At 43.6% G+C, this 72,089-nt stretch overlaps 1 protein-coding gene across 4 annotated transcripts; it reads left to right on the top strand.

Moving 5' to 3' along the window:
* The first annotated feature begins 20,770 nt into the window (after positions 1-20,770).
* Positions 20,771-62,993, top strand: Clic6 (chloride intracellular channel 6). 4 transcript variants are annotated; one of them, XM_020162711.2, is made up of 6 exons: positions 20,771-22,098; positions 51,558-51,667; positions 53,069-53,194; positions 53,779-53,885; positions 54,378-54,559; positions 60,958-62,993. In XM_020162711.2, exons 1-6 carry the CDS (start codon positions 21,103-21,105, stop codon positions 61,117-61,119), a joined length of 1,683 nt encoding a protein of 560 aa, XP_020018300.2. In that variant the 5' UTR covers positions 20,771-21,102; the 3' UTR covers positions 61,120-62,993. The 4 variants fall into 4 exon arrangements, with proteins under 4 accessions (XP_020018300.2, XP_073928827.1, XP_073928826.1 ...); XM_074072726.1 differs by lacking the exon at positions 20,771-22,098 and adding an exon at positions 44,258-44,705; XM_074072725.1 differs by lacking the exon at positions 20,771-22,098 and adding an exon at positions 49,943-49,963.
* The last annotated feature ends 9,096 nt before the right edge of the window (positions 62,994-72,089 follow it).

Raw genomic sequence — 72,089 nt, 5'->3', positions numbered from 1 at the left:
CTCAATCTTGCTTATCTCCTAAAAGAATGCTTGTTTTTTGTTATAAAAGTTGTAGTCCTATTTAACAAGATAGAGCACTCGAGATAGAGCACTCACCTGCTTTCTGAGTGTGTGTTTTACCAATTTGCAAATCACTTCTGTGCATGGATTTAGTCTTGCTTATGATTCTTGTATGTGATTGTGCCCTTCCCTTTTCTCTCTCGCTTTGTTCACTTCATATTGTCTCCTGGAAACAGTCCATAGTCACGTGCAGAACTAGCCCTCATTCATCTCTCCCTTCCATTGTGGGCATGTGCCCTTGGTAATTCAACCAGTTTTGAACTTACTCAGCGAGTTCCCTGTGGATGGACATTTGGGTTGCTTTCTGCCTTTTTCTATGAAAAAAAAGGTACTCTATGAATAGCCTGTGCACATGTCTCCATTTTACTTTTGCCATATATTTTTGGGAAAGATTCCAAAGTGGATTGCTAAGTCAAAGGGCAAATTTTGCTGGATAATGTCAAATCACCTCTATGATATTACACCATTTGATTCAGTTTTTATGTCTGTCTCTCTTACATAATTAAACCAGAAACTTTAAGTTTAACTTATTGGCACCCAATGGAAATTTATGTTGACAGATGAAGAGATTCCATTACAGATTTTATTTGATATGTTCATGAAGGGAAGTGCTAATACATGGAGACAAGCCAATCTGGCTACTAAATTATCTTACAAAGGTGTCCTAATGCCATATTTCCAGTGTTTGTGGCTGGTTGTTTCCACATCATTAAAACTATTGCACTTAAACTACTTCAGTGCAAAAATTCATGCTGTCCTCAAGGGAAAAAAAAATCCAGGTACAATAATGTCCTGTGATGGCATTGCATCAAATCCTATAGTAGAGGAAAACTTCCTTCTGTTCTGGACACAGAATTTCTTCCTGCATGAAGTCTCCTTTTTGGTCCTGTAGGACTTGGACACCTCTACAGACATCTGGCATAGGGCCAGCCCTTGGAAACTTGGGGAAGGTTTTTTCCAGTTATCTAGGCCCAAAGGAAGCATGTTAGCTGCCTGACACAGGTGCATCATAAATTCCAAAGGCTGACCAACCCCCCCAAATCAGGGAATTTGGGCCTCGTAATCTAGGGCTTTTAGTAGCAAGTCAAGGCTTCAAATTCCTGAGGCTGATCACCTGCCAAAAGCCCCTTCACAGGTGAATGCATTCTAAAAGGGGGTCTTACACACCTTGGCTATATGATCCTTCCTAACAGCTAGCACAGCACTTTAAAAGCCCTGTGAGGGGACCATGGTCCATGGAAGAAAACTGGAACCTTGACCTCCCAGGGCCTATGGACACCAGTGAGGGATCAGGTGACTAATTCATTCAAAAGCTTCCCAGTGGAATAAGTGCATTTCATAAGTAAGACCTGGAACACTGAAACCAGACCACTGCTGGCTTCAGTGAAAGGAAGTGACCTTTTCAAAGAAATAGGGTGTACATCTGCTGTGTGCATTTGCCAGGAAATATGCAAAGCATAGATGAAGGGTAGGGAGTATATCAAATAGCCAGTGTAGTGTTTTAATAAATGTACCACACAGTCATTCAAAAGAAAGGTCACTAGAAAAATCCAGAGTTTACAAATGAGGCTCAGAGGAATAAAAGTATGGAAATGTAAGTTGCTAACTTCTTTTTAAAATATTAAGTATTATTTTTGAATTGGTAACATACAAGATTCAAAAGTCAAAACTGTACTAAGAAGGCTCATTTGTACCCGTATTCCTTCTCCTATGTGATCATTCTAATTAATGTCTTGTTTATTCTTCCAGTGTTTCTTTAGGTTAACACAAGCAACTGTTTATTGTGACTTTTCCCATGTTGATCTGATGGGCCGTCCCTGCAGCCTTTCTGGGAAAGTAGGGAAGGAAGGAAGGGAGAGTTTGGAGGATCCCACCTTTAGCCAGAATCAAGCTCTGGCCAAAGGACTGGGTGGCTTTAACAGAGGCTCCTTTTACCTCTAGGCTGGGGACACCCATGTGGGTGGAGCCTCCCAGCCAGGGGAGACAGGCTGAGACTGTCAGAATCACCCAGCATGATCGCCCTAGGCCTCCATTTGACAGAGGCCAAAATGTCTGGGACTTTTGGTGCCTCTAGCTGGCAAAAGAATTTACCAAGACAAGCTAGAAGTTTATTAGTACATTGAGATAAGTAGTGGGCAGTTGAGCACGAGGGAGTGTTGCTGTGGTGTCTCTAAGGGTTGGAGCAGGTTTAGTAATACAAAGCAAAGCAAAAGTGCACCCTCAAAAGGAGGATAGTCAGACTCTAGAAGGAGTGCTGTGCTGGAGGTCCCAAGACCTCAAGCTTTTATTGGGGTCTGTAGAGGAGATGGGGGTGGTCAGTCTGGATAACAAGGTTATGTGTCATTAACTCTTAGAGACTGGGCGATGTGTGACCAACTACTCCCACAAGTCAGGTGGTGGGGTGGGGGTTGGCCTTGGATGGTCAGACTGGGGCTGGTATTTTCCATGGTCTCTAGGGGCTACAGGTCAGCAAGACCCTGTTGTATGTCACAACCCAGTCCTCATCAAATCCTGCCCTTGTCCTTCTCCAGACACCCCTGGACCTACCCACTTTTTTCTTCCTTCTCACTGAGATGACGTTCCTTTTTGCCTGGCATCCATTTTGCTTTGGATTTGTCCCAAATGCGCTCATCTGCCTAGAACACCACCTTCCACCTTTTTTGGCCAGTTAAACCTTTTTCATCCTTCAGGTGTACCTTTGACCTGAGCAAACCTCTCTTGAACCTACCTAGCCCCAGGTAACAGTTGGACCCTCTTCCTACATGCTCCTAGACATGCAGAACTTTCACTTCCCCCGTGTTATAAGTGCTGGTCTTATTGTCCGAAGCCCCCAGACTTCACATGCCTTCATAAGCATGCAGGCTGTATGGCCTTGCCACCCTTCTGTCCCCTACCCCAGCACACTGACTAGCACACTGGCAGGTCTCCAGGCATATCTGCTTAATATATGCGCACACAGCACAGTACCTGGAATAAGCACATGTTCCCCAAAGATTAGGAAGGGTTAAGTTCACAGACTCTGGAGCCAGGCTGTCTAGGTACATTCCTGGGCTCTGGTACTTTCCAACTGAGACCAATTCCTCACCCTTTCTATTCTACCATCTTTTCCTCTTTAGCAGAGATTATCAGCAGTATTAACATCAGCAGTTATTACTAAAATCATATGAGTTGATTATGTTATGTGCTTAAAACAGAGCCTGGAATATAGGCAACATGATAAAAGAACTTGCTGTTACAGTCTTCAAACACTTAATAGAATTTCCCCTCAGTGAAAGGACAAGAGATTTAATTTGAGGAAGGATGGTAGGCATTTGGAATGATAAGGGGAGGAAGACAAGGAAGGCTGGGAGTCCTCATACCAGATAAGATAAACTCCAGAGTCTGGAATTCTTAAGAATTCGTGATTAAATGAATATTCTGGGCATCTTATCGCCATTTCAGCTGATCAAGCATTTCAAGTTCCAACCCTCTGAGTTGTTGATAGTTTCGCAGAAAAAAGTGGACTGATTATTATCTAAAACCATGGTGCTTTCATCTCATTATCAAGCATTTGGATAAGATGGAAATTTAAGTCTGTCTGAAAGCATTTCTAACTCCATATGTAGCCCGGGATATTAGGTTAATATCTGACTTCTCCATTTACACTTTCCGTTTGCACTCAGAGAGGCGTAGAGAAATGGCCTGCATGGTGTCAGGCCTGGGTCTTTGTGTCTAGCAGGGAAATGACTTCAACTTGTGAACAAGGTTATCATGGGCTGAGGAGAAACCAAGCACAGGACCACTCTCCTTGTTCTTGAGCCTGCGTCCATCAACTCACACTGACCTGTGTGATGCCATGAGCTCACACAGGTACAAACGCAATGGAAACAACCCAGTTACTTGGTAGCTGTTGAATTCATTCAGTTGTTTAAACAATTCAGTCATGCTGACTTCAGTCAGTCATGTAGGCAAGCAGTCAGCAAACAACTGGCTGACACCTGTGTTAGGTGCCCCAGACAAGGAAGGGCAATGTTAGCCTGATGTGGGAGCTCTGCAGGTCTAAGCCACCTGGATTGAGCTCCTGGCTCTGCCACTCTCCAGAGTTGTCTGGTACCAGTTTGCTCATCTACAAGATGGGGATAGTCACTTTAGTTACCCTAGAAGTGTGAGAGGCTTGAATGAGATAGACCACACACTGAGATCTGAATTCTAACTATTCACTATGCATTAACTACTCCTGTTACTGTCTCTGCTTTGGAGTTCATCAGCAGATGGCAGAATCATATTAGGGGAGAGAATTGCTTAGCAAAAGTCTTAGATGGGTCTTTTTAGTTTTGGAATAATAGCTCTGGGGACATAGGCAGGCAGGGTGAGGTATGCCACAGAGAGAGGGATGCTAAATTGCCTTGCAGAACAAATGACTAGGGATTTGGGGGTTAGTGTGAGCAAGGGAGAGGATTCTGGATGTGGTGAAAAGGGAGAGTAGAAAGTGGAAGCCCTGTCCACAAGCAGAAATTTCCTGCAGCAGGAATGGCTAAAAGCCCTTAAGAATCTATGTGTCTACTATTGAACTTAAAGGAATTTTTTTCCTGTGGCTCTGATGTGACCCTTGATGGAGCCACTGTCCCTCACTGCCTCTACACACTTAGTAAACATTTCCAGTGCTGAGAAGCCACATGTCCCAGCTGGCCAGGGTGGTCTCATGGTTTGTACCTGAAGCTATAGTATAATGCCTAGGTTTGGCTATAAGTTATGTTCTAATTGGGCCCAGGTGCCTTCTGCAAAGTGGTTATGTTTGAAAAACCATAGAGAAGGGGTTGGGTTCACCTGTGCTGAGATGAGGAAGAAAGAAGAGGAAGAGGTAGAGTTGGGGTGGGGCTGAACCTGGTGATCCAAGCAGAGGAGACAAGGTGAGACAGACTTGAGGCAATGGGACAGAGCTGGGCTGCTCCCTGCTCGCAGGATGGGACTTCCAATGCCAATTTACATCTTTAAGGAGATGTAAGATGGGGAGGATTCCAGCAACTAGCATATGGTTATATTTGTAGTATTTTAGGTAAAATTGGTATCCCTTGAAATTCAAAAATTCCACCAGTGTCTCAATATCCCCTGTGCCCCTTATCCACAACCCCTGACTCCAATTCCTGCCCTTGGCAACTAATGCTGACTTTGGTCTGGAAATAGTGTTTGTAATAGTTAGCTTCCGGTTACTGTAACAAATCCCTGAGATAGGTTTTATAGATTTCATTCCTTAATTGATTGGCCCTGCTGCTTTGGGCCTGTGGTGAGAGGGCACACCATGACAGAAGTGTATGGCAGAACAAAGCTATTTACCTCATGGCCAGGAAGTAAAAAGGAAGAAAGAGGATGAGACCAAGGTCCCACAATCCCCTTTGAGGTCCCACCCCCAGTGACCTGAAGACCTCCCACTAGGCCCCACCTCTTAAGATCTCTATCACCTCCCAGTGGTGCCAAGCTGGGGAACCAAGGCTTTAATACATGAGCCACTGAGGCACATTCCAGATCCAAACTATAGCAATGTCATGTAAGTGGAATTATACAGCAGAGAAACTTTGAATCTTGCTTTTCTCATAATTGACTTGAAATTCACCTGTGTTATTGAATGTATCAACAGCTTATTATTACTATTACTATTATTATTATTATTGCTGCCATTATTGAGAAGAACTCTATCCTATGGGCATACACAGTTTATGTATCCATTCCCCAGTCTTAGGACATTTAGGTTTTTTTCATTAACTGTATTGTTTTGATAAATCAATATGCTTGTGTGACCTATACCACTCTCAAGAAATACACACAGGTTTCTTTTAAAATACCATTTAGAAATAGAGTTCAAGGATTCTTAACTTTCTTTGAGCTATGGGTCCTTGCTAGTCTGAGAATGCTTTAAATGCATAAAATAAAATGTATAGGATCTCAAAGAAAGCCAGTTGTACTGAAGTATAGTTATCAAATATTCAGAGGTAATAAATGAGGCAGTAATATATTTTTATTGTTTATTGTCATGTCAAATAAAATCAAGAGGAAGTTCTAATAACAGCTAAAATTTCCAAGTGATGAGTGTAAACAACATTTTGAGATACTTATATGTGCAATGATATATAAAAATGTCTTTGCTGTTTATTGTGAGTGAAGCTGTATATACAATAATTATTATCATTTATCCCCTACATTCATAATGGAAGGAAATGCTAAATTCAGATTATGTTTCATGAATATAAAAATATGATTTTTCCTCATGAGTCTCCTGGGGATAAAGACTCTATCTATGTATCCTTTGGGAACTTTAGCTGTGACCCATTTCTAGAATTAGATGATCAAGTCCATTTTGTTGCTACCTCTTAAAAGGGGGCATTTACTCTTTTTTTGCGGATTTCTGTCCATCCACAAGGATAGAATCTGGGTTCTTTCCTCTGCTGACTCATGTCTGTGTATAACCCTTCTATTTGAAGCAGGTACATAATCCCTAGTTATTTCTGTGACTTTAGAAACTGCTCAGTTTGCAACAATTATGCCTTCAAATGTGATGAAAGAGAACTTGAACAAAGCCCCCAAAGATCTCTGATAGGTGAAATATCCAATTTTATCTCTACTGAGGATACTTGCTACCTGAATTTATAGCAGTGTACATACACTTAAAGCAAAGATGAAAAACATGAAAAGCAAGAAGAGTTTAGCTAGGGGTAGAAAAACACAACTGATATTTTGTGAGCTCAGAGTTTCTGTTGAAACGTGAGCTATATGGACTCTGGGAAAATTCAACTTCCTAGTCTGAAGACAGGCTTAGAAAACAGCTTTTAAGTTTTACATATATCAAATGCTTCTAGACTCACCCAACAGGATTTTTTCCAGATATAATGAATGTAAGTGCACCAGACATGCAGATTAGCAATGCCTTGGAACCCACTGGTATTTGTAGGGAGAAATACACATGTCGAAACCCCCAAATCTTCAAAAAGTAGGGTTGCTTTGAAGTGTATTGCTTCATTCATTTTCTTACTCCTCCAAAAAATCTACAGCCTTTCCATTTCCTCTTTCATACTTAAATTGCTTTTAGATCTCCCAAGTGTCTTATTCACTCCCTCACTATGAAAGTCCACACAGTGAGAATATACCTTAATTTCATTCTCTTCCATGTGGGATAATGTCAAGGAACTGTCAAAATACAAGAAAACCAAATTTCTCAGTTGATATTGGATGTCTCTCTTTTTTTTTTTTTTTTTAGACAGGGTCTCACTGGGTAGCCCAGGGTGGCCTTGAACTTGTGACTCTCCTGCTCCAGTCTCTTGAATGCACCTCATACCCCACCAGATGCCTTACTTCTTAAATTTCTTTTTTTGGCATCACTGGGGTTTGAACTCAGGACCTCATGCTTGACAGGCAGGAGATCTACCACTTGAGCCACACCTTTTTCTTTAGTTATTTTTCAGATAGGGTCTCACACTTTTTTTTTCAGGGACAGCCTTGGACCATGATCCGCCTACCTATACCTCCCACATAGGTGGGATTATAGATATGCACCACTATGCTCAACTTATTTATCGATATGGGGGTCTTGCTAACTTTTTGCCTAGGCTAGCCTTGTACTGAGATCTTCCTGATCTTTGCCTCCTGAGTAGATAGGATTATAGGCAGGAGCCACTGCACCTGACAGATGTCTTAGAATTTTTAACAGGAACAAAGATTTTTTATTTCTTAAATAGAGATAGGACTAAAAGTGCAAATACTCTTTGGAGTGATTGCTCTTAGCCTATGTTGCTAAGAGGGTATGGTGGCTCTTTGATCCTTAAAACAGTCTTCCCAAGTCTGGAAAAGCATTAGACATTACTACAGAACCTGTGGAGCAGACACCAGGGCTGGCCCAGTCTGACCAGCTGGAAAATAATTTCTAGAGGTAAGGCCTAGACATCTTTTACCCGACATACTCTCCTGTCAATTCCGATGCCCAGCTGGGTTTGAACACCATTGCCTTTGAACACTAACAGTCTGGTGAAGAATGCCTTTCTCAGTATGTCCATAGTACATGGCTTCCGTCCACACAAACTCTTTCTTGATCTCAAATAAACTCATGAGGTAGACTGTGCAGGGGTCACTTCCCAATAATGTGTGCAGGTTGGGGAACTGAAGACTGGAGGTGTTAAGGGGCTTATCCAGAGACCCTGAGGCACCAAGCATGAAAAGATCAGGGAGAAGGAAGGGTTGACTTTGTCCTTGCCTTGTTTGTAATTTTATGGGAAGGCAATCCCATACGTTAACACATGCTATGAATTTCATTGACGAGGGAATTAAGTAGGAAGTTGAATTTTTTCAAAGCTCACTGTCATTTACAAATGTAGTCAGTAACAGCCTTCTAGAAGGGTGTCATACTGATGCTAAGCATGTGTTTTTCCTTCTTTGGTGAGAGAAGCCACCATCTACAACTTGGTAGAATGCAAGTGTTTTATTTCAAGGATTTTATGAAACTAGCCCACAGCAAAGGAGGTAGAGTGGCCTGGTGCTGCAAGATTGTGTCCTAACAGATTGTGTCCTGAGCTTTTCAGGACAACTTGTGCCCTAGGAAGGGACCAGATGTGTAAACCCATAAACCCACAGGGTTTGCTTAAGGTTGTGTTGTGGAGATCACCCTCAGGGGAATGTGGAGTCAAGGAATGGGAACATGTCCTCTGTGAGGTTCAGCTTCTGTGGCTCTTTGGGACTGGGATTAGAGAGAAGAAGCATCTCAGAACTTGAGCACTGACATTGGGGGAAGGTAAGAAACCAGAGAAGTGTCTGCCTGAGTAAACTTCTGGGGTGGTGGGCAAATATTTAGGTGGAGATTCAAGAGACAGAGATACACAATTGAGCCACTGGAAAGAAACATGAGGTGGCTTACTGAAATCTTGGCTTTAAAGACAGTTCACAAGGTAAATTACTGTTCACCTCCATCTGGGCATGACCGACAGGGGTCATTTTGCCAACTACTACATTCTTGATAACTGACTGACCGGATAAATGAATAGGACATTGCTCCCTAAGAAAATATATTGGCTCTACAAACAACACTAAAACACTTGATCAACTTAGATAGGAAATCAAGACAATTCAGTCAAAATATTATTCATTCATATAAGAAATGATTACTGAGAGTCTCCTGTGTCCTTATCTCTGTCTTAGGGGCAGATAAAATAATGAGGAATAAGAGCCAGATTCTCTGCCCTCCTGGGGTTTCCTGCCTGGTGGAGAGTCAGACAATCAACACACAGGACAATGGAGCCAGGCAAGGGGATGGAGGTGGGGGCTGCTGTATACAGGAGGGTCAGGAGAGGTGGTCACAAGGAGATGACTCCAGTGGGGACCAAAGAAGTCAGAATGAGTTATGTGGAGTCAGGTGGGATTCGACTGACTGTAGGACAGTGATGGGGAACAGTGTTGAAGGAGACAGAGGTCAGGGGTGGAGTGGGAGATAATGCCAGGTCATGAAGAATTTCAGTCTGGAAGATTTTCAGATTTGCTTCTAAGTATGAAGCGGAGTCATTGGAGAGCTTTGAGCAGGGGAGTGACACTGTCTAGATGACATCACTTGACATTTTATAGAATGGCTCAAGAGGGCTATGGGTGTCGCTCAGTGGTAGAGTATGTGCACAAGGGTTCGTACAACTAACTTGATCTCTGTTAACCGCACGGCAAGACCTCTCTGGACACCAGTGGTCAGCTGTGACATTCAGAGAGCATTTATTCATATCAACCCTCCTGCTTTTTTTTTTTTTTTTGATGACACTGGAGATTGGACTCAGTCTTGAGTACAATGCCCCAGTCCTTTTGCTTCTGTAATTTGTTTTTCAGATAGGGTCTCTCAGATAGGGCATAGGCCAGCCTTGGACAGCAAGCCTCTTATCTTCACCTCCCAAGGAATAACTGAGATTACAGGTGTGAACCACTATCTCCCCCTTTTTTACTTTTGAGACAGTCTCCACATGTAGCCCACACTGGCCTGGAACTCTTGATCCTCCTACCTCAGATTACAGAGTGCTAGGATTACAGTCATGCAATCCTAGCTCAGGTATCCTTCAAAGCACAGTTGATTCTATTTGTGATAGCCATGGTCTATAAAGTCATCAGAAAAGCTGAATTAGTGAATACAGTAGCTCCTTATAGGTCCCTGTCATGGAAGAGGACACTGAGGCACAGTGGAACTAAGTGACTCACCCCAAGTTATACAGCTAGCAAGCAGCAAGTCCAGGGCCCTGTTAGAGCACCTCCTGCTGTTTTTCTGGAATGTCAAGAGTGCCAAGCACTGTGGAGACCCCTGTGTTACCTGGTGTTTTACAAATTCCATGGCCAAAAGTACCTTTGGCAGTGGGACATTTCTAGGATTCTTTTTTTTTTTTTTATTGGTCTTAGGGCTGCCATTGACTTGTGCCTCTTACTGTCATTATCCTTGCAGGAAAATTGTTAGCGAATTAAAGACAGGACCTCAGCTTCCAGGGCTACCAGTAGGCCCAATTTTCAAGAAGGAATAAACAAGAAAACAAAAGCCTATTTAAAAAAAAGCAAAAACAAGACAAAGGTACAAGCTGCTGCTGGCAGCAGTCTCCATGGTGGCTAGAGGGGACCCTCACAGAAAAAGAAGCACCTTCCAGATAGAATGGAGCCCTGAATCTTATTTCATGAGTGAAAAGGAGGCTCACCATGATTCCTCTGATGGTTAGCTACTTAAGGCCCAAAAGGGATCAAGCTGTCCTCATGGGAAATATTTCAGAAAAAAACTGGAGCAATTCATTTGCGGTTCATGCAGTTCACCCCTGTGCCATTTCACTTTTGTGGCATCCCCTGGTCTGCACTCCAGGACAATGGCCAACCCTGGCTTTCTAAGAGTGCTAAATGATTAACATAAGGTGGAAGTGTGAAGAACACTCTCTAAAGAGGTAAAACACAAATATTTCATGAACAGGAGGCAGCTAGACAGAGCAATTACTGAAGTCCTTTCAAGATCTTATATTCTAAGGGAATGTGAGCTATTTGTTTAGGACCTGCTACATGAATGGTGTGCTTGTCTGGCGGATTATACATGGTTGGCAGGTGGCAGGTGAGAGTTCAAATCCTATGCCTGAGGACAGGGATCTTGGAAGACTCCCAGGAACTGGAACTGCAACTCCCCCTACCCCCACCATCCCTAGCATTTCGATCTATCTATTGCCTTTTCTTCTGTTCAGTTCCATTATCAAGGAAGCTGTTAAAATTTCTGTAGAGCACCTGCCTAGCAAGCGCCAGTGCCACCAAAAAATAAAAAGACAGAAAGTTAAAATTTCTAAACCTATATAGATTAATGGGTGCCTAGAGCCTCAGAAACTGACTTTTTGACAAGTATCAAAAGATTGATATTTTAGATAAATTTCCTGAATTACATCAAGGTGAGGTCATTTCCAATATCTGAGCAGAGAAAAATAGCCATCACCATCAGACAAATTAATATTACTTGCATTTGTACAGACATTTCATAGCTTACAAAACATTTTCACAAATTATCTCTTTCAATAGTTAGAACAACCCAGTGTGGTGGGTTTATCACCAGTAGGTGGCTTGCTCCAAATAACATGGCTAGGAAGCAACAGAGCTAGGATCTGAGCTCAGATTTTTAGATGCACCTCTCATAAGTACCATATCCCAAACCACTGCTCATCAAGGCTCATTAGGAATCTACAGGAGGTTTTTGAAGTGGAGCTAGGTCTTCCCCCGCCAAAATATATCCCTTTTGGCAGTTTCAGAGTTACTAGTAGAGTCAACACATTGGTAAGGCAGTTTCTGTGGAAGACCTTGTAATTAGGGGGTTGGAGAGTGGCTGGATTTCCTCTGATACAACTGTTGACATATTTCCTGGGGCTCCTCTCTAGTTTGGGATGTGTAGCAGCATTTCTGGCCTCTACTCACTAGAGACCAGTAGCACCCTCCAGTCATGAAAATCCAAAAATGTATCTAAATATTGTCAAATATTACATGGAGGGAAAAATTGCCCCAAGTTGAAGCCACTTGTCAAAGCCATGACCACAGATCTGTTTCATCAGGCCAGCATTTATGTGGATTTCAGAATTCTGGAGGGAAAGGGGAGATCAGGAGCTAAGGGTTTAAAAGAGTTTAAGGAAACTGAAGTTCCTAAAACAGGTGAGGAGAAAAATACAGGAGAATGGGCAAGTATAGAAAATATCACAATGCTGAGGAAAATTTTACAAGTAGAGGTAGAAGGTTTAAAATTGAGTTTCTGTCTTAAATTATAGCATGTTTCCATCTCCAGTAGGATCGTGACTCTTGGTTCTGTATCAAAGTAAAGATAATGTGTGAATAGCCTGACATGCAGACTTCGGGGGTCTAGAAGCCAGCCTGGACCCAGCCTGGCGTGAGGGTTACATATGTTTTAGCACCTGCCCTTCTCTCCTGCCCTGGGAGAGACCACTCCATTATTTCTGAGGCCTGTCATACACCCGTGTCTTTCTCTTCTGGATTAGAGGATATATTTCCACAAGGGCTTTTGACAAGTGACTTATAATAAAGTCATGAGGCTATCTCTTCTTCCTCCTCATCCCCCCCTTTCTTTTCTCTCTTCTCCTTTTCCATCCTTTTGATCATTCAAGAAATAGTTCAAAATTGAGTTTGTATTGAGAACAGCACAAGATCAAATGGAACATTCAAAAGAAAACAAAAGAAAAACCCTTCTTTTAGCTAGATGAATTCATAGTAGCATGGCCGTATAATTCATCGTCCATACAGGGACACTTTTGAGAGTGACAGGAGCACTCTTACAATCATGATACTGAGCCCACAGGCGTGATTTCTGGGACCGTCACTGGCTAAGTGAGACAAAGGGTCACCCTAGTTCTCTGTGACTCTTCTGGCACTTACTACAGCTCATCGAGATGTGATATCTCTGTTCTCCAGGGCAATGCTAACAAGGTCTAAATGTTAATAATAAGTAATGTTGTGCCAACTATGATACATACATTGTCTGACTTAAAGCTCTCAGTGTTAATGGTCTCATTACAACCTCCAATGTTCAAGATGGAAAACCTGAATCAGTGTCACACAGTTACTATAAGATAGGGCAGAGATTAAAATGAGGCAGTCAGATAGAGGATTCACCTATTTTGCCATGACATTTTTGTCAGATCCAAGTGTTCTTGCTGACTTGAAAGATGCTATATGCATGCTTTTGAACCACCTGATTTTTCAACTTTGCAATCCGGGACTCCCAATTCAGACCTGTTCTACAATGCTGTCCTTTTTTGATCCCTTCTTCTGTTAAGGATCCTACACCTGCTTACACATGCGAGACAAGCACTTTACCACTGAGCTACATCCTCAGATCTGGTATCGATATCCTTTTTGTACCTGAAATATGCCTTAACAAGTAACTGAGAAAAAGAGAGTGAGACATGGGTTTGGACTTTCTTGTTGGTGAGAAGGACTGGCTGAATGGCACAAGAAGGACTGATGGTCGGCCATAACTGTGCAGTACACTATGGCCTGAGTGTTACAGATACATTACAGTCCCAAGGGCTCTTCTGAAAGAAACAGACACCTGCTAGAGAAAGTGAGGATCTGTATACAAATGAGTCTATTTGTTTGGGAAAACCAACAAAAGCAACAAAACCTTAAGTTGTTTATAAATTCTTGAAGATTTCATCATAATCTTAATGATTCCTCATCATTTTTGGTAGCAGAGCACTATACTTATTAAAAGCTATTTGGTCATTGACAGTTTTGCCTCTTGTCACCCATCCATGAAGTTGTCACCTCTATTTAACCCTCCCTGGCATTTAAATAGCTAATCTAGTGCTGGTGGCTGATGTAATAACCTTCATGACTTCACAGTGACCTTCACTACTCCATTTATTTGGTATTTCTTTCTGTGTTCCTTTACATGAACTGATTGGTCCTTGCTAATATTTGATGTAGTATTTGAAGAAATAAGTAGTTATCAAAGTCAGTGGATAAGAATTTCTGTGAATAGTATATCTTGTGACATTAGCTTGTCCCCAAAGGTATAAAACCAACTGAGAAACTTTTTCCATAACTGGGATTTGAACTCAGGTCTTTGCACTTGCAAGCAGGAACTCTCCTGCTTGAGCTACACCTCCAATCCTTCAGCTTCATAGTGGGATGGTTCTCAAAGTGTGACTCTGAGATCCATATCAGAATCATTTGGGAAATTCTTTTTGCTTTATTTTAAAAAGTAGAGACAATAGGATTTAGTGGTAGGGTAAGTGTGAGGTGTGAGAAAAAGAGCTAAGGTTTTCAGTATATGTGTGTGTATCTGCACCCACTGTAGAGATGTCTAAATAAAGATTAAACCATCCAAAGTTATCTGGTTTTATTGCTTACTTATTTATTTTTGCTTTACCCTAAAAGCCCTGCTAAGGGAAGGGCCTTCTCAATTTTGTTTTTTGCTGGATATACATCCAGTGTTTAAAAACATGTGTTTCTCTCTCTCAAAAAAGAAGATGTTTAATTGTGGATAATGTGATTACAGAAAAAGTTATAGAGTTCTGTTATTTTCTGCCTTCCATATTTTCAGCATTAAGCCAGTATTCATTTATTCATTCATTATTTACTTATTTATTTTTGAGACAAGATCTAGTTAGGTAGCTCAGGCAGGCCTTAAACTCAGAATCTTCCTGCTTTAACCACCTGAGTGCTGGGATTACAGGTGTGAACCACCATGCCTGGCTTTTATCCTCCTTCTTCTTTCTTTTTCTTTTTTTTTGGCAGTACTGTGATCTCACACTTGCTAGGCGGGCGCTCTGCCACTCGAGACACACCTCAGTCCTTTCGCTTCATCAGTTTGTTTTTCAGACAGGCTCTCAAGCTTTTGCCCTGGCTGGCCTCAGACCACAAGCCTCTTTACCTATACCTCCTGAGTTGTTAGAATTACAGGCATGCACCACCTGTAATTCATTTAAAAATAAACTTTGTTTAATTACATAAGATTAAAAAATTGGAAAATTATGTAGTGTAAACAATTTGAAAATTCTATCTTAAGACTATCTTTTAAAAGTGAAAGATTCTATATTCCATTGAAAGAATGATATTGAGAGCCAATATCAGTATGAATAAATCAATCCAAGCTCTGAAAAATATTAAATCCTAAACTATGAAATAAAGCAGCCTGTGTCTGCAGGCTTAGTTTCAGGACAGAAGACTTTATTAGCATTGTTTTCATGCTAGAGTACTACCAGGGCCAACTCTTAACCAGCCAGGCAACAGCCTTGCCTAGGGCTTGGCCAAATCTGCAAACAGTGCACAAGATTTGCCTTGAGGTACCAGCCATCCTATAATCAGGACATTTCTATCCAATTAGCTTGAGTGAAAATTTATGGAATATCATTAGTCACATAAATGTGTGCCTTTGATTCTTTCTGAGTGTGCCCTTGAAGGATTGCAGACTGTTGGCTTGTCAGTGAGAACAAAGTCATTCAGATATGTAATCTCACATTTCCCAAGCAATGCAAAGAAACCTAGAGGCCTTTAGTAGTTCACAGGCTCACAATGCTTTTATCTACTTTCTCAAACCCATAAAAGCTCTGAATACTGTAAGCTTTTTGGGGAACTCATCTAGAAGCAGACTGACCTGACTCATTTAGGGGTAAACTTAGTCTGCGGGTCTGTGTAACTGTATGTAATTTTCAAATATCTTAGTTAATGTGAAGAAGTACTACTGTGTTTGATCAGAGGATGGCATGTCATGAGTGTTATGTGACATACAGTATATGAGCACTCAATCGTTTTTATCAGAATTCTGGTTCCTGCAACACATCTGTCCTTGCAAGGTTTGCATAAGGGACTATAAGCCTGTACTGCTTGCTGTTTGGGCAGACTATGCTGGCTTCACCATTATTGGGGTGATGACTGCCTCTTTGCTCTGGTGAATGCAGCAGGATTCCTTTTCTTGGTGTCTGGAACCTCTGCAGAGCACGGTCTGTGTCTGACAGGTCTGTCTAGTTCACCAGTGTGGGTGCTGTGCCATGAGTAGTTGCTGTACTGTGGCATCAACTCAGAGCTGTGGTTCTTGACCTGTTCCTTCCCAGGTAGGACCCAACTTGAAGAAAGGTGACATGAAGCTGGGTGTCCTTGGGCTCCTGTCCTGTTATCTTAGATTCTTTTGTGCTGTTGTGACAGGCTCAGTGATTAATGAAGAAAAGAAATTCATTTCTCACAGTACTGGAGGCTAGGAAGCCCAATATCAATGTGTTGGTATGTAGTGAGGGTCTTCTTGCTGTACCATCCATGGTGCAAGGTATCATGTGAAGAGAGAGTTATAGATAGATATAGATAGAGAGATACAGATAGAAACAGAGAGACAGAGACAGAGAGACAGAGAGAGAGAGAGAGACTGAGAGAGAGAGAGAATGAGCCAGTACAGGTCTCTTTTCCTTTTCTTCTAAAGCTACAAATACCAATCATGGGAGTTTCACCCTCATGACCTCATGAAATCCTAAGTACCTCCCCAAAGCTCCATCTCTAAATACTATCAGCCTATGAAGTTGAGATTAAATTTAGAACATATGGACTTTAGATTCAAACCATAGCACCTGCCATCCAAGCGTGATGGGCCATGGGGATTAGAAGGAAGCATCATGGTGAATGATCAAATGTACCACTCCAAGCTGCTAGAATGAAAGAGGCACAGAATGGGTAGGCAGGAAGACAGCTCAAAGGCCAGCACAGGGTTTTATTTGGGAAGAAACCCTGTGGAGGGAGACCCCAGCAAGACAGCTGGAGCCCACAGCCACTTACAGACTTGAAGTAGATATAGGGACGGATTCTGGGGGGGAAATTCTGCTGGGTGTGAAATTTTTTCCAGAGTAGAGTTAATAATTACTAGGGAAAGCTAGAGGAGATAAGTGGTAATTAGGTAGATAAGTGACTCAGGTCCGGACCCCTGGGGAGTTAGCAGCTTCTCATTTCCTTGAGGCTAGATGTGGTCCTTTCAGTGGATGGCTGGGTGTTTCCAGTAAGCTACCTGCAAGGGTGGGGAGTCCAATCCTAACATGCCTTCCCTTTTGCTCACCCTAACACAAGCTACATCCAAGATGTCCCCAAGTCTTGGAATGAAATTAGAAACCTCTGTGTCCACAATGGGGTAAAGTGTCTCAGGACAGTATAAAACCATTAAAAGCCTGATAAGTCAAATCAGTCTTGAGCTGGGATCCCCACTGCCCCCACATGTATGTGGAAATCTTCTGGGCAATCCAGTTCCAAACCGCAATCCATAAGATCTAGCCTATCTTAGACCAGGCTTGCTACATAATTTTCATCCTAAATTTTTTTCTATGTATTTATCTTATCAGCATGCACTATTTGTTTACGTTAATGGGATTCAGTATGATATTTTCATCTATGCATGTGTGTACACTTATCAAATTCAACCACCCCTTTTCTACCCTCTCCCCAACACCCTTCCTGGTCTCTGGTAATTTCTATTCTACTTTCAGATTGCCTTTTTTTTTTTTTTTTAGCTTGTGGTATTTGTTTTTCTGTGTCTGGCTTATTTCACTTAGCATAATGTCCTTCAGCTCCATCTGTTTTTGCTGTGAATGACAAGATTTCCAGTCTTCTTAATGACTGAATAGCACTGATTGTAGATAGATACACTGTCTTTACCCATTCATCAGTTAATGACTACCTAGGCTGATTCTATATCTTTGTATTGTGAGTAGTGCTGCAGTAAACACAGGAATGCAGGCATCTCTTTGGGATGTGGATTTGATTTCTTGGATATATAGCAGGGAGTGGGATAGCTGGGTATGGTAGAACTATTTTTAGTATTGAGGAACTTCTGTACTGGTCTCCATAATGTCTCTACTAACTTACATTCTCAACCACAGTGTGTAAGAGTTCATTGTACTTCACAACACATTTTCACCAGAATTGGTTATTTACTTATTTATTGATAATGGCCATTCCAATGGTATCTAATTGTGGTTTTGATTTGCATTTCTCTGATGGCAAATGATACTGAGTATTTTGTTCATATGTTTGTTGGTCATTTGTATTTCTTCTTTTGAGACTTGTTTATTCAGGGCATTTCCCTATTTTTAAGTTGAATCACTTATTTTGTGCTGTTAAGTGTTTGAATTCTTTATGTATTCCGGGTATTAACTCATCGTCAGAGTCAGATGAATAGTTGGCAGTTATTTCCTCCCATTCTGCAGGTTGCCTCTTCCCTCTGTTCATTGTTTACTCACTCTTTAGAAGCTCTAATACCTTGATGTAATCCCACTTCTCAATTTATCCTTTTCTTTCTTGTGCTTTGGGAGTCCATCCAAAAACAATTGTCCATACCAGTATCTTAGAGTTTCCCCACATTTTTTTTCTAGTAGTTTCATATTTTACATTTTGGTCTTTGATCCATTTTGAGTTGATTTTTGTTCAAGATGAGAGGTAGGGTCAAGTTTCAATCTGCTGCCGGTGGATGTCCAGTTTTCTCAGCACCATTGGTTGAAGAGGCTGTCTTTTCTTCAATGTATGTTTTTGGCACCTTTGTCAAGAATTAGTTGGCTGAAGATGTATGTATGTGTTTCTGAGATCTCTGTGCTGTTGCATTTATATATGTGCTTGTTTTTCCTCCCCCCCCCAATACTATGCTGTTTTGGCTCTGAAGTATGTCTTGAAATCAGGAATTGTGATGCCTCCAGCTTTGTTCTCTTTGCTCAAGATTGCTTTGGTTATTTTGTGTCTTTTGTGCTTCCATATGAATCTTAGAAGAACAACATTGATATTTTGATGGGGATTGCATTGGATCTTTAGATTGCTTGGGTAGTATGAACATTTTAACAATATGGATCTCTCTAATCTTTGGTCATGGGAAGTCTTTCTGTCTTATAGTGTCTTCTTCAATTTATTTCACCATTGTTTTATAATTTTCATTATAAAGGTCTTTTACTTCCTTGGTTAAGGTCATTCCTAGGTATGTTTTTAATTGCTTTTTGTAGTTGTTGTGAGATTGCTTTCATGTTTTTTTTCTCAGCAAATTCATTATTGGTGTGTAGAAAAGCTACTGAATTTTGTATGTTGATTTTGTAGCCTGCTACTTTACCAAATTTATCAGTTCTAATAGTGTTTTGGTGAACTCTAGGTTTTTCCAGACATAGAGCCATATCATCTGCCAACAGTGATAATTTGGCTTCTTTTCCTATTTGCATGCCTTTCTCTGGCCTAATTTCTCTGGATAAAACATTTGCTATTTCTTGCTGGCTGCAGTGGCTCATGCCTATAATCCTAGCTATGTCTCAGAAAGATCACAGTTCTAAGCTAGCCCTGGCAAATAGTTGGTGAGAACATATTTTGAAAATAGTACAAAAAAGGGCTGATAGGGTGGCTCAAGTGGTAGAGAGCCTGCCTAGCAAGCTGAAGCTCTGAATTCGAACTGCAGTACCACCAAAAATGTTAAAAAAGAAAACATCTGATACTATATTGAACAAGAGTGGTGAATGTGGACAACCCTGTCTTATTCCTAATGCCTTCAGTTTTTCTCATTCAGTATGAGGTTGGCTGTGGGTTTGTCATATACAGCTGTAGCACGTTGAGATTCCGTCCTTCTGTACATAATTTGTTCAGGGCTTTTATCATGAAGGGATGCTAAATTTTATCAAATAATTTTTATACATCTATTGAGGCGATCAAGTGATTTGAAATCCTTCATTCTGTTCATATGATATACTACATTTATTAATTTGTGTATGTTAAACCATCCTTGCACCCCTGGAATGAAACCAACTTGATCACATTGAATGATCTTTTTGATGTGTGGTGAAATTCAATTTGTTAGCATTTTGTGGAGAGTCCTTGCATCTATACTCATCAGAGATATTGGTCTATAGGTGAGTGTGTGTGTGTCCCTGCTTGATTTTGGTAACAGGGTACTATTGGCCTCATAGAATAAGTTTGGGAGGGTGTTCCAATTAAAAATTAAAAGTTAAAAGCTAATTAAAAGTTAAAAGCGTAACTTCATTTTTAAAGGAGACACATCTGGTGTAAGACCCTGGCGGATTCCTAGTCCAGCGAATTCCACAGCTCCCCTCTTTCACATCTTGGATTTTCTTCTCCCCACTTTCAGCTCCCCAGGTGCTTAATACACAACAATGAGGCCAAAGTTCTGGCCATGAGTTTAGAAATCCCACGGTATATACACCCTTAGCATTTTCAGGGACCAGGGAGCTGAGAGGTACAACCCTCTTCCATGTCACGCTAGGATGGGCTGGCTCCTTATGCACAACAGAGCGCCGTGTGGACAGACCAGCTCATTCCTCTCCTTTTGCTGCTGTTTTGGGGCTTCTGGAACCTGTCAGAAGGGCCCTGCAGAAAGTGGAAGGCAGGGTTGACATCTCCCTCATTTTCTCTGGATTTATACATAGCCTTGCTGTTGGCTAAGAGCCACAAGGTGGGAGTCTTCAGTAGGCTATCCGAGGAGCTCAAGGCTGCACTTCTGTGACAAGGTGAGAATTAGGTGTTTTGAGTGCGTGTGTGTGTGTGTGTGTGGGGGGGGGTGATTTAAATGGCTCTGGAACTTGAAGCTGTTCCAGAAAGCACCAAAGAGGCCAGTAAAACCAGTCTTTTCATTAAAATTCACAAGTGCCACAGCAAGGCTATCATTGGTCAGGCTCCCAGGCTACCCAAACATGCGAGGAGGAGAGGAAGACAAACCCCGCCCAGGCCCTAGGAGGGAAATAGTGTTGGCACCAGGACTTCTGGTCAACCCGGGGACTGGGGCTAGGGAGCCGGGCACTTCCAAGGGTGCAGGAGCTCAGCTTCCTTCGCCAGCCCTGCGCTTGCACCTCCGGGGCCCGCGCGGCTAGACCTGGGTCCAGGTGCGAATCCAAGAGAAGCACGAGTGGTGAAGGAAGACCCCCACCCCACCCCCACATCTTAAACCAGGCAGAAGGGGCCGACTGGAAACCTTCGCAACAGAGCCCCGAGTGGGGTGTCCTCCCGGAGAGGGCACAGCAGTCCCCCGCACCTCGCCAGGCGCCACCAGCAGCTCAGCAGCATCAAGGGCAGAGATCTGCGGTCATGACCGAGGCGGTGGAGGCGGAGGGGGGCACTCCGGGTTCCCAGGGGCCACCCGAGGGCCCGGCGTTTCTGGCGGAGAGACCGGATGAACCCGGGGCTGTGGGTCCGGAGGCGGAGAGGCAGGAGGCGAACGAGGGCGCTGCGGTGTCGTCGCCCGGGGCCGAGGGGGCGGGAGCAGAGGCAACGGCCACTGCGGTGCAGGAGGAAGGCGACGGCGGCCCGGCTCCGGGCGCGGGCAGTGACCCCGGGGCCGACCCGCGGGACGATGGGGTAGCGCAGGGCGAGGCAGAGGATAAGGAGGTCCCGCAGGGAGGCGGGGAGGCGAGCGGCGCGGTTCAGGTGGAGGAGACGGGTCCCGGGCGTGGCGCGCAAGGCGAGGCCGCAGGGGAGGCTCAGGGGGATGCCGCAGACCCTGCAGCCCTGGAGGCGCAGGAGGACGGAGAGCATGGGCTAGAGGGCCCGGAGGTCCGCGTGGACGCCCTGAAACCCGCCCCGGACAGCATGGAGGCTGAGGGGCTTGCAGAGCGAGCTGAGGGGGCGCACCAGGACGAGGGAGACTGCGGCCCCCAGCCCCAGTCCGGTGCGATCGAGGTCGCAGCCGCGGAGACGGGGAGGCACTACCCCGGGGAGTTTGCGGGGGGAACCCCGGGATCAGAGGGGTCCGAAGGAGCGTCCCCCGGGGAGGCGAGGGCAGACGCAGGCGAGAATGGGGACCGCGGCGGGACCCCCGAGGGGACAGAGGAGGAAGAGGAGGGACGGAGCAAAGAAGCCGCGGCCGGGGAGGAGGAGGAGCCCCCCGACGGCAGCCCCGATGGAGAGGCGGCTGAGTCGAGGGGGGCCGAGGAGCCCCAGGCCGAGCTCAGCAACCACCTGGCGGAGGAGCGCAGCGCTGAGGCCGGGGACGGGTCCGCGCCAGTGAACGGCCGCAGGGAAGACGGCGAGGTGTTCGAGGAGGGGGACCCAGGGCAGGAGCACGACATCACCCTCTTCGTCAAGGTAAATGTCGCTTTCCCAAAATTCTAGGATGCACCCTCCATCCCTAGTCTTGGTCTTCTCAGATCTAAGAGAGACGCTCCAGGAGGGCGCCCTCTGGGTCCCGTCAGCGGGCTCCTCCATTCCCGAGGAGGTGGGACCACCCGGCTTCTAGAGGAAGCATTTGGGGGAGTTTGGGGTGGAGAGATTGGGAGATCGGATGTGTGGGGCCAGCATTCCACTGTCCTTTGTCCTGAAAATCCTATCTGGCTGTCCTAGTTGGGAGGTTGTTAAAGAGTTAAGGGAAAACAAAAAGCGACACGCCCCGTTGGTGTTCAGAGGATTTCTGCCAGAGAAAGCTGTAATCCTTGAGGTGAAAAAATGAAACCGGGTAGATTCAATTTGAGAATTCCCAGGACTCAAATCCCGGAGCCTCAAACTAGCCAACGTTTCCAGCTCCTCAAAAAAGTAATCCACTTTGGTAGAACCGATAAATAAGCTTTTGGGAGAAAAATGGAAACTTAGTTACATATTATGGTATTTGTTGAAATCTTCACATTTAGTTTGGAAGAATCAGGATGCTGATGAGTTGAACATCATCTGCCCGAGTGTCATATTCCCAACCTTACTTCATGATCTCTTTCATGAAAGAGTTTGTAATCGCACGATGGAAGATGGAGGAAGTTTTGAGTTTAAATAGGCATTTGTACAAGGCAACAAAACCATGGTCAAAGTCAGGAGCACTCATACCAACAGCTGTGTGAAAGAAAGGAAGAGAGAAAGAAAAGAAAGAGAGAGAGAGAGAGAGAGAGAGAGAGAGAGAGAGAGAGAGAGAGAGAGAGAGAGAAGAAAGAAAGAAAGAAAGAAAGAAAGAAAGAAAGAAAGAAAGAAAGACAAGAAACAAAGAGTTCATTCCTGAAGACCTTTAGTCAGACCCTGAGGAAGCTGGAGATAATAAGGTCAAGAATGTGCTCTGCATGTTAAATCATAATCCTTTAGAAATGCTTTTAGGCTTATCAAAGCCTGAGCCTTCTTAACTGAGATGTAGGCAAATCTAAGAAGTAAAGAAAAAAAAAATGCTTCCAAGTTTATTTGTAGAAGTATCTGGGTGGCAAGGGTCTGGGGGCAGAACTGGCATTGTCTCTTTACTAGTGAGAAGGTGCTGTTCCTAGATTTTTAAAGGTCTGGGGACAGTGCAAAATGATTTATTGGGACATTGCCCAAAGGCAGAACACTTGGGGAGGTCCTGGAAAGGACTGTGGTACAAGCTGCTGGGTGGCCCCAGATCTGCTTGATTGGAGAAGTTTCCCATTGCTGTGGTGCTGTGGCTATGCGTTTTCAGGCAATGGCCTCTTGTTACAGTTAGGACTGTAACAAGCAGATTCCTAACTAGTCACCCTGCTTCTTTTCAATCCAGTCCCTTTGAAATTGCCAGTGAGGCAGGAAAAAAACCTGATTGTTTTATTTCTTAGTGAAATTCTTCAGCTGTTTTGCAGAATTTCGGGTAAACTCACACTCCTGATGCATGCACAGGCCCTTCCTGATGTTATTCCTGCCTCCTTTCTCTCCAGCCTTCCCGTGGCATTGCTGGGTCTGCCATGGTACCCTGAGAGAGCCACATTCCTTCCTGCCTTGAGATTTCGCACAGTCTTCACCCTCTACTGGAATGGGGTCGCCCCCAACCTTGCCCCCGTCCCCGCCCTCTACCTGCATGTCCAAGATTCAGTGTGGACTCCATCCTCCGGGGAGACTTTTCCAGCCCCAGTCTTAGTTGAAAAGTGTCGTATGTCTGGTGCAGACTGCAGGCGTTAAAAATGATGAAGGTTTGAGTGAAGTGCTGCCTGTCTGCATGAATGTAGTGTGATACAAGAACATGGACTTTATAGCCAGGGCTCTGGAATCAAATCCTGACTCTGCTACTTTCTTTCTTGTGACCTTTTCTGTGCCTTTGTGGTCCCATCCATGAAATGGGGAAAACAATAGGACCTAGCCCTTGAGATAGCTGTGGGAGTTCAAGAATAGATCACATAAAGCATTTAGAGCAATGCCTGGCTTAAAGTAGGCACAGTGTAAGTGTGGGTGTTTATTGCTGCGTGCACTTGGCTCTCATAGCTTTTGTTGATTCTGCACAGAAAGTTCCCTCCCTGTTCTACCCCTGCTATTATTCTTTTTTAAGGAAAAAAAAAAAATCCCTATAAGCACCAAATTGTCTCCACTGTCTGGAGATGACAGGAAAAGTAAAAGTAAAAGACAGCTTGGTTTTTTGGAGCCCAGTAGCTTATGCAGGCAAGGCCAGGGATATCGTGGTCACCATGTTGTATGTTATGTTTTTGGTGTTTTTTTTTTTTTTTTTCATTTGTTTTCCCTTTAAGGAAACAACCAGATCTCTAAAGAGTGAGGTTGGTTAACCTGTGAGGTTCACTCAGATCTGCCTAATCTTGATAAATTAGTTTCTTCTGGTCCTACTAATTAATTACTCTCTTTAAAAACAAGCAAGGAAACAAATAAAAGACCCCAAAGAAACAAACATGCACAAACAAACAAAGGGAAAAGTTTAGAACATTACATCTTCAAGTTTTAACATTGGATTTAAAATCCTTAGGTTAGGACAGAATTGTATTTCTTTTCTAGACTTCTTCTTGAGGCACCATTGTAAGTGGATTCAGAATTCCCCAGTGGACACCTGGCCTGGTTTTGTCAGTCAGTGTGTTCAGGCAAGTGCTCATAGTGGGGTAGAGGGGCTTTCTTGAGGTACCGCTGGAGTATAGTATTCACCATTTCTTCCAAACATTTCTCTAGTCTTCAGATGAGGGCCTAACAAATGCATTTTAAATTTAATCAGCCTACATTCTGTTTGTAAACTTTTAACTTTCACATTTCTTCCTATTTTTAAAAAAGCAATGTATTTAACAAATATACCAGAAATAAATAGCTTGCTACCTAGTAGCATGTAATAATAATAGCTTTAAACTGGCTTCTGATTTTGGCTATTTAATAGCTTATATTCTCGATCTTTTGAGAATTATCCTGTGATCAGTTTGTCATTTTTTTTTCCTGTAAGTATGCAAGGATATAGTCTTGTAAGAGAGCCAGAACCACACACAACAGGCCAAGAAAGACCTCCATGAATGATTGGGTGGCAAATTAACTGCTGATCATGCTAATTTTTTCCTCAAAGTAGTGTTATTTGTCTTCAAATTATGGGGTAATCCTACAATATATTTAGTAAGAAAGAGTCTTTTTTTTCTTTACTCATTACAGCGAAGGGTAACAGCATAAAAGCATAATAACACGACATGGCAACAGTCAACAAACAAAACGCTCACAGTTTTACTCACCAAGGAAGTCATGATTACAGTTTTGCTTCTTTGACTCCAGTGTGTATAGGTTGAGGCAGGGTTTAGGGTGGAACAGTCTGTCACATGGGTTTCATGGCAAATTTTACATGACTTAAAAACTGTCCACGTTGGCTGGAGGAGTGGGTCAAGTGGTAGAGTGCATGCCTGGCAAGTATGAGGTCCTGAGTTCAAACCCCAGTACCACAAAAAACAAACAAAAAAACCCTGAAAAAGCCTCCATGTGACCAGTGAATGATCCTGGGCCAGGGTCTATGCTGTGTTTTGGACACCCCACATCTAACTATAGGTACAGTTCCTGCTGGGTCCACGACCTTGAACTTGGTATCCACACTTGGACTCTCCAAAGAGGTGAAAGTGAGATCGATCTGTTGGAACAAAGTAAAATTCAAAAAAAGTGTATGGTCTTGGAATAGGTATTGTCATCCAGAAATAAAATAATAATAATAATAAAATGCCCTAAGCATTGTCACACTACATAGCAGGACAGAAATGGCTAGACCAGCATCTGAAGGACTCCTGGTAGACCAGAAGGCTGTGGCTCCCAACGGGTACTCTGTTGGAAGAGAATGTGTTGAGACCTCCCTTGTTCTCTGGGAGAATACCAGATGTTATCTCACATAGCATGTGAGAGAATCAAAGATACACTGCTGTGCCTTCAGTTCTCCCATGGAAACAGTATTAGGTTGTTTTCTGATTATCTTATAAAACCTGCTTGCAAATTACATCTGTGAAATCAGTGCAAGGTTACGAGGCATAGAAACAGGTAGGATGTGAAGTTTTGCTAATTTCGTGCACAGGGACACGGCGTGGGGACATGTGCACTGGGAGATAGCAAAACCCCTCCTCACACTTGAGACCCCGCGCACTGTGGTGGGCTAGAGGCAGCCCCTCCTGTTGGTTCTTTTGGTGTTGATACTTAGGTGGGCCAATGGACAGTTGATGGGTTCAAAGTGACAACTAATGGAAAGCAAAATCTGGACACAAGCCCAGTTCCCCACTGTCCCAGCCCAGTGTCCCTTGTGAGAGGGACAGGGCCACATTCTTCCCAAAGGTGTCTTGCAGCAGGGCTGCACATGCTGGGGGCTTCAGGTGTCTGTCACTCTGTCCTACCCCGTGTACATGTGGCACGGTTTCCATCCCAGTGCCCCATGGCAGCAGTTGTGCCTCCTCACCTTCAGTGTGAGCCCCTCCTCCCCATGTGGGGTCTCCTTTATGGCCTTGGTTTCTCATGACCATCCTCTCTCTGTGAGGTGCGCTCAGCTGTCCTATCTCCTTGGGCATCTGAAGATCCCTCTGATACCCTCAGAAATACCCATTGGGTCATTTAAGGATGTATATTTACTTTTTCATTTCAGACATGTACACAAAAACTAAGATTTGAATTCATGAAGCAGAAACAGATTAATCTGTTAATACAGTGCACATGACCTACTGTGTGCTGGAACTCCATTGGTGTCTGGGAGCACATAGGCATGCCTCTTAGTCCATTTTATGTTGCTATAACAAAATACCCAAGGCTGGATGATTTATAAAGAATAGGAGTTTACTTGTTTCATGGCTCTAGAGGCTTAGATGTCTAAGAATATGGTTCTGAGTTGGGCTCAGTCTCTGGGGAGAGGCTTCTTGCTGCATGACAACATGGCAGAAGACATCACATGGCGAGTCAGAGCAGTGTGGTAGCTCTGGTCTCTCTTCCTCTTATAAAGCCACCAATGCCACCAGGAGGTCCACCCTTATGATCTCATTTATCCTAATTATCTCCCAAAGGTACTACTTCCAAGTACAATTAACATGTGAATTTGAGAACATAGTCCCAGTGTAGCAGCAAGAAGGCTGAGGCAGTTCTTGTCCCTGCAGTGGCACCCCCACTGGACTGGAAGCTGTCTTGGCAAGGGTCAGGTAGTTTTTACCCATCATTGCTTTCTCAGCCCTTAGTGCAGTGTCTGGCACATGAGGGACACCCAGTTAATGCTGGCATGAAAGGAAGGAGGAATGAGGATGAGTGAGGTTATAGGACTGAGCAGCAGGAGGACTGCAGAGCAGTGTCAGTCACTAAATGGTTATGGATTTAATTGTATTTGGGGAGACACAACCATTTTCCTTTCTGTTTGATAGCAAGTAGGGCCCCCTGATAATCCCTATTACAGATTCTTCAGGATTTTCTAAAACAGGCATCTGAGCTTCTGTGACATTCAGCAAAGATAAGGTTTTGCTGAGTGTTGGGAAAGTGGATATTTTCATTTCTTAAACAAGTCCTTTTCAGCATTAATTTTCTTGCTCTTTTTCTGCCTGGGTTCTGACTCACCAGCTGGACCCAGGGTCTAGGCACGTGGGAGAGGCATTTTTCCACAGTATAGACAGCTTCTTAATGACCCACCAGGCGTTCTGGCAGCCCTTTCTCCATCCTGGAGGGATATGGTAGCAGAGACCATCTTCAGCTGAGTCCACGCCTGCATTGAGAGCCCTATTTCCGCTTTCTTAACTTAGAGATGGTGGTGCCTAGGAACTAAATCTATTTTACTTAATGTTGCTATGACATTTTCCTATCTATCTATCTATCTATCTATCTATCTATCTATCTAATCTTTCTATCTTTCTATCTATCCATCTATCTATCTATCAAAATACCCTTACCTGGGTGTACCGTCTTCTCTGCTAAGTTTCAAACCATGCTCTCAAGTCAGGTGACAAGTGGGTTAGCAATTTGGTGCGTTTTAAGAGTGTGTTACTAAGAACACTCTTGCCCCAGCTGATGCTGCACTGTGGTATTTAATGTTGGAGAGAATGACATTAGGAGCATGTTCAGTTGCAGTTAATAGCTCATTCAATAACAAGTGGGCTTAAACAAAAGTTTATTTATCTCATATAAGAAAGAGGATGCAGCAATTTGCCCACATCACCAAGGGCACACACTGGCACTTTGTGTTCTTTTTCCCATTTGACAGCTGCCTCAGCCTCCCCAGCACCATCTGAAGCAGACAGACAGCAGGGAGGGCAGGAGCTCTCTTCTGTTCCTCACACCCTGGCAGCAGATTTCTCTTGTGTCCCATTGACTGGAACTGGCTGCTGTGCCCCACCCCTTCTAGACCTTTCCTATACACAGGGGAGTAAGGTGACGAGACTGATTAAGACCAGGAGTCATCAAACCATGACTGCAGGTCAGATCCAGACTGCAACCTGTTTTTGCATGTCTGAAACCTAAAAATGGTTTATACACCTTTTTTCTCTGCTCTGGAGATTGAATCCAGGGTCATGCGAGACAAGCACTTTACCATATGATCCACACTCCCAGCTATACACATTAAAATGATTAAAAAATGTCAAAAGAAGAATATTTCATGATGTGAAAAATATATGAAATTCAAACTTAAGTACCCTTGGATAAAGTTTTTATCAGAGTCAGCTGTAAGTATTCCTACAGATATTATTTATAACTGCTTTCACTTTGCAACAGCACAATTGAGTAGTTGTGACAGACTGTGGGCCACCAGGCTACTGTTGTGTTCCTTAAGAAAAAGCTTTCTGACCCCTGAGACCTACTTGGATTCATTACCTGGGGCTAGATGCAGTGCCATCCATGCAAAACTGGAGGGTTTTTAGAACGAAAAAGGGAAACAGCTGTGGAATAAAGAAACCACAGGTTCTGTCACGGTGAGTAAGAAATATTTAAGACACTATTTGGGAGGTGGCATTGTTTGAAGCCAGCCTGGGCAAAGTTAACAAGACCCTATCTCTAAAACAAAATAAAAAGACTGAGGGAGTAGATCAAGTGTTAGAGCACTTGCCTAGCAAGCAGAGGCACTGGGTTAAATCTCCAGCACCACACACATGCGCACAAACCACCCACTTAACATCTCCTATAAATTATGAGAAATGTATTTTGTTTATGAAGTTCAGCCTGGGCACCAGTGGCTCACGCCTGTAATCCTAGCTACACAGGAGGCAGAGATCAGGAGGATGGCCATTCGAAGCCAACCTGGGCAAATACTTCGTAAGACTCTATCTGGAAAAAAACTCATCACAAAAAAAGGGCTTGTGGAGTGGTTCAAGCTGTGGGCTCTGAGTTCAAGTCCCAGTACAGCAAAAAAAAAAGTTCATAAAATTGATTTAAGTGATATCAAAATAAAATATAAATATGTTTATATACAATTTGGAATAATATATTCATGTTTTCATGGGATTCTTTTGTAAAATACACTGGTAAGTGTTTTTTGAAAAGATAATATGTGAGTGTAACACAAATCATGAATATCAAGATACAATACAATGAAAAACATGTCTTCTTCCATTACTGAGGACTGCCTTCCACTTTTTCTCCCTAGAGATAACCATTAAATATCTTTCTAGGGACATTCTGTGTGCATTCAAGCATTGGAGCATTAGTTATTAACTGCTATGTAACAAATTATCCAAAGACCTAGAACCTTCAAACTGGAAACATTTATTGGTCACAGTTGCTGAAGTTCAGGAATTTGGGGCAGTGTAATTGGGTAATACCATAGGATTGCAGTCAGGCTATCAGTGAGGGCTGGAGGATTGACTGGGGCAGGAGGATCATCTTCCAAGATGGCTGACTTACAGGCCTTTTGGCAGGAAGTTCAGTTTCTTACCTACTTGGGACTCTCTCCAAAGGGCTGAGTTAGTGTCCTTCTAACATGGTGGTATCTGGCTTGTCCCAGAGCAGGGACCCAAGAAAGACCAAAGAAGAAGCCATAATTCCTTTTATGATCTCCTCCCAGAAGTCACACAGTGTTGCCTTTGCCTTACTTTACTTATTAGAAACGTGTCACTAACCCAGCCCTTAAGGAGAATGAAGGTAGCCTCCACCCTTTAAAGAGAAAGTAAAAGAACTTGTGGACATACTTTAAAAACCCCATAACCATAGTATTTTCTTCCACAAAAAATAGTGCACTGGAAATAACAATGCTTTATAGCTTGCTTTTCCCTTGACATTATTTCTTAGAAGCTATTTCCTTTTGGTACCTATGTCTCTCTCACGTTCTTGTTAAAGCAAATCATAGTATTGGGGGATGGGTGTACTGTATGAACAATCCCCTGTGGACGGATGTCTAGGAACTTTCTTCTTTTCGATGGGTTAAACAATGGTGTAAGGAATATCTCTCCACAGATGTACAATAACATAAGGGGCTATTTTTTCTTTTCTTTTCTTTTTTTTGGTGGTACTGGCGATTGAACTCGGGGTCTCACATTTACGTAGCAAGCACTGTCCCACTTAGGCCACCCGGCCAGGAGTCCTTTTGCTTTAGTTTTTTTAGGGAGGGTCTTACACTTTTGCCCTGGCTAGCCTCAGACTGAGATACTCCTACTTCTGACTTCTGAGTGACTGAGATTACAGGAACATGCCACCATGCCCAGCAAGCGAGCTAAATTTTAAGAAGTGGCATTGATAGGGAAAAGGGTATGTATATTTAACATTCTGAATAACTTTCACCAAATTTTCTCTTCAAAGAGATAATGATACGTCCTGCTCCTCTGACTGCTTCTGTGCCATGTGTACTCCCTCAGCCATGTTCACTCAGATATTATCAAACCTTTTGAATTCTAGTGGTGGAAAATGATGTCTGTTGTCATTTCATTCAGATTTCTCTTGTTATTATGAGATTGGGAATGCTTTTATATATTTAAAAACTATTTGCAACTGTTTTCTGTGACCTGGCTACTTGGTCCTTTGTCTAATTTTCAATTGGATTTTGGCTTTCTTCTTCTTGATGTTTATATTAAAGAAATTAACATTTGTCTGTCACATGTGTTGCATCTGTTTTCACGGGGGTATGTTGTCTGCTTGTGCAGGGTCACCTATTCTCATAGTCGTGGTAATTCTTGTAATTGATGCACGAGAAAACAAAATGTAGGCTGTGGCTGGTCTCTGGCAATCGTCAGCTTCGTTTACTAGAATCTTTAAATCTCTGCCATACTTTGTATTCTATAGCCTCTTAACTCCTTGGGGATTAGTTATTTTCAGTCCTGTCTTTCTTTTTAATTATCAGATACATATTATTCTGAAGCACATACAGTTTCAGAATTTAACTCAGTGCTACATGGTAAAAGAACTCCTGCTCAAAACCAGGTTTAAGGACTGGCAAAATGGCTCAAGTGATAGAGCACATGCCTAGCAAGCATGAGACCCAGAGTTCAAACCCCAGTGTCTCTTTCCCCCCAAAAAAGTAAAACTGAATTTAAGCCATGTTACTCCATCTGAAAATGTAAGCTGTATTGTTTTGATCTCAGTGTGCCATCTGCAGAAGTAAATTTGATTCCCAAAAATGAAAACCATTGTGAAAACATCATCTGTGCTACAATAATACTAAAATACTGTCTCTGAGATTCTGTTTACTAGACATTCTATTTGTGCTACCAATTGCTGAAAGAATTGACCAAAAGTCATAGGGAATGATAACAAATCCTCTTTGTAGAGGTCCAGTGAATTGTGGAAGATCACAAAGCCTCTCTTTAGTTGATCATTCAGAAAGATTATTTGTAAGCTTCTGGGAGTAGTTCAATTGCGAAATACAGACCATGCTGATATATATACATACATGTATCAGTATGCAAGGGCTAAAATCTAATTATATAAGTGTGTGTAAGCAATTATCAGACTAAAATTTTTGTGTGTGTGTGTGTTTTGCTTTTTGAGGGTCTTGCTATTAGCCCAGGATGACTTTGAACTCTCAATTCTCCTGACTCAGCCTCCCAAGTGCTGGGATTGCAGGCATGAAACACCATGCCTAGTTCCAGATTTAAAAATATTTCTAATTTCAGACTTTTTACTAGGCTTGTGAATTCTCCTCACAACTCATCACTTTTCTTCTTTTCTTGGTTGCTCACACAAAAGCTGAGAATGCTGATATGGGGAGAAGTAAAGGCTGTGTTTCAGTTTTCCAAACCTACCATGTAGTGTTTTGGGCCCAAGTGTATACTTAAAACAAGTATTTTCACACGTATGAAAATAGAATAGTGAAACCTATTTAAGATTGTTTAACAGGGGAAAGGGTAAGAAAGAATAATAGAGGGGTTGAATTTGACTCATATATTGCATATATGAATGTATGCAAATATCACAGTGAAACCCCTTTGTACAGTTAATATACAACAATAAAAAGAGAGGAAAAAGCCCAACTATTTATTGATTACCTGCCAAGTATCAGACATTGTGTTGGGGCTGGGGGTGTAACAGTGATTAGGACAAATGTATCCACTGCTCTTCTGGAGCCTTTATTCTGGAAAGTGATCAAGAAGGAAAGAGTTACCACACCATGTAGGGAGGAAGCACAGGTGGCTGTGGAACGGGCAGGGTGAGGAGGCCGGCAGTTGAGCAGTGCCCACTGGCAAGGCGTGATTTGGTCAGTTTTTGTATCATTCTAACAGATACTTGAGATAATAAACTTATAAAAAGTTTACTTTGTCTCACAAATTTTAGAGTTCCGGTCCATTGTTAGTTGGGACCACTGCTTTTGGGCCTGTGGCAAAGCAGCACATCATGGTGGGGAAGTATGTGATGGAGCAAATCCTTTTGCCTCATGACTAGGAAGTGAAAAAGAGGAAGAGAAAGGGGCTGGAGTCCCATGATCCCCTTCCAGGACATGCCCCTTATGACCTGAAGGCCTCCCATTAGGGCCCACCTCTTAAAGGTTCTACCACCTCCCAATAGCGCCACTCTCTAGAAAACAAGTCTTTAACACATGGGTCTTTGGGGGAGTTTTAGGATCTAAACTATAGCAAGGGGATATTTAGACTCTAGCTCTCTGACCTTAAGGCCCATCCATCTGTTGCAAGATGAATAGATTTATCCATCCATCTGTACCAGGATGGGACATGTGAATGACAGCCAGGTGATGCATGGCTATTATAGCAGGTAGAAAGAGGTGGGTGGTCACTTTTTAATTATCTAATGTAGAAGCTTAACTTTATATCCTGTAGCATCTTTTCATCTGAACCAGAATATCATAGGAGTCAAATTGTATTTGCAGATGTTGGCTTTTGTTGAAGAATGGGATTTAACTATTACAATATTGTGGTGTGTGAAAAAAGCACCATTCCCCTCTGTGTTTATTGTTGGAGATTATAGAAAGGAATGTGACTGAAGATCCAGATGGGAAGAGGAGAACAAAGTACTGTCGTTATAGCACCTAAGCAAGAAAGGCCTTGAACAGTGATCCAAATCACCTCCTCTTCTCTTTCTACACTTGTTTCTTCATTTCTGTTTTTACAAAGGAGAAGCAATACAGTGCCTGTGGAATAAGTAGGAGTCCCAGAGTCTGCTTTTTGTTTCTGAGTGTGGATGGTCAGAGCTGTCTTGGAGAGGTGAGATGGTCAGAGCCTCTTTCTGAAGCCTGCTGGATTTTGCCTTCCATCCAGTGGAACTGTTTGCTGGTGAGGGTAACTAGCATCTGAGAAGAAAGAGGAGGACCAGGAGCTGTTCTCACACTTTTGGGGACTTAGGCTACTACAGAGCAGTGGGCAGAAGGTCATTCTATACCACCTGCAGTATCCCCAGTAGTTCCTCTGACCCACCTGTACTCACAGGGGAGTGCAGGGATGAGGAATCAGAGTAGGGTGCTTGTTCTCTTCCATGGGTGGGAGCACACAGAGTGTTGTGATGGGACCCTTAGGATGGTGATAAGATGGTATGTCTGAGACACTGGGCTTATCAATGCCATCATGTGCTTTGGAGGCTGCACAGAACAAAAGTGGCATTGGTGTGGAGATTCAGGGGCATCATACTTTTTCCCTAAATGAGGAAAATCAATACTTGTGTGGTGCCTTTGGTGTCAAGGCCTTGGAGGCAAGTTCAAAGAACTCTGGAAAGATGTAATCTGTTCCCCAACTTTGTTTTCTTTGCTTTAATTCCAGGTCAGATGCCTTCAACTCTCTTCCCATGATTGGTCAGGCTGGATGAAGTATTGGATTGCACTCAATGACTTCTAGGTGTTATTTAACTCTTAAGAATTCAATACTTAAGAAAGCTCAGAAGTACCAGAGAATCAGATATGGAGGGAGACATTGTTTGTTCACTGCCATTCTAACCAATAGTTACGATCTTTTGAATTCTAAATAGCAGTCACAGAGCAGAGGTTGAGACTGGCTGAAGGAAAGACTGTAGATAGAGAGCTTGGTCTATCACTGAATATAAGAAAATGACTCCTTTGCCTATGGGTACTGATAAAGTGTTCTTAAACCAGTTCAAGTGAGTAAAGAACTGGGTCAATTAATAAATGATGTGAGCATTTTGGCACAGCCTGAAATCTTACAGCATGGAGATGGCTCCACATTCTTTAACATGTCTTCCATCGACACATGAGTCTGATTACCGTCTTGAGGTCACCATGCTGGAAGGGCCACCTGTGGGCACTTCATTTGATGGTGCTAGCTGAATTCTTCCAGCCATCCCTGCAAGACATTGGGCATGTATGTGAAGCTGTCTTGCTTCCTCCCCAAACATCCCATCCACCAGCTGAATACCACTAAATGACCTTTTTCAGTGCTACATGGAACAGAATGATCGCTCAAGAAAGCTTTGCTCAAATTTCTGATTAACAGAATTAAGAGATATAATAAAATGGTCTCTTTAGATATCTAAATTTGGGATAGTTTTTTACACAGCAATTGGCAACTGATACGTGTAGCTTCTTTCTCCTTTAGGCAGAGTGGTAAAAAGTGGTAAAAAGTGGCAATAGCTTCTCGAGAGGTAGATTGGGAGGATCATGGTTCAAGGCCATCCCGGACAAATAGTTAGCAAGATACCATCTTAAATCATAAAAGTTAGACACAGTACAGTGTCCCTGTCATTCCAGCTACATGGGAAGCCTAAATAGAGGATCATGATTCAGGAATATCTTGGCATAAAAGCAAGACCCTATTTAAAATATAGCTAAAACAAAAAGGACTGGAGTTTGGATCAAGTGGTAGAGTGCCTGCCTACCAAGTGCAGATCCCTGAGTTCAAGCTCCAGTTCCACACACACACACACACACACACAAAGACAGGGCCAAGGTGGCAGGTGTTGGAGTGGCCCAAAGCATTTCCGAGGGGACCATGCAGAGGACAGGAGGCTCGGTGTCATCAGTCCTTCCATTTGGTTCCAGCATTTTTTTCCCTTTTGAGTCATGATAGAGATTGGAGAACTCTGTTATTCAAGAACGAAATCCACCAGGGTATATAACAACGGGCTGGATTATTAAGCAGGCTTCCAGAACAAGATGTTCCTTTGTTGTAATAATTCCTTGTGAGAATTTTACAAGGAAATAAGCCTTTGATCTCCATGTAAAAGCTTCAGTTGGTATTGGGCCATATTATTAAGTAAGGATTAAAAATAGAGCTGGTATTTTTTAAACATAATTCATATATGAGAAAAAAATGGCAAGTGCCATTTTGTTTGTTTGTGTGCTTTTTGTCACTTGATTCCACCTGCTGTGACAAGGAACCCTAACATCACTAAGCCTTTTGCTAGAATTTAAAGCTAAAAGCTGCGGTGTGGTAATTAGACTATGTGGGTCAACCACTTAATCCATCTAATAATAAATTGTTACAACAGTTGAAAAGAATAAATACTACACGTACTTGAGACTATGTTTAGGATTGTTTAGGATTAATATGCTTTTTGAAAAGTTGAGGTCTATGTCTCAAAGTTTTGAGATCTAAGATGTATTTCTTAGGATTTGAGTATAAGGATGAATGAAATTAGTTCTAAATTCTAAGGCTATGAAGAGGGAAAGGCATATTTCAGTGTGGAACATAATCTTGTTTATGGCTTGGAGTGAGACACCCCGTAACACGTTTACCAACAGTGAACAATGAATGCAGCTCTGCACCCCACAGGGGTTGGATGACCTAACACACTGTTTTAGTGTGCCAAACTCAAAGTCACTATAGACAGTGTTATCCACCAGGCAGGCTTTTATTTGTTAGAGAAAGAAATGCTTCATTTTTCTTCTTTTTTAGAAAAAAAGACTTCCTGCAACTTTGAAGAACATTTTTCCTTTATGGTCTTAAGAGAGGTGGACTGAGTAGTATCTGTGTCATGGCATAACATCAAGGAACAATACCAACAAAGATATGGACACGAGGCCACCACAGCCTTTCCTTTCATTCCTACTGAGTGTGGCAAGAGAGAGCACTTTTCTGTCCTTTTGAGGAGCCTATTTCTGTTCTTGGGTTTGGTTGGTTGGTGCTGTCCTTGCTGGTTATTTTGTTGGCCCACTAGAGGGCAGGTGAGGGAAGGCAAACCAGCAGGACAGTTGTTCACTGGACAGTTTCAGGCGTATTTCGTGTTCTGCACGTACATCCTTCTGAGCCCTACTTTCTGCCCTTGCCCCTCTCGATTGTAGGGTGATCTGCTTTCGGGCTGCTTATGGCTCCATCCTGTTCCAACCTAGAGGTGGGGATACGATTAATGGGGTTTCCTAATTTGCTAGCACAAACTGTGGAGAAAGAAGGGAGAAGGTGACACTGGGCTGAGCAAAGCTTGGGCAGAGGGTATAGGGAGAAAGATGGTCTGACTTTGGTGGTAGGTTTCATGACTGATGCAATGAGACTGATTTTGCTTATTCCGCAAGGAAGACTTGCAAGTAGGAATTCCAGAATTCCAGCTGAGGAATTCTGAGGGCTAAAGCCTCAGAATAGTCCCCCCAAAAGAAGCCTTCCTGTATTCCATGACCCCTACAAGGGCATCTTTGTCCCTTATAGAAATTGTCAGCTTGTTATGAATTTAGATAGTATAGACTGTACTCTTGTAGTAGAGTTTCTGTTGGTTTCACCTCATGTTATGTTGGCCTCTTTTTTTGTTTGTTCATTTTTTCTTTCTTTCTTTTTTTTTTTTTGGTGGTACTGGGACTTGAACTCAGGGCCTCACACTTGCTAGGCTTGCTAGGCAGGTGTTCTAGCACTTGAGCCACTCAGCCTGCTTATGCTGGCCTCTTAAGTAGTTTATATACTTATGCATTCCATTGGATACTCTCCCTAGTTTTGTGAAAATTTGCATAAAAGTTGTTTCTTTGTCCCTTGGCAAAGAAAATAATTCTCTGTAGCACTGCTGTTTTTGTGGAAAAATCAGTCAGTATATAAATTCCACTTCCATCATTTTTCCAAGGATTGTAAGTCACTTAATAATATCCATCCCCTAAAGGGCATCAGTGGGTGATATTTCAGCATGGGAATTTTTGTTTTAAGTCTGCAGTCTGGACTTTCAGGACTATAGAGACTATGGCACACCTTATCCTGCTGAAGTCAGTGAATTAGCCTTGTCAGGTTTGTTGAGTATTGCTGCATGAACATCTGACTAAAAAAATGGAAGTGGTTTAAAAACTCCCTGAAATTATTCAACTGATTCTCAAGGAAAAATCTGCGAAGTGAGTTCATGACTTTGTACTTCTCCAACACTCTCCACAGTAAGTGGGATTTCAGGATGCTCTCAACACAAGGGGACCCAAAACTAGGTGTGGAATAGAGAAAGTATGAGGCACTCTGGAAGCTGGTGCTCGTGTGACTGGGCCCTTTCCTCTTGCTCCACTGTCCCCTTGACCTTGAAGACAGGTTGCCAGGTTAAAGACGCTGTTTCTATTCACAGTGCACTTGGGTTACTCACGATGTGTTTGGGGATTGTCCGCCATTGATTGGCTCATGTCCTCCTTCATTGACTCAGAGAGCATTATTGAACATTCCAAATTCCATAAGATAAAATCTTTCGTTATATTGTGTTTCAGAATGAGGTTTTGTATTTTTTGGTTGGGGACACCGAATGTTTTTGTGCTGTTTTTACTCTTGTGCCTATTTTCTTGAGTAGACCTTTCTTTTATCAGAAAGACTTAAGGGTAAGGTAGTGCAAAGTCAAGCCTATCTCAGCTCCCTCTTCTTGCAGTGTCAGCTGGAAGTTCTCTGTGACCAGGTCCCATCGCTAATGCCGTTAGTATGGATTTGGACAGAGATGGGCCAGGGAACCAGGGCATCAGTGGTTTAGATGGAGCCCAAGGCTGGGCTGGATAAGCTGAGGCATGCAGCCCCCTGTGCAGTCAGACACGCAATATTGGATCTCTGTGGCCACTGTGCGATTTGCAGCAATTGGGGCCCCCTTTGAGAACTGGAGTCTTCGCGCCTTGACTGAGTCGTAGACAACTTTGTGGAACTCACATCACATGCACAGGGTTTTGTAATCATGAAACAGTGTCAATCCCTCCCCTTCTCTTTTCCCAGGAGTGAGAGTGGGGAGGGCTTTACAATATTTGCCAAAGAAAGCATGTGACAGAGAAAAGACTTCCTTCTAATAAATCAGGGTGTTGGCCTTGCTGGCCAGTTGTGTTTCTCTTTGTTTGGAGAACAGCTGATCCCCTGGCCTTGGGCCAGAAGCTTTCTTTTTGCATTGGTCAGGCCAGTCCAGGGTGAAAAACAGGAGGGCAAAGCTTCCAGATAATTCTGTAATGCCTGAAGTATCCCAAGAGCTCTCTGTCTAAACTGCTAACATCTACAGAGTGGCACCATTGCTGGTCACTGACAAAGAACTTTAAAGTTTAGCAAATTGATTATTATGACTCAGGAACCCTTGAACTATAAGGGAATGCAAAAGAAAATCTAATTGTTGCAGCTGACGTAGTCACCCTTCCAACTAGAACCAAATTCTAGTAAAATTTTGTGATTTTCCTAATTACAAAATTACTCCACACTTTTTGTGTTTAATTCTGAGTCTGATGTCCCTGATTTTGAAGCTTACCACCAGCTTTTCCTGCTTTATACAGGAAATGATTGTATGCACTCCTGGTTGATTCTTTTGTCTCCTCTCACCAATGCAAAATGACGGGGCTTGTTTGAATCCAAATCTTGTGAAACCCAAGGTTTTGGTTTAGTATGACATGCTTACCATCCAATCTCCTTGGCCAGGAGAAAAGGGAGTGTCGGGGGAATGGGTAGGCTGAGAGTGGCCTAGGCTCCCTAAAAGTGAATATGTAGGTAGACTTGGCCAAATTTGCAAGAAATGAAAATACCACCCCACTCCACCATTGGTCTGGTATGTGATCCCACAGTGTCATAATCCATCCGCCCTCTCCTTTCTGCCCGTGTCAGAGCTGTTCATTTCTTTGCTTTTCTCGTGGAATTTCTTTCATTATGCAATAAAACTGCAGGCCGCACCAATTCCCTAACTGATTAGAAATGACTAGAAATGGCTCTTCTACTGTTCCTTTCAATGAAGCAAAAATTTCAATGGACATGTCATTGATGAGCTCCATTGAGAAGTCCAGTTTAGGAAAACAAGTCTATTTCACCTCCCAGGTTGTTATTTTTTTATTTTTTTAGCATCCTGGGTGTTTTAATTTTCAATTAAAGATATCCTTCCTAGCCTCACTGACCAGCTGTGTAATTAGTGTAGCTCCTCCAAATCACCTCAAGCCTTTTGGAGAGAGTTCTGACAAGCTTATCTTTACAAAATGAAATTTCTGAAGAGGTGATAAGAGTCACCACATGGCTGTGCCATTTCATCCAACATTTGCAGGAAGGTGTCACCTGCAATAAGGCATACAAACTCAAAAATGGACCTGTCCATTCTGTGTATAAATGGGCAGAAAATATCACCTCATGGCAAGGTTTGGGGGTCCCTGGGGCTGGTATCTTTTTATAGATTGATGCTGGGGAAGACCACCACTCTCATAGACTATGACTTTTTTTCTGGATAATTCTCTGAAATTCAGGCTTTCATGGAAGGCTTGAGGATGTGTTTAGATAGGTGGACATGAAGTGAACCAACTCTTACCCCACTGTGCTGCCTCCCTGACTCCTACCCCTAATTCTTTAATTATTGAGAAATAATGTACAAATCCTAAAGTGTTGCTTTCCTAACATGAGCAAAGTGTGCACAATCTAGCTGCTGATCTCAAATTAAGATGCATTTTAAAGGCAACTACTCAGGTCCCATTTGGGTTTGGATGGATGTTTGCAGTGCCTATGGCAAAAAGACCTCGCTCTTCTTCAAGTAGTTTTTCTGTGGGATTTAGGAGGGCCATCAGGCAGAGAGGGACAAACTCATCTTTGTTTTCCCAACATTTCCTTGTTTTAAGACTGAAGATCCTATGTAGTAGAAACTCTTCCAATCCCAGGCACATCTGGATGGGTTAGCCCCCTAGAAGGCTTAAAACTAGTGACATTTTCCATCAGAACCTAATTTGGAATGAATGCGATCTTGAGGATCACGCTGAAAGTGCATCTCATGAGCACTAGAGGGCACTAATGGCCCTTGAAGATGTTTACACAGCAAGGACAGTGTGAGGGCAGGTTGGGAATGTCACAGTAAGAAATGAAGAATAAGAAAAGCCAAGCGTCCTAAGTGGTGGATCCCCATCCTCTTGAGGTGAGGATATGTTTTTGTGACCTGCTATATTTTTGGCTAGATGGACTCTGAACCATTCTTGCCAAATTACAAAATGGTGGTGGTAGGAAGAAATACCTGAATCCATTCAGTTAGAAAGCTTCATTAGGAGCTTACGCTTCAGAAGCTGTGGTCCCAAAGGTGAGGTGGAGGAATGACTCCTCCCTGTGGTTTAGGTCAAAAGTAACTGGAGTCCACAAGTCCACACAGAGTTGCTGGGGTCTTGGCTTGCTCATTACTGTGTTTAGTGTGGGGTTCTTCACCTATCGACTTTGGTACTTGTGATCACCACACAACTTCCTGGAGTGACTCCATGCAGAAAGTTTCTAGAAATAGGCTAAACACTACCTGCTTGAGGGTTTGTTCCTTTATGACCAATTATTACTTGAGCCACTGAACTGTCTTGGGTAAAGAGTTAGTATTTCCATGTGGGAATCCAGCTGAATGAGTTTCCTGTGGCTTCTGTGACAAATTACCACAGACTTGGTGGCTTAAAAGAAATCACATTCTTTACTTATAGTCTGTTGGTCAGAAGCCTGACAGGCATCATACTGGGCTAAAATTAAGGCATCAGCACAGCTGATTCTTTCTGGAGGTCCAGGGTCCTGGATCCTTACATTTCCCACCTGCTGTAGGCCACCTGCATTCCTTGGCTTACAGCCCCTTCCTCCATTTTCAAAACCAACATTTCATCTTTCTAATCATTTTTTCCTAGTCAAACCTTTCCTGACCATGGCTGGGAAAGGTTCTTGCTCATGTGGCTAGATGGGACCACTTAGTCATCCAGGATAATCTTCCATCTCAAAATCCACATCATTTACAAAGTATTCTTTGCTGAGTAAGGTAATGTATTCATAGCTGCTGTGTGTTAAGCTGTGAACACCTTCGCAGGGCCATTGTTCTGTCTACTGCACCAGTAGTCTTAAAGGTTTTGCTGTCACATTTTTTAATTGTCACCCAAGTACTTGAAAAGTCAGTTGATGCCTATTTTTGTGGATGCTTCTGGGATTGTTTTACTGAGTCTAATTCAAACCTTTTCAGACTGTGAAATGAGAAGAGCAAGTCTGAAAAGTCATTTTTTTCCTGCATTAAGAAGTAGTCTTACTTAGCACTCAGTACTCTCTGGGTGCTTTTATTGAAAGCTATTCATGGTCAAGGTAGGTATTGGTTTTACCTGACTTAAAAAAATGCAGACTCATCTTCTTTTGGCCAGCAACATGTAACATGCTACATGAACTCAGCCTTTGTGCTTGTCAGGCAAGCTCTCTACCACTTGAGCCATGTACCCAGTCCTTTAGTTTGTTTTTGAGATAGGGTCCAATTGTTTTACTTGGGCTGGCTTGGATCTCCATCTTCCTACCTCCACTTCCTGAGTAGCTGGGATCACAGGCATCCACCACCACATCTATCTTGGATCTATATTTTTGATAGCTTCAACCCAGCTCCATTTTCTGTCCCAACAATAGGGTCCTTTGTACTTTTTGCCTGCTTCTGATGCTTGTTCTCTTATTATTATCATTGTGACTCCCACAAGCCACCTCCAATCTTCACTATGGAGCAGAGCTGGGCAAAACAAGCCAGAAATCTCCCACTACTCTGGGAAGGGTCCACTGAAGGCAAAGCGGGAGCCCCTCCATTTTCCTGGGGTAGAATGAAGAGGATGGATTGACTAGGTTCAAATTCTGCTGTGTGACTTTGGGCAAGTTTCTGTCTGGTCTTCAGAAGCTGTGCCTTAATTTTTTCACCTGCAAATGGAGACAGTAATAGCACTATTTCGGATAGGGTGCTTGCTAGGATTAATTGAGTTAATGCAAGTAAAGTGCTTAGAACAGTGAGCAGGGCTGTCACAATCACGGTCATTATCATCTTCACCATTATTATTTCGTAACACAGTCATTTTTTGTTCTTAATCACATTTGTAAAAGCCAGAGCTGGAATCTGTGGTCTTTTAAAGGCCTCAGGCATCTTATTTGAAAAGATGCATCTAATTATGTATCTTTTTAGAATCAGAGGTAGGAGCTATATTCCAAGGTAACATGTACGAATTGATACGGATCTTTTTTGAGTTCTAAATGCTGGGAGGAGACACCCATTTGGGGCACCAGGACGCCCATTTCTTACCAGTTGCCAACAATGTAGGGATTACCTGGGAGGTTTTCTTACTTGACTTGGACAGAAAGCTCAAGTTTTTCTTTTTAATTCAAGGAGCCCTCTGGAAGATCAAAGAGAACTCAAGGCCTTTGTTGAGAGTGATTAAGAATTTGAAAATGAGGGGATCTTAGTTTCTGGCCCACTTGTGAGATGCCCTTTAGTGGGAGAGTCTGTCACACTGAGATGAGATGAGCCTTTCTGAAGAGAGGGTGACCAACTGAGTTTTTGAATTGAGCTGATTCCCCACAGGTGGCCTGACATCTGAGGGATAGAGACTGTCTCTTTCTTAGCTGGCTCTGCACAGACTTCGGGTGTTTACCAGGCTGCTCTTTCCAACCTCCATAGACCTCAGCCTCTGTTTGTCTACTCTCCCTCCCAGGGAGCTGACAGGTTCTTCTTTTGGGGGACCCCTCTCCAGTGTTCAAGGCCTAATCTGACCCACTAATCTGACCCACTCACCTGTGCTGCTGTTCCAGAGAGCAGAGGCCTGTATCCAGGTAGCTCAGGAGGTCTTTAATACTGCTTGTGCTCTAAAGTTAAGGATGTTACTGGGTCCTGGGTGGCCTGCCTGAGACTTAGGGGGACGAGAGATTATTGGTTTTAAAATTAAGACAATTCTGGGCTAACCAGGGCGAGTTGGTCACTCAGCAATTGTCCATTTGGGAGGGTTAGAAAGTAACCTTGACAGGCAGGTTGGAGGGGGTCTGGGGTACTTCTGCTCCTGTAATGTTCTCCCGAGGGAGGTGGAGTGGTCTCCCTGTCCGTAGAACGATTCCATGTGAGGAGGAACTTCATAGAACTTTCCAGAACAGTGGCTATTAACTTCATGTCGTGAGTTTATGGAGCACCTCTGAAGAAAATAAACACATGACAGGCCTTGTAGGGAGACACTTGCACCTTTCTGTACAGAAGACTGACACAGTCCTGCACCGAAGGAAGGTCACCAACAGGACAGTTAGGGAACTCTTGGATGCTAACCCAGGCAACATTGATGGTACAGTAAGTGGGATTTAGAAAAGGGACAGACAGATGCTGACCAGAGAGTCATAGAAAAGCGCATGGAGGCTGAAGAATTTGCCTACCATGGTAGCAGGTAGACAGGAAGTGTTTCAGGATGGTGACACAGAATCATTAAGGATGTAGCAGTAACCTGAGAGGACAGCATTGAAGAGAGTGTCTGGCCTCACTGGGAGATATGGGAAAGTAGGAAGGGAAGGGAGGAAGGGGAAGGAAGAAAGAAGAGGAAGGAAGAACAAGGGAAGGGAAGGAAAGGGAAGGGAAGGGAAGGGGAGAAAAGGAAGGAAAGTGGAGGAAGGAAGGGGAGAGGAAGGGAGGGAAGGAAAGGAAAAGGAAGGTGGAAGGGTGCAATAGCACCAAGTGTCCCTGTGCGCCAGGCATTGTTCTGTTTTTTTCAGGGATAACACCCCACTTAATTCTCACCTGCCCTCTGGGAGGTGCTGTTATTAGTCTTACATTGTGAGTGAAGAAAGAGAGGTACTAGGAGGCTGGGTAACTTGCCCATGGTGACACCACCAGGAAGCAAAGGCTTCAATGTCTACTTCAAATACCATTCCAACCACGAAGAACTGAGGAAAATGGCACCTTGTTAGGGTAACCTGGTCCAGGTACAGGAAAGATCACAGGGGCCAGAAATCTCAGGTGGTGTCACCTTCCAGGGCCAGCTGCAGGAGCTCAGGTGTGAGGCTCTAAGCCTGGGCAAATGTGTGGTTTCAAAGGCAGAAACACTGTACCAGGTGAGTGACTGAGCTTCAGGCAAAGGTAAGGAAGAGTCCAGTTTCATTCTGTGCACCTGGAAAGAAGCTGGGGCCATTGAGTGGATCCAGTTTTGGGGGGAGAGGGAGAGGGAGTGGGACAGAGGCAGAGAGGGAGAGAGAGTTAATCTTGTTTGTGTCTTTGGGCAAGTTGCTTAGCTTCTCTGAGCTTCAGTGTCCACAGATGTAAAATGGGAAAAATAATAAGATTTCTCTTCTTGAAATGACTAAATCCATAAATGATTGAGAAACATTGAAATCAGAGTATGTACTCGGTGTTATTAGCTAGTATCAGTTTTTAAAAATCACTTTTTAAAGCTGGACATGGAGTTAATCCCAGCACTTAGGAGGATCATGAGTTTGAGGTTAGCCAGGGTTTCACAGTAGATCCCTATTTCAAAAAAAAGGCAGAAGAATTTGCTGATTTTTGAAGGACACCCCCATTGGACAAAGAAGGGGTTGACCTACTGCTTCCTCTCTGTGTTGTCATAATAACCCTTCTTCATGTGACTCTACAGTTCCGTAGCATTGAACCCCAATCCTGTTGGAGAGAGGTCATTTTTCTTGTCAATGGATTTCACTCTCTCCAAGGGGATGATGGACAAAAGGCAGCCAGCCCCTGCTCAAGTTCCTTTACCACCAATCCCAAAAGTCAGAAAGGAGACCAGTCTGTTTTCTTTTACAAGCAGAGGGCTCCATGCCACTTCCCTCCTTGGGCTCATCAGCCCTGCCATGGTCAAAGTGTGCACAGAACTCCAGACATCCTCTCTTCTGGACCTTTCACCAAGATGTTTGTGTGACTCTTAAGAATGAGGACCAGGTCAGGGTCCTCTCTGCCTCTTAGCTTCCTGGCTGAAGATCTGTTTGCTTTGCAATTAAGAAAAGAAGTCGACTTCAGTTCTTAATTTTCACTTGGGGTAGGTCGATGGCACGTTACTTTTTGAGAGAGAAAGAAAATCAGTGGTTCGCTAAGGACTATACAGTGTGGCATGAAAACAACAGTAATTGAGGCTTGTCAAAAAGTGTCCTAAATTCTAAAATTGTGTGTTCTGGTGTGCTCCAGTTTGGAAGAGTAATGACGATGATAATGACAAGAATATGTACATTATTGGGTGCCCAGGATGTTTAAATATATCAGTGATGTTATCCCTGATTTTAAAAAGTGGAGAAACCGAGGCTGAGGGGCAGCAAATGAATTGTGCAAGGCCACACCTATTAGTCAATAGAGGGGCCAAGCTGACCATTTCTCCCTGGCCCCAGTGTCTACCCTGTTCCCCTGGACAGTGTCATGCTGGAGAAGCTTGATGTTGCTTAAAAATGGAAATATCAGCTTAGGCTCATGGAGAGTATTGCAATTTTTTAAATTTCCAGAATTATTCAAAATCAAGAAGTCTCAGATATATTTAAGTATTGCATCTTAAGTCATTGCCATTAGAACAGGAGGCTGGGGACAGACAGTGGCTGGGAAGTGCCAGTGACTCAAGACTCTTGCTGCCCCCAGCCCCCGACCATCTGTCTTCTCCTCCCACCAGATGTGACTGTCAATGGGTGATCACAGTGAAAATGTGTGAGCTTCAGAAAGGGTAAAGTTCATGTTCATTGACCTAAAGAAGAAAGAGCAGGAAGGTTCTGTGAGGCACTTTCTGGAGTACACCAGGCTCCAGGCCCATTGGAGCAATGGGGTTCAGCCCCCCTGGTTATTTTTCAAGAGTTTCCTGTGTGCTAGGAACTGCCAGTACCTGTGGGAGTGGCAAACGTGAATGATGGGCCCCTGCAGACACCCACCACAGCCAAGGGGAGAAAGAGTCCAGCTCTTTGACCTGCTTCACAGAATCAAGAAAAGACTCGGTAGGACTGTCCCAACTTGATCTGCAAGGCCTTCTCCCAGGGATGGGGTCATCCCTCTGGTCCTGCCAGACTAGCAGGTAGAGACGTGGTGGTTGCATACTGAGTAGCAGCTCACCATGTTGATCGTTTAAAGCACTGGCTGTGCTCCATGCCCAGGGTGAGGCTAACAGCCCTCAGGTCTGCCAGGGTTGAGTTGATAGTTCACCACCCACGAGGGTGTTCAGCACATCCCTCTGTACTTGCAACCCAATTCGTTTCTGAAGGAAGGGAGACGTGCACAAGTTCAGGGAAGACGTGGAGGACCTTGGGGAGGAAGGCCAGACCTTTGCCATTGACCATGAAGTTTATGTTTGATCTACAGTTTCCAGAAAATGCAAGGGCACAGGGAGGAATTCTGGGAAATGTGTAGGTGGGACTCATCTTCCATCTGATTTGCTTTATTTATTTATTTTTTTTCTCTTGCTGTCCTGCATTTAGCCTTTCTTGTTGCCATGACTTGAATGTCCCCTCCAAAACTCATGTTGAAATTTAATTGCCACTGTGATGGTTTTGGGAGGGGGACCTTCGAGAGGTGATATGGTCACGAGGGATCCAACCTCATGAATGGATTAATGTCCTTATCCTTGGAAGAAATAAATGCTCTCTCTCTGTCTCTCTCACTTTCTCTCTCTCTGTCTCTCTTTGACCATGTGATGGCCTTCACCATGTTATGAAGCAAGAAGGACCCCCACCAGAGGCCAGCACTTTGATATTGGACTTCCCAGTCTCCAGAACCATGAGAAATTCATTTTTTTTAATTATCAGTTTCCCAGTCTGTATATCTATTATAGCAATAGAAAACCAACTAAGTAAGCTGGTCCTGGCTGCTTCTTTTGGTCTCTTGTTCCCCGCTGAGAACTGCCTCACTTCTTCCTCACCCACTGCCTTCTGACTCCTGCCCATTCAGGGCAGCCGCCATCTTTATTTAGTCTTAATGACTCTCCAGAACATGGAAACAGCAGCCCATTGGCCCTGCCTCTGTTCCACATGCCTAACTGACTATTTACCTCACATCCCAGGCTCCATGTTTTTCCCCCACTTCCTTCAGGGACTGGAGAACTTCCCTGCATTCAGGATGCACATCCTATCTCCTTGGTTGGGTTCCAGTCTTCAAAAGAAAAAAAAAATGATATTACCAACTTACTGCTTATCCCTTTTCCTTCCTTCCACGCCCCCCTCCCCATTGTGTGTTTTTAAAATTATATTGGGGAATAGTAAAGAAAAGTGCTTACTTTACAGAATATGCCTATTTTTTAGGCCCACCCAGAATTTTCTAGAAAAAAGGCAAGACCAAGAAAATGAGGAATCAGGGTGGTAGACAGAATGAGAAAGTGGGGTGCTGAGGAATCACCGAGAATATCTTGAGGGTTATTCCTGCCATCAGGTCTACTCCAGGATACCAGGGCTACATCCTTCAAAGGGTGTGTCCTTTGAAGGCAGAAGTTGGAGCCATTTTAGTGGAAGATGGTGGTGGTGAGGTGTGCTGTACCTGTAACTGCAGACTATCAGAGAAGTCTCTTCACTGAAGCAAAGGGACTTACAGGAAACTAAAAAAAGTAAAAAGAGAATTTTCCATAAACTGTGAATGGAGTAAGCGTGGAAGGTGAGCAGGAGGGGCTTTCAGTAAAAGAGCTATAGCTGTGATCTTCACAGCACCATTTGGACCCTTCACTCTTATGCCTTGGTGGCTCCTGTGAGCGGTCACTAGAGGCAGGCAAGTTACCAGCATCCTCAAAGCCACGGCAGGTGACGGTTGCAAAGTCAGTTTCTTTGAACACTTCAGAATCACATGTATCTTTTTTTTGAGAATTGACATCGAAGGTACTCAAAAAGGTCAAATTTGAAAGGCAAACACAATTCTGGGTTATCCAAGCACTGCCTTCAATGGAAATGGAAGACACTCTGCTCTCTCAAACTGCTTAATTTGATTCGATCAGAAATGTATACATAGGAAAACTCCCCCCGCAGCCTGAGGACCCTGCTGAGAAGTTTTAATCCAAAGTGCAATTAGCTGGAGAGAATTACCAGCATTGGAAAATAAACCTTTGTCCCATAGAGCATGCTAATTGTGGTGACTGTCAGTTATTCACTTGTAGCATCTATCTATGCATTTGCCCCATCGTCTTGTCTGGATAATGAATGCGACCAGGAGCATCCACTCCCATCATTGCTCAATAATGGGCTCTGGAGATGGCCAATCTTTGCCTTTATTTTTGCTGGCACAGCCCAGCACTGAAGCACATTAAAGTAATAAAATTAGGCAGCAAGGCGTCCTCGTCCCTCCCACCATGTTCCTGTAACCCCCGCGTTTACAACAGACTGAGACAGAAAACATTTTTTAGAGCAATTTAAGATGAGGCAACACTGGATATGTAAATCCTGTTTTATTGGCAGTTGGGGTAACTAGCTAATTCTTCTAAAATGCCTACCGGCCTCCGGTTTAGTCATGCTGGATTGGAACAGTTTAGAGTCAAGGCCCGGTAGAGTCTCATACGAGGGAAGCTTTCACCATTATCTTCCATGCTGCAGGCACTACAGCCCTGCAGACCATCCTTCCACCTTCTGGCCAGATGTCTTCTTCCAGGTGCAGAGCAGAGGAGACTTAAGTTTTTACAGAGTTAGACAGCAAAGGCAATTCTTATTTTATAAAGAAATTTATGGCTAGCCAGGTGTGCTAGTGCATGCCTGTAATCCCCACCCTGGGGAGGCAGAGGCAGGAGGATTGTGAGTTCAAGGGCAGCCTAGGACACATAGTGAGCTGCTGTCTCAAAAAAAGTTTAAGGAAGAGAGAGGGAGGAGAGAGAGAGAGAGAGAGAGAGAGAGAGAGAGAGATTGAGAGAGATTGCTTCTAGCTTGTTTGTTCCTCCCAAAAAAGTAGTTGCCAAAATATTCAGAAAATAATATGAGAGGAGACTTCAAGGGAAAACACAGATTTGAGTTTGAGATCATTAAAGAGACAGAGTAAGGAAGCGGGAACCTGCAAGATCCAATGATTCTCCAGATGCTGAGTGGGGAGCGGGGGTGCAGAGACTCCTTGCAGACACAGGGCTCATTGTCAAGGTGAGCTTCATCAGCCACTCAGCCATGGAGTAGGAGGCACAGAGCTCAGCCTCATTCACAGTGGGTTGTGACAGGATTGCAAAGGTTAGAGAGATAAGGGGAGAAGAGAAGGAGAACGGTGGCCTGCTCTGCAGAACTCGCTTTAGACTTTACTGTGCTTAGTGCTGCTGTTATAAAAATAAGAAGTTTCAAACCTGCAGGGCAAGTCAGAGCTGGCCAAACTATGTGGCTGTGTCCCTGTGCCCTCCCCCCCACCCCTTTGCTTGGTCTGACTGCGCCCAAACCTGCAGCAGGTAGGAACGTGCCTTGGTTGAAAAGGGTTCCCAGACAGCAAGTACTCTGCTTCAGGTGGCTCTGTGCTTTCCTTATGGCCATGGGACCATAGACTGGTGGGGTCCCACGGCAGGAATGGCCTCAGGTGGGTGAGGTGGGGTGATATTTCTGGTCCATGCACAGTGGAGCTATGACTCCTTGGAAGCATGTGTCATAACTGTTCCTTTTCCTACCCTCGGACTCCCAAACTCCATGGACTTTGCCCTGGAGGAGTTCTCAGGCCTCTCCTCCTGTAGGCAGTGCTGGCTGGAGCAAGGGCCAGCTTGGGGTGGAGTGGGGGGGGGGGGGGTGTGGGGGGGGGGTGGAGGCCAGGCGGAGCTTTGGGAACTGAATTCGGTGACTGGGCCTATTGGCTCCTCCTCCTGTGAATTCAGTTCGATGTTTGCACAGGTATTACTTAACCAGAAGGCCTTGCGAGTGTGTTCGTTAATGGATAATCCGACTGGGGCTTCCCTCGGCTCTGTCTCACACATTGGTAACACTGTCCTCACCTCGTCTTCTGCCCAAGATGTAGATTCTTGCAGTGTGGCCCCTGACCACTGACATGGCATCTCCTCAGAGGACCTTGTAAAAACTCCAGACTCCTGCCATGCAAGACCCTCAATCCATCACTCTGTATTTAAAAAATTATATATATTTACTTTTTTTTTTTTTTACTTCTGGATTGAGGAAAAACATATATTTGAAAAAGTACTCAAACCTTAAGAACTTGTCAGTTGAGTCAGCCATGGGAGTACACAGTTATAATCTCAGCAACTCAGGAGACAGAGATGGGGAGGATCTTGATTCAAGGTCAGTTTGGGCAAAAAATTGGCAGCACTCCATCTCAATCAGCATTAATCCCTTCCAAGGGCTATGCCTTTAATGACCACCTACTCGGTGTCACCTTTTAAAGGTCCCACACCACCTCCCATCACCACCAGGCTTCCAGCACCTGAACCTCTGGGGAGTACCCCACATATGGGAAGTGTGTCCAAGCCACCTTGCCCTTTTGGCAGGACGTTACTAGCACCCTAATCTTGACAGACACTTGTGAAGTGGTAAAAATGGAGAGGGAAGGAAGAGTCTCAGAACGTCCTTAGCGTGAGTTAGGCTCCATCATTCCTCCAAATTCTCGTACGGTAGATGGGTGTGGAAGAGACCGGCCAGTCAGTTGGTTAGTTTATAAACACCATCATCTCGGGTAGTGGGGTATATCCCCTTTCTCCCACTGGGAGATGGAGGGGAAGAGGAGGGCTTTCTTTTTTTGCCTTTGGCAGTGAAGTTTGTTCCCTCCTGCTGCTCCGAGGCAGAATGCAGCAGGAGGTGGTGAGGTGACAGGGGAGGAAGAAGAGGCTGTGTGCTGTATGTGTGTGCATGCAACGTGTGCACTCTCCCTTCTCCTCCACGTCCACCTCCCGCCTTGGCACAGACCCTGGGGCAAATGGCCTCAGAAGGCTATTACGGTATCGTGACCATTCGTACAAATTCCCAATGATTGTGTGTGTGTCAACTGTGGTGTCTGGCATTTATCCCCGTGAGACTGACTCAGATGAGGGTCCTTCTCCATTGTAGGCTGGTGACGATGGTGAGAGCATTGGAAATTGCCCATTCTCCCAGCGCCTTTTTATGATTCTCTGGCTCAAGGGCGTTATATTTAATGTGACAACAGTGGACCTGAAAAGGTAAGAGAAGGTTCTGCATTATCGAAATAGTGAGCTTAAGTCCTACACACTACACACACATGACACACACACACACACACACACACACTACACACACTACACATGTTACAGACTACACATACTACACATATTACACACACTACACACATACTACACACTGCAGACACTACACACACCACACACACCACACACTCTACACACACCACACACACCACACACTCTACACACACCACACACACCACACACTCTACACACACCACACACACCACACACTCTACACACACCACACACACCACACACTCTACACACACCACACACACCACACACTCTACACACACCACACACACTATACATACACACTACACATATTACACACACACTACACATTGCACACACACACTACACACACTACACACACATTACACACATACTACACACTGCAGACACTCTACACACACACCACACACACCACACACTCTACACACACACCCCACACACTATACACATACACACTACACATATTACACACACATTACACACTACACACTACACACTACACACATACTACACACACCACACACACTACACACTATACACACAGTACATACTACACACACTGCAAACACTACACACACTACACACTACACTACACATGCACACACCATACCTATGGCACACATATTACACACACACTGCACACATACTACACACACACTACATATTACACATTACACACACTATACACACTGCACACACATTACACACACTACATACACTACACACACACTACACATACACTATACACACGAAACACACACACTGCACACACTACATATACACACACTACAATACGACACATCACACACACATACTACACAGTCCACACATACACACTATACACCACACACACTACACACACATACACACATATGACACACACTACACACACACACACACACACACACACACACACACTACACTACACACACACGTAATGTCACAGGCATGTCCATTCTTGGTCAGGAGCTTGCAGTGAAGCTGAAGTGTGGGCCGAGCAGCACAGTTACAGGATGCCTGGGCTGTGGTCAGGAAGAATTAGGAGGCAGTGGCTGAAAGGAACCTGCTGTCCCCATTGCAGGTCAGCTGGGTACCTCCCAGAAGCTTGTCTGATAACACTGGGAGACTTACCTTTCCATCTCAACAGAGCAGAGGCCACACGTGAATCTAACCCATAAATTGTTAATGCATCCTTACTTTCCTTACCAGTAAGCCATTTTGTAAACCCACGGCTACTGTGAAATTCTTGGGGTTGTATCCCTTAAACTGGGGAGGATACTGCTAGGTCTTGGACGCAAATCCAGGTACTCAAGGCTGTCTGTAAAGATGCTGTGTTGCCCCCAGGAAACCCGCAGACCTACAGAACCTGGCTCCTGGAACAAACCCTCCTTTTATGACCTTTGATGGTGAAGTCAAGATGGATGTGAATAAGATTGAGGAGTTCTTAGAGGAGAAGTTAGCTCCTCCGAGGTAGGCCTGCTGAAACCAGCGCTCACAACTTGGTCAATATTTTTCCCCCATGACCACTGGAGAGCTCATAGCTGTGCGTGTGTGGTTTTCTGTGGCCATGGGGCTTTCTTCCTCTGTCATGTTGTGGTGTGTGGTACAGGAAAATTAAGGTAGCCTAGACTTCATTGCTCTGCACACACATTCTGGCAATTGTGGCGGGAGATGGGTAGGAGGTGTCGATGGTGTGTGGGGTGCTATTTCTCAGATGTGCTGCTGGAGATAAGGAGCGTATGTTAGGATGGAGTGTCATGGCATGTGGGACTGGAAGGAACATTCTAGTACATTCTCTTCACTGGGAGGGAACTAAGACCAGCAAAGACCTTGTGGTGCCCTGTGTCCCAGGATTGGTCATCATCAGGACAAAACCTCTAGGTCCTCTGTGGTTCTTCTAAATTCTGTTGCTTCCCAATCTTAAAGATTAAAAGATTAGGCAAACAGTCAGGGGATGTTTGTCTTTTTTATGTCACCCAGAGAAAGACACCCCCATTTACTGTCCCAACACAAATGCTGCTTTTCTGTGATCCTCCATTTTTGAACTTTTCAAGATACCCTAAGTTGGGGACCCAACACCCTGAATCTAACTCAGCCGGAAATGATGTGTTTGCCAAATTCTCAGCATTCATTAAAAACACCAAGAAGGATGCAAATGAGAGTGAGTACCTCTGTGTTCCTGCTTTCTGTGTCTACATACTTGGCCTTCTGTGTGGCTGCTTAAAAGATGGTGGGAATTCGAACTCGTTTCTAAGAGGATCGTGATGGGAGTTTGGAAATAAGCAAATAATACCTTTGGCTTTGACTCTGCACATGACTTCCAAGAGATCCAGTAGAGGGTGGGAATCCAGAAAAAGACATTATTAGGGACAATATTCACAACCCAGGTTGTATAAATGATGCTTTTGCCAGTATCTACCTAATTATAGGCTTTCCATACATGCTTTTTAAATAAATACATGAGTTCTAGAAGTAGCAGTGTTGTTCTCCAGGAAGGAGTGAGTCCTCATTCAGATATGTTACATCCATGTCCTTCCTTCTTTCCATCCATCACTGGCTGGTCATGTCTTGGGGTACAAGAGCATCAAGCTCCCTCATAAGTAGATGATAACTTGCATGGCCTAGCTTGGCAATTTCTTGTCTTCTGTTTTAGTTTATGAAAAGAACTTGTTACGGGCCCTGAAGAAGCTGGATAATTACTTAAACAGCCCTCTGCCGGATGAAATAGATGCCCATAGCACCGAGGATGTCACTGTTTCTGGAAGGAAATTTCTGGATGGGAATGAGCTCACGCTGGCTGACTGCAACCTCTTACCCAAGCTTCATATTATTAAGGTTTGTCTTTTCTCCTGACATCTGTGCTGAATACGTGAAGGAGGCTTTGTTTGACTTTGTTTTGACTTGCGTTTGGGCCAGACATTTAAACAACCTGAACTGTGGATTCTTCAACTGAAAACTAACTTGTTTCTGTTTGAGGCAGCTAAGCCCTCAGGTTTCATATACACAAAAGGATGGGCTCCAGATGTTCCCATGAAATACCTGTGAACTTGGCTCCTGTCCCTCTGTTCTCACCACTCTTCTCAACTAAAGTTATGCAAAAGCAACTTGAGGAAAGTTAGGGTTTCCTTGACATTTAACACTTGAGGCTTGGAGGCTTTTGATGATCATAAGGATAAGCCTAGCTTTTTCTAGGGATGACAGAGGAGTGTTCCATCACCTATTAACACTGACCTTCAGCAGCTGAGATTCTTGGCTTGACCTCTGCCATAGTTGGTACCCTGTCTTCTCAGATAGTTGAACACTATCTAAGGGACATGGGTCATATTATTAGGATTTAAAGACTTCCTAGACCAGTGGTTCTCCAGTGCTAGAAAGCATAAAAGTTGTTTTGGGAGCTTTTAGGAAATGCAAGTCCCTTGATCCACTGCCTGATCTAGTAAACCAGAACTTCTAGGGGTGACCCTGGGATTGCCAGACAGATTGTCTCACACTAGGACTCCTGAGTTGCTTATGTCTCTCAGCCTCTGTGTCACTTACAGGTATTAATCATTATTGTCATTGTCACTATTGCTATATCTGTGACCCTCAGTAGCCTCAGATACCCAGAAAGAAGCCCATGCCTTCCTCTGGGGCATCTTGATTATTAAAATCCCCCAGGTCCACAGCCAGGTTGTTATCGAGCAGGGATATTAAGAGAGACACAGGGGAATACAAGTCAATCACCCTGTGTTCTAACAACACATAAAGTACACGTCAGGTCCACACAGCCTGTAGTGCCATTGCTCCGCAGCTACTCCTGGTCTCTCCACATCATCACTTTTCCTTCTCTTTGTGCACATCTTCCTGCCCTCTTCCCCCTCAGTCTTTACCTGTTTGTCTCTCTTCTCTCTTCCTTGTCTGTATGATGGACAACCACTTCCAATGCAAGTTGCTAATCCCTCGAGTGAATGTCTTTCCAGAAGCTTTGCCAGTGCCCTGGCATCCAAAATCTAATGAAAGCATCTCAATCCCTCAAAACCTGCTGAATTTGGGAGCCATTTTCCAACAGGATACTTATGCCATTGTCCCTTTCAGTGACTGCTTTTTAGCTTTTGCTGTGACTAGGGGGAGTATTACAGAGGTACACAGAGGTTGAGGAAGAGTGTGTTAGTTTTTTATTACTGTGATAAAATATCTGAGAAAATCAACTTAAGAGAAGAGAGGATTACTTTGGCTCATGGTTTCAGAGGTTGCATGCAGTTCATGTTTGGTTGACTCCATTGCTATTAGGCCTGGGATGAGGCACAGCGTCATCACAGAAAGGCATGGCAGAGGAAAACTGCTCACCTCATGGCAGCCAGGAAGCAGATGGAATAAGAGGAAGGGTCCAAGTATAAGATATATCCTTCAAAGGCACACCTCCAGTGACTTACTTCCTCCAACCAGGCTCCACCCCCAATAGTACATTCAGCAGCCAACCTCATCATCAATGGATTAACCCACTGGTGAGTTTAGTGCACTTATGATTGGTCACCTCTGAACAGTGCCACCAGCTGGGGAACTAAACCTTCATAATGTGAGTGATTTGCTGGGATATTTCATGTCCAAAAAACAAAAAAGAGCAATAAAAATATTCTAGCTATACAGCATTAATTGCCACTTGTTTAGCTCCTATTAAAGAAAAAAAGGCTGTTTTATATTTCAGTGGTTGGGTTAAGCTTCTGAGGGAAATGAAACAGTCCAGGACTCCAATATAAGACCGAGTTGCAAAATCTTCAAAGCCTTTTAGCTTTCAAGATACCAAATAGCTTAACGATCTTCCAGTATGGAGTACTTCTGAAAGGAAATGAGAAGGAATCAAAGGGAATTATGGTAAAAGAGGAGTGAGTGAAGGGTTTATGAGCTCTTCCCCTTCCTGAAACCCAGTGAAAACAATATGAAAATAGAGTATTAGCTTCACATTTCACAAAACTACAAAGAATGGCAGATCACCATCTTGAACACTAAGAAACTATACCCAATGGGAGCTGCCACAGGACAGATTCTTATTTCTCCAAATCATTAGCAAGGTTCAGAGTTCTCAAAAAGTAAACAGTGTAATCCCGGAATGCCCAAACCAAATGACTTTATTTGAGAGCCAGGGCGTGCAGTAGGTCATGAGGGAAGCAAGGAGCCTCTCCGTAGAGACCACTTTCAAGAGATCTCTGAGGAGGCAGAGTTGAAGGAGGACCAAGCAGAGGTGCCATCACCCAGCCCCTCATCCAGAGATAAAACATGGAGTGGGAGGTGACTTTCTGTTTTATGGCTCCTGAGCAGAGAAAAGAAAAGCCCCAAGGAGTCAAGAAAGAGATTAGAAATGCCCAAACTTTCATGTTTAACCATGGTGACATCCTGGTTAATCTGTGAGTTGTAAAGCTGATGACCCCCTAATTCTAACTCTAATCTTAACCATAGCCTTAACCCTAATGTGTCCTTGTGACCCAGAGAAGAGGATAGTTGGGTGAGAGCATCCAAACTGATCTACCACCTGCTCTGTCTTACTTCACTATTTTTAAGAAATTGTAGCTCCAATATGTCTGCTTCATTAAAAGATGACTAATAACCAAAAGGAATCCAAGTAGGACCTCTGTGTAGTTAAAGCTAATGAAATAAGGGGAGGGCAAGTATAAGAAGGAACAACAATAACAAAAAGGCAGTGAGAAACATATGCAATGAACATTTGTTCCAGGAAATTAAAGAAAGTTCCAAACTTTACTACATCCTCAAGAAGTGAAAAAGAGTATGTATCTTTACAGAAAAAGCTCAAAGACGATACACAAAATGTCCAAAAAAAAAAAAAAAGATACTTATAAAAGGATTGGAAATCAGGACAGCAGATTTTAAGAAAAAAGCAATGGCAAAATAATTTGGGGATTTGGAGCCTAGGCCTGAAATCAAATGGAAAAACAAAGGAGGAGAAAGTGATTAGTAGGATCCCAGGTGTATGTATAACTGGGGATAAGAGAACAGGACAGGAGAAAGGAAAAGAAAGGGAAATTCGAGGGGAAAATACTTTAACTAAAATTTAACCTGGACCTTTGCTTTACTTTATTTATTTTTATCTTTTTAAAAAAATTTTTTGTAGTGCTGGGGATCAAACCCAGGGCCTTGTACAGGTTAGGCAAATGCTCTAGCACTGAGATGCATCCCCAGCCCTTGTTTTTTTGTTGCAGGGTCTCACTACATAACCCAGGCTGGCCCCAAATTCACTATTCTCTTGTCTCTGCTTCTCAAATACCGGGACTTATAAGCATGTGCCACCATGCTGGCTACTTTATTTACTTTTTGTTTTTATTTTGTAATGCTGGGAGTGAAACCCAAGGGCTCACACATGCCAGGCAAGCACTCATATCTCCCTAGCCCTGAACTCCTGCTTAAATGAGAGGTCATGTTTAGGAAGGCATTGCCCCAGAACAATCAGTACGATGATGCTTCATTGAGCTTTGAGAATAAAAGAAGAACCCTGTGGGAATTGTATTGGTCTATTTTCCATTGCTATAATGAAATACCTAAGACTAGGTAATATATGAAGAAATGAAACTGTTTTAGCTTTGTTCTGTGGCCATGTGCACACATTGACTTGGTAAGGCCCTCATGGTGATGGTATCTGCGTGGTGAGAGCTTGTGTGAGAGTGATCACATGGTGAGAAAGGAAGCCAGAGAGTGGGAAGGAGCCAGTCTTGCTCTTTTAGAACAGCCCTCTTGAGAGAACTAACCAGGATCCCTAGAGAACTGTCTCAGTCTCTTCTGAGGACATGGCCCCAGTGACCTGTTACTAAGCCTTGCCTGTGCAAGGGGCTACCACCTCCCACACTCACACTGTCCCACTTAATGGCCGAGCTTCCAAAACACAACGCATTGGAGAGACATACTCAAACTATGTCCAAACCATAGCAGACATCCGGACAATAATAATCATAACAACAATAACTAATAATAATAACAATAGTAATAGTAATAATAAAATAAATAGTAAAAACACCTACATGGGGAAGAAATTCAGACTGGCCTCAGATGTCCTGATGACATTAAAAATAGAGGTTTAGCATCTATAGAGAAGTAAGTGAATGTATTGGGTAAGAATTTTATATCCTGCAAATTGTAATTTCTACCTAGACTCCTAATTCAGTAAAATAAGCAGTCCTGAGTCTTTAAAAAAAAAACAGCTATGTAATGAAATAATAAAATGATCATCGAAATAAGAATCTAGGCACAGAGAAGGTGTGTGGCATAAAAGGACAGTTGAAAAATAGAGAACCCATTGAAATCTAAAATTAGCATTAAGACCAGGCAACAGCTACAGGGACAGAACAGAACATCTGGATACGGTTATAATCTTTGGAGGAGAGAAGAAGTGCAGACACACAAACTTCCTCATCTGTCACCATCAGGAGTCTCAAGCCAATAAAAATCAAGAAATAGAGAATTCCATTTATGTATGGTTGTACATGTCTATCTACTTAGTATCTATTCTCTCTCTCTCTCTCTCTCTCTCTGTCTTATCTACTTACTTATTTATTTTGGTACTGTAGATTGAACCCAGGCCTTTTACTTGTTAGGCAAGCACTCTTCCACTTGAGCCACACCTCCAGTGAGAATTCCTATTATTTGGAGTTCCACAGGAAACCAACCACTGAAAGATTTAAGCCTTAGGTAGCCTGCTCAGTTACCGGCAAGATAACCCCACACATGAGTGCACACATACACAGAGAAAGACAGAAAATAAAGTAAGCATTGAATTCAGAGAAAATAGAACATAAAGGAATACATTTAACAAATTTACTCAGAGAAGAAATGTACAAAAAAAAAGAAAAAAAAGATGGGCAAAGTAAGCCAAGTTAATGACAACAAGCAAATGAGATTTCTTAGCATCAACATTTATAAGTTTGAATTGAAGTAAAAGATGTGAACCATTTTAGAGGCTTTCTAAAAGTCATTTGGTCCTAATTTGCTGTCACACTGCATCAGTGGTTTCTGCCCTCCAAAATCTGAGAAATAAATCCCAAAGATCTAATTTGTGGTGAACTCCAGGCTGACTTCACTGAGACTTCCTGGGAACTGGGGGATGGGAGGAGACAAGGTGGAACTGGCTCTGGTCTTTCTGGGTCCCTATTACACATTGAATTGTGTTTCTCCCACCCCAGATTCATATGCTGAGGTCCTACCCATGTGGACCTCAGAATGTGACCTCATCTAGCATCTGGGTCTTTGCAGATGTCATTAGTTAAAATGAGGTCAGACTGGAGTAGCCTGGACCCTACTCTGATGTGACTGGGGTCCTTGCAGAAAGGGAAATTTGAGACAGAGACAACGCCATGTGAAAACGGGAGTATGCCTCCACATACCAAGGAATGACAAGAATCTGGGAGAGAAGGCCTGGGACAGACCTTTTCATAGAGACTTCTATGAGAGCAGGGCTCTGCTGACATCTTGACTTTTGGATTTCTGGCTTCCTGGACTATGAGAGAATACCTCCCAGTTTGTGGCACTTTGTTACAATAGCTCTGAGCAAACGGATACAGTCCTCAGTGTTATGCACCGTCCTTCGACCCATTCCCCAGCTGGACCCTTGCAGCCTGGGGAAACATCTCCCAGTGCCGAGTTTCTCATGGCGCTCACTTTGAGTTGTTCTTTCTTTGCATCCACTGTCTCCATGAGGGTAACTACTGTGCTTTGTCTGCTCACGCATCGAACCTGTACACATGGTAGGCCCACAATCGATTGGTCACTCTGTCCCACTGGGGACAGAATGATGGACATCTGGAGGAGTAACAGACAAAGATATTTGGGATTGCAGGAGGAGCAGTTCAGCAAGTAGTATAAGCAGAGCCCACTGTGCAGTGATCCTGACACAATGGAAACCAAAGATTTTATCATGAATTTATATGTGCCATATAAAATAGTGGCAGAATACAGGGCAAGGCAATCACAGCACACAGGAGAAATCTACTAGAATACAGAATATATACAGAGTTGCCTGTGGCAACCCAGCGGGCAGGACTGTGTGCAACTACTCTTTTGAGCCCAGTGACTTAATTACCTGTCCTGCCCCCAAGATGCCTTAATACAAAGTCAAAAATGCCACTGTGGGCAGTCCGAATGACACAGTATGACATCAGGAATGAATTACGCGCCTCAAAGGAATGGATTGTCTGATTTGCTTGCCTACGTTAGTGGATTTTCCCCTATACTCATAATTTCTTCTTAATTTTCAGATTGTGGCCAAGAAATACAGAGATTTTGAATTTCCTCCTGAAATGTCTGGCATCTGGAGATACTTGAACAATGCTTACGCTAGAGATGAGTTCACGAACACGTGTCCAGCCAACCAGGAGATCGAACACGCCTACTCAGATGTTGCGAAAAGAATGAAGTGAAGCCGGGTGCTTCTTGTTTTATTTCCTAGTTGAGTGAGCTGGGCTTCAAAGAGTGTTGAATGTATTTCCCCCAGAAATCAACTTTGCACAATAGATGTGCCCATCGTGAGAGCCGCGAAAGTGACACGTGGCCTTGTAGTTTGTCAGCTCACTTGTGTGTCTTAATACACCAGTATCTGTTATACGCATCAGCTGTCTAGTCTATGTTAATTTATACCTTTGACATTCACTGATGTACTCTGTGAGATGCAGAACATGTGTTTTGCAGTTTAAGGTTCAAAGCAAAGTGGCTTTGAGTTCAATTCCCTCATTTTAAAAAAGCTTGGTCTTTCTTTGATAGTTTTTGTAATCATAGGTATCCTAGTTTTTCTCTTTTCAAATATTACTTTAAGTTTTCCAGAATGAAAATACTGTTTTTATAATTATAAAATGAGACATACCTATTTTCATACTTTAAAAGTGTATCAGAGAATATAAAGAAGAATGGGAAAAATTTCACTCCACTTAATTACTGATGATATCTCGGTGGCTATCTCCTGCATCTTCAGCCTTTCCCATGGACACACATGCACGGAGACACACACACACACACACACACACACTTTCATGGCATTGTATTTATTTAAAGGACTGTTGAGAGGACCTTTTGGGGCCTTGTTAGTCATCATAAAAGACCTAAAACAAACAAAAAGATTTGGCCCTGCAGAGCTAGAAGGGGGACTTTGGGTCAGGGGTTAAAGAGGCAGGGGACTACAGAGTGCTTGGAGACACAGGACCAGCAGGACCAGTGTGACTAAACCCCAGGATGCCTTGTTCTCACCTCTGGGTTGCTGCTGCCTCTGATTCCAGGAAAGGCAGTGGAGGAGAGCCCTTTCTGTGCCTTTGGTTCCAGCTCCCTTTCTTTTACCTTCTCATGCTCCCTCCCCTCTAGAGGAAAATGCTTTCAAGGGGGACTCCTCATATCAGCTGCAACCTGGAGAAGCTCTCCATCCTGCATGGAAACGGAATCTAGCACACCTTATTTCTATCTCATGGCTGCTCTAAGATTCAACATGGCATCTCCTGTGACGATGATGTCATGGGAGCTAGTTCAGTCATTGTCATTGCTGTGCCCTTTATATCTTATTTTGAGGTCAGGCTGGAAAAACCCAAGGAGATTAAATTCCAGATTAAAACCCAGAGGGTCCTACTCTTGGGCAGTTCTGGTAAATGATCTAGTGAGGGAGGAAGTGGAAACGATTGACTCAAAGCATTTCTGGTCTATCTGTGGCTTTCCCTGCACCATCCCTGCAACCCACCCTCATCCTAGCTTTGCGTGTGTGTGTGTGTGTGTGTGTGTGTGTGTGTGTGTGTGTGTGTGTGTAGGGGGTGCTGCTGGGCTCTAGCCCACACGTGAGAGAAAATGGGAAGCAGCTTAGATACTCAGCAAGACTTCATCAGCTTCTTCCTTGACAGTGACTTGCATCTTATAGAAAACCCTTGTTATAAAGCTGGATGTGGTGTATGATGGATGCCAAAATGCTTATTTTTCATCCATACATCTGCTCTATAGGTGATTCATTTGAGAGAGGGTACGTGCATTTTCGGTATTGATCCTCGGGCTTAGTCAAAAATGTCTTATAAGGAAACAAATTCTTGTTTAGAGGCCATTTTCTTTCCTTGCTCACTGTGGGATGCTGTGGTTTTATCCCACATACTTTTTTTTTGGAGGTTGGGTCTAGCCAGTGTCACTATTCACCATATTGTTTCACATTTCTTTAGAAGTCAGATTTTGAAATTTAGTTTTATAATGTTGTATTTAAACTTGGTAAATGAGAGGACTACCAAATGTTACTAGTGCTGTTTTTGTACTTTTGATGTTAGAATGATCAAACATTCTGTATGCCTTAAAAATTAAACAAATTATAAAAATTTTTAAGTGGAATAAATCTCCTTAATTTTTTTAAACTTGTCCCATTTAGATTTAAAGAAATAAAATGAAGTCTATGGGCTTCTTTTAAAATGGTGAGAATAAATTGAATCAGCTTATTGTCATTTGAGTTAGAGATTATCTATATTGAATTATGTATGAACCACAAAGACTTTTTATTTTCCTTTTGATAGTACTGGGACTTGAACTCAGGGACTTGCACTTGGCAGGCATTCTGTCTATCACTTGAGCTACGTCCTTAGCCCTTTCTGCTTTCATTATTTTTGAATAAAGCTCTCACATCCAGGTCCATCTGAACTAGAATACTGCTATTTACGCATCCCATGTAGCTGTATGACAGGAGAGGACCAATGAGTCCAGTCATTGGTTAAGATGGGGTTTCAGGGACTTTTTGCCAGGGCTGGCTTGGAACCTCGATCCTCTCCATCTTTGCCTCCTGAGTAGGTGGGATTACAGGTGTGAGCCACCGTGCCTGGCTCATGAAGATATTTTAATGGTGCATCAAATAGGCTTAAGTAGGCACATGTGAGCTGTCTTTGCACAGGTGACTGAAACAGTTCTCCTAGGCTGCTCTGTTTTTACATGTAGTTGTAGCAAAGCGAAATCTGGCAGTTTTCCCTGCCCTGCCCCCTGTTCCCAGCCCTGCACACACCCTGCTCTGTCTGCAGCCCCACCCCCAAACTCCCTTTATAGCCTCTAAAACTGTGTTTACGTGGGAAGGTAGGAAATACTAGGAGTATGTAATGCTGGTTTAAAAATCTTCATTACAGCATTAAAAAAAATGTATTTGTTCTGAAAACATGCCATACAGAACACAAACATGGACAGAGGTCGAATCCCTCTTTGGAGGCAGATTGTAGGAACAGCTCTGAATGGCAGGATAAGGACCCTGTGCTGTGGAACACAGTTGTAATCCCAGCTACTTGGGAGGTGGAGAGGAGATTGAGAGGATCCAGGTATGAGGCCAGCTGGGGCAAAAAGTTAGCGAGACCCCATCTCAACAAAAACGTTGGGGGTGGTAAAGCCCTGATCCTGACTATGTGGGAGATGGAGGTAGAAAGACCATGGTCCGGCCCACCCAGGATAAAAATTCTAGACGCTATCTGAAAAATAGCTAAAGCAAAAAGGCCTGGGGGCACGCCTCAAGTAGCAGAGTGCCTGCCTAGCAAGCATGAGGCCCTGAGTTTAAAAAAGAAAAAAAACAGTACTGCCAAAAAATATATAAAAAAAAGAGATCTGACAACTAGAAAATTAAAACAACAAATTGGAGAGGACTAATATGTAATTTCTAGTCCCCAGGATGGAACTTATTACCCTCCCAGATGGGCTTACAACACACACACGCACACACGTGTGCACACACATGCATGCAGGTGGAGCTCAGGGCTCCCTTTTAGCCTCTGGAGACATTGAGCAGTAACTTACTCTTAGCATTGCTCACCTGCCTCTCAGTTCTCACTTCCAGTGGTTCATAGTTAGGCTTTGGAAGAATTTAAGAATGACTTTATTATTTTTAAAAAATGCAATCCCCAACCCTTCTTTTATTTTGCAATTATGAGAACCAAATGTGCACCATTCTAAGGGCATAGCATTCATAAACTCTACATACATACTACGGATAAATTGGGAAGTATTTCTTCACATTCGTTTTGCATATGCTGGTTTAATTCTGAATTCTCCCATATACCTGTTTCCCCTTCACACCTGTGGATTTGGGGTTAGCGTGTTAACATATTTTAGGGCAGGACCACTTTATAAGGCCAGATGGGAGTGCATGGCCCCTGGTCACAGAGGGAAGGAAAGGATGGCATTATTTACTGGGACATGGTAAATCCATTACCTCCAGGAGCCCCTCTTCTGTTAACTGTACTCAGAGACCCTGCAGGGGTGGCACTCACCATGTAACCTTGGTTGACAGTGGGCAATGTCAGTGTTCCCATTACAGAGACTTCTAGCTGAGTCTTTGACAGTCCTTGCCTTGAAGGAAGACATCAAGTCAAGGAAAACCTGAAGCTGCCATTTTCTGCCAATAAACAGGTGGAGCCATGGTCAGGGGAAGATTGTGTTCAGAAGCATGGAACTGCATAAGCGGGGTGGAGGGAAGGTGTTTCTAGGGTTGGGCCACTAATGGAATCTTGTCCCATATGCTGTTCATTTTTTTTAACCTTTTATGGGGACTGTTGTGCACAATTTGTCCTATGCCAGCCTTGACACTCTCGGGGCTCCTGGTCATTTCAGCCAACCTAACAATCCTCATTTTATTGATGGCACTTCCCACTCCCATCTCTTCTTCCAACTCCTGTAGTGTTGTTCCTAAAGGACAAGGACAGTGGCTGTTAATGATTGGACTAGGATTACCCGTGATCTAGCTGGTTTGCTGGCCTCTGTCCTACTGCAAAGCTGTCTTTCCAGGTGGCTGACACTTGTAAACCAGAGTTTTGTCTCTTTCTGAAGCTCTGACCTTCTACATTCACAACCAACACCAACCAGAGTGTAGAAAGGCTATTCCAATTTTTTTTGAATCCCCCATGGTCCAGAATAATTCCAGAATTTCCAGGACCTAGAAGGAGTGGCATAGATAGTCCTTACCTTGAATATTCCTTGGTTTTGTAACAGGGGATGTTTTCAGATAATACTAAAGTTTTTATTTGCTTATTTGCTTGTTTTTCCTTTCTGGTATTGTGTACTAACAAGTTAACCATGTTACTGCCCTCTTCCCTAAAAGGATTTTTGAGGCAGTACTGAAATTTAAGAAAACAAAACAAACAACAACAACAACAACAAAAACAGAGCCCAGGACAGTGGCTAAAATCTGTAATACAAGCTACTTGCAAAGTGGGGATTGGAGGGTCATAGTCCCAGGCCTGCCCTGGCAAAAAAGTTCATGAGACCCCATCTCAACCAATGGCTAGGCATGATGACAAGCATCTGTTATTCCAGCTACAGCAGGAAGCATAAATAGGAGGACTGTGGTTCAGGCTGGTCACAACATAAAGCAAGGCCTTATCTCAAAAATAACCAATGCAAAAAGGGCTGCTGGAGTAGCTCAAGTGATAAAGCACCTGCCTAGCAGGCTTGAGGTCCTGAATTCAAACCCCAGTACTGCTAAAACAATAACAAAATCCCTAGAAGGCTTAAAGTCCTAAATCTGTTTCCCCAATACTTCTGGCATGTCTGTCATTTAACCTCTCACTCTCACTCTTTTCATTTGGGAAATCAAAATGATATCTCACAATCATGAAGGAGGTTGTATATTTAGAAGTTCTCTGTAAAATCTGCAATGTAACTGGCTGCATGCAAATTAATTTCTGTGGTGATTATTTACTGGTTTATAGTCCTAAAAATAAGTTGTCAACGGGCCTGAGTTGACAAGTTTATAGGAACTTGAACCTTTCTCACAGAGGTGGAAAACAGTCACACTCTGAATTTCTGGCTCCTGACAGATCAGCACTGTGGGATGGTGGCCACCAGCTGCTTGGCTGTCCCTTCCGTCAGTTTCTGGGCTGTCTAGGGGTGTTGGGCTGGCTGACAGAGATATCAGGCACATTGGACTAGATGGCTCCACAGTGGATTGACAGCTTGGTTGGTGATCCCTCTCATTTATCTCAGAGACACTGTTTTCAATTGTACGGCATTTACACAAAGCTCTGAGAAATGGAAAAGCAAACCTATACAAGTGTCCCTGAAGCCAGAGCTCGCCCAGAGTAGTTCCACTAGGTGGCGCTTCCTCCCACTCCCTGAAGCCAGGTGGCCTCACTCCATCCTCTACTGAACTGTATGTGAGACAATAGAACTTGAAGTACTGGTTGGGTTGACTGCTGGGGCCTGAAGCAGACACAGCCCCAAGGACTTCATCCAAACCTAGCCCATCCCTCTGGGTGTCAGTTCAGGGTGCCCACCTGTCAAAGGTGGCCTTTCAGGATTAGAGAGGCAAAGCATGAAGTGATTCTGAGGTCTCGGCCCTGGCTTTTAGGAAGGCCATGTCCAAGGGTCAGGCTGCATTTTACGATGTGCTGAAGAGTGTCTATGGGAGAGCCTTCGCTGTCCTGTGACTATCTGTGTTGTCATGAAGTACCAGGGGCAGTGAGTTCCTCATCATGCCTAACACTCACTTGGCTCACTCTTGTTTCCCCTCACCCATTTTCTGTTTGTGACAACAGATGGGGGTGGGAGGTGGGAGGACTTCAGAAATTGGGGCTTTCAGGCCACCCCTGTGCAGTGAAGGGGCTGCATACTGTGGGGTCAGAGGGTGAGATGAGGATCCTGCTGCCAGTGGGGACAGATATCATGCAGAACACCTGTGGCTCTATAACCGAGTCCCTGTGACTGACAGAATTATTCCTGGGTCTACTGCCAAATGATCAAGAATGCATCCATTTGATGTCATCATATAACCGTATCAAAAGCAGTCTGGACATCCCATCTTCAGACCAGCCAGGTCCCAGGCCTTGGACTGACAGTCCAGTGGCTGAGCTACTTGCTGACAGAGAAGAAGAGAAAGGTGATAGCTATGTTGTTACTGTGTTTTTATGATGCTGTGCCCAGTTTCATCTGTCACCAAAGCCTTCCTCTGTTTTTACCTCCCTTTTAGACTTTGGAGGGCCAACTTCCTGAATGAATTCATTAGGAAAGCACACTTGAAGCCTCATGGCTTCAGTACATCCCCACAAAAAAATGGACCAGGAAGACTTTGTTCAGAAAACTAACCAACTAAATTAAAAAAGAGTATCTAGGAATAGGACTTGAAGTGTGTGTGTGTGTGTGTGTGTGTGTGAGAGAGAGAGAGAGAGAGAGAGACTCCATGATGCCAGGGTAGAGGTAGGTGTGGTATTTGCCATGGCGTGTAAGCCCAGTGGGTCTTTTGGTAAACTAAAATTTTCCCTGTGTGGAAGTTAGTGAATGGCAGGAGGTGAGAGGTCCCAGACCTCCCCCTGGGCAGTACCATCCAGCCAGGCCCTTCCCTGTCATTTCTGTACCCAAATATTGAAATTATGTGTAGTGGTCTTCTTACCTGAAGGTGTGGACCGAACTAAAATAAAAGAGTAACAAGAGTTATTAACTAGGTTCTTTGCCTCTTAATTTTCAAACCACTCATAGGCTGAGGTATAGATGCCTGCTTAGGTCACGTGATTCCCTCTCCCTGTGGTCTTTGTTTCCTTCCACATTTGGAGTCAAAAGGAAGGAGGAAATGGGTTATAGGGGCACCTAATATCTAAGGGAGGACAGAATAGTGGGACTTGCCTTGCTTCTATTAGAATATTTCAGTGGTTGGTTTTGATTTTTTTTTTTTCTGTAGCTCATAAATGACTCACTGGTCCCCAAATGAGTATTATTTGAAAGAAAACTTTTGGGATCATTTGGTGGTGTCTCTCTGATGCAAAATTTGACATTTTTTTGTTAGCTCAGGCAAGGGAAGGGAGAATTTGTTATATTAAGTATGACACTGGAGCTGGGCATGGTGGGGAGATGTTTCAAAACAAGAGGGCTGCAAGTTCGAGGCTAGCCTGGGCTACATAGCAGGATCTTGTCTTAAAAAAAAAAAATAAACAAAAAAGTATGATACCAGAATGCGCCAAGACTAAAATGAACTGACAAAATGTTTCTTTTTTTAAAAAAAATGTGCAGTTACAATGAGAAAATAGAATAATGGCTAGAAAGACACAGAACATGTACAACGGAAGCTAAGTGGTGAGGGGCAAAATACCCACTTCCGGAGTTTTACAAAGCTACCTGGGGAATGCTGCCAGCAAAGAAGGAATCAAAGTGATAGCACACATTTGCAGAATGCTGTACAGTTCACGAAGCCCACACAAACACTGCATCATTCTAGTGGTCATGGCTGAGCACCAGTAATTAGTTGTGACCTCTGCGAGGAGCTGACATCTTACTCCATGGCCTTCCTCGCTTCTCTCTCGTGCATAGAGGCTTGGGGCCACCACAGGGACTTTGTTCTGACAACTTCGGGTCCTTGTCCCACTTAAGGGGAGCAGGATATTCCACTGGCCAGAGAATTGGCAGCGTAAAGTCTTAGAGGTAGCAATAAATGGAGGGGAGGGTGATGGGAAGAGGTTTATCTGCCTCAAGTGTTTCACCTGGAAACTGAGGGGCTGGGCTGGATTGGGTTTTCAGCCCTGGCTGTGTAATGGAACCTTCTGAGAGTTGTAAAAACTGCCAGTACCCAGGCCATATCTCCACCAACTGAGTCACAATCTTAGGGGTTAGGCTTAGACATTAGTGTTTTTTGATTCTCCCCAGGTGAAACTAGGAGAGAATCAGCCACTAATTAGGTAGTCTCTAAGATATTTCTAGTTTAACTCTGGTTTCTGGGTCCTGGGTTATCACAGTATTTGAGGTGAGGAAGAGGGGTGTTGGGAAGGTCTGCATGTACAAAGCACCTCTTTTCTCAAGGAAGTTGGTTGAGGTTAGGTCTGAGCATAAACATAAAACCCAGGGCAGTGGGTTGTGCAGTGGGTTGTACAATGTTCCCTCACAATGCATGTCACTCAGAACCTCAGAATGTGACCTTATTTGGAAACAGTGTCTTTGCAAATGTAATTAAATTCAGATGAGCTCATATTGGATTAAGATAGGCCCTAAATCAATATGACTGGTGTCATCATCATCACTATAAAGACACACAGTCACACAGAGAACGGGCCACACACATGAAGCTAGAGTAAGATACTGGAGGGATGCAGCCAGGAATCAAAGAAAGTCAAGGATGGCCAGCTGCTACCAGAAGCTGGAAGAGGCAAGGAAGGTTCCTTCCCCATAGCCATCAGAGAGAGAGCTAGGCTCTGCTGACACCTTGATTTCAGACTTCTGGCCTCCAGAGCAGCAAGAGAATAACTCATTTCTGGTGTTTTAAGCCATTTGTGGTACTTTGTTACTGAAGCCACAGGAAACTACCACCTCAGGTTTGTAGAGCACAGAATAGCTGAGTCACCTCAGTCTTAGTAATGAGCAATGCCAGAAGTGAGAGCACAGTTGAAGCTAGAGAAAAATAGGCAGTCAGGAGAGCACTTGTCATGCTTCTGGGTAGAGCAAGGCCAGCTAGGTTCAGGCTGAAGTGAGACCTGAGCTGGACATCCTAATTGCAAGAGTTGGCCACTTAAACAACAGGCAACCCTTGACTCACTTTGCACTACAGGGGAGGCTGACCAGACAGTCTTTCTTCTGTCCCATCTGGCTGGGTGGCTCTGGGAAGATAGCTAATACTCCTAGAACCTCAGATCTTTCACCTGTCAAAAGCAGGAATTGCTTGCCATGATCTTTATATTTTCCAGATATTAGTGCTAAATCCTGAGCGAGAGACAGTTCAGCAGCAATAATTCCTGGGAATAGCCACTGGGCACAGAGCTCGTCCCACCCCTTACCACTCTTATCCTAGGTATGATTCTGACTTCAGACATCTTTTGCTGCCTGCTTTTGGGATTTTTCATGGACATTTTACTTTCTGGTGAAGCCACTCTCCAAATTTAGGATATCGATGTAATCTAACTAAATTAGTACTGTCTAATTAGTTGACTATTTCCTGTGTGGCAAAGAGTAATCAGCCACATGGGTATAATAGCTGTCCTGTTTGCAGAACATGTTCTATTCAATCAACTAGGAGTAGAGATTGTAGGAGCCTTTGCTGGTACCCCCACCAGAGTCCCTTCATCTGTACCACAGTCTGCTTCACCTACACATAAACAAGCCGACTTTGAGCATCCAAGTTGAGAGGGAGGAGTGGGTACAGAAAACATGGACGTGGAGAAGATGGTGGTATATGTTTTCTTTCTGCAGTTGCTAGGATGGTGTATTTATTTTCTTCACTGTGTAACAAATGACCACAAACTTAGTGCTTAACACGACATATGCTCATCATTTCACAGGTTCCAGAGAGCAGGAGTGCTACCATTTGGACCTGAAATGTCCACCAAAGTCCATGTGCTAAAAGTTTGGTTGCCAGTCTGTGGAGTAATTGGAAGGTAGAGCAGCCTTTAGGAGGTGAGGTCTAGTTGGAAGAAGTAGGTCACTGGAGGCATGACCTTGAAGGGTATGCTTTGTCCCCTGCCTTTTTCTATCTCTCTTTGTTTCCTGGCCACCATGAAGCGAGCAGCTCATGCCTCACCATGAGCAGCGTGCCTCACTCATGCTCCCTGCTCATGCCACAGACCCAGAGTGATGGGGTGGAGTAACCATGGACTAAAACCTCTGAAACCATGAACCAAAATTCATCTTTCCTCCTTTAAGCTGACTTTCTCAGGCTTGTTGTCACAGTGACAGAAAGCTGACTGATACAAGGAGCCTGGGCCTCCATACTTGGGTTCTTTGCTTGGGGTCTCATAACCCAAAATTAAGGGATTGCCTGGGGCTGTAATTCCCATGCAGGATTTTAGGTTGGCTTTCGGATCACTGGTTGTAGGCACAATTCATTTCCTTGAAATTGTAAGACTAAGGCTCTCAGCTCTGAGGGACCACCCACCATTTCCTGCCTTGTAGTTCTCTTCATACATGGAAATTTTCTTCTTCAAGGCCTGTAAGAGAATGTCTGTGGCACTTCAACTTCTCTGCTTTCTTCCATCTCTTACTTGTAGCCCCCTTTTTAAAAGGCTCATCTGATTAGGCTAGGCCCACCAGGTTGCTTTCCTTTTCTTGATCAACTGTAAGGCAACTGATAAAGTCAGACCCACATAGAACAAAGTCCTTACAGTCAGTCAAGTCAACTGATCAGGGGCTTTAATTACATATTCAAAATTCATTAACTTTTGTCCTATCATGTAACCTAGTAATAGGAGTGATATCATCTAGTCATAGGTCCTACACACCCTCACGAGTGGGGAGTTTATGCAGAATGTGTTTACCAGGGCCTAGGAATATTAGAAACCAACTCTGGAATTCTCTTGCCATAGACAACCATTGCAGAGGATGTCCCCACTATAGGTACACAATTCCTGAGTTCAGGTCAGCTGAGGTGGTATTGCCAAAGCTCTCAGGTGGCCCCATGCCACACCATAGCATCAGGTGTCTGCTTCGTATCTTTTTGACACACTTC

Source organism: Castor canadensis, chromosome 5 (assembly GCF_047511655.1).
Source record: "Castor canadensis chromosome 5, mCasCan1.hap1v2, whole genome shotgun sequence".
NCBI lineage: Eukaryota > Metazoa > Chordata > Mammalia > Rodentia > Castoridae > Castor > Castor canadensis.
The sequence above is the reverse complement of the archived record's forward strand: the minus strand, read 5'-3'. Positions and strand labels throughout refer to the sequence as shown.

Excerpts from the sequence above, each read along its gene's own strand:
- Clic6 (XM_020162711.2), top strand. The coding sequence starts at position 21,103 with ATGACCGAGGCGGTGGAGGCGGAGGGGGGCACTCCGGGTTCCCAGGGG. Across the intron at positions 51,668-53,068 it reads ACAACAGTGGACCTGAAAAG|GAAACCCGCAGACCTACAGA; the intron begins GTAAGAGAAGGT and ends TGTTGCCCCCAG. Across the intron at positions 53,886-54,377 it reads CAAGAAGGATGCAAATGAGA|TTTATGAAAAGAACTTGTTA; the intron begins GTGAGTACCTCT and ends CTTCTGTTTTAG.